Consider the following 70801-nt stretch of genomic DNA (forward strand, 5'->3'; position numbering starts at 1 on the left):
TGGGACCCCGAGCGTGGTCGGTGGAACCGTGCGTGTGGTGGGGAGGTGCTGGGGACCGTTTGGCGAACTGCTGGGGCCCCGCGCAGGCTCACTGAGGCTCGTGCGCATGCTGGGGAGGTGCCAAGGACTATTTGACTAGCTGCTGGGATCCCACATGGGATCGCTGGGGCTTGTGCGAGCGTTGGGGAGGTGCCAGGGATCATTTGGCGAGCCTCTGGGCCCCGCGTGGGGATGCTGAGGCCCGTGCGCGCTCTGGGGAGGTGCCAGGGACCGTTTGCCAAGCGGCTGGGACCCCGCTCGTGGTCGCTGGGCCAAGTGTGCATGCTGAGGAAGTACCAGGGATGTTTTAGCGAGCCGCTGGGAACCCGCGCAGGATCACTGGTGCCCGCGTACGTGTTGGTGATGTGCCAGGGAGCATTTGGTGAACCGCTGGGACCCCGCGCGGGGTCGCTGGCGCCCGTGCGCACACTGGGGAGATGTCAGGGACCATTTTGCGAGCCGCTGGGACACTGCGCAGGTTTAATGGTCCCTGTGCGTGCGTTGGGGAGGTGCTAGGGACCATTTTGCGACCCGCTGGGAGCACGTGGGGTTGCTGGACCCTGTGCTCGCTCCGGGTAGATGCCAGGGACCATTTGCCGAGATGATGGGACACTGCACTTTGTTGCTGGACCCTGTGTTCGCTCTGGGTAGATGCCAGGGACCATTTGCCGAGCCGGTGGGACCCTGCATGTGGTCGCTGGTGCCCGTGCGTATGCTGTGGAGGTGCTAGGGAACATTTGGCATGCAGCTGGGAACCCATGCTGTGTTGCTGGGTCCCGCGCGCGCACTGGGGCGGCGCAAGGGACGATTTGGCGAGCTGTTGGGACCCTGCGCGAGGTCGCTGGGCCCAGTGTGCGAGCTGGGGAAGTACCAGGGTTAGTTTGACGAGCAGCAGGGACCTCGAGCGGGGTCGCTGGGTACAGGAAGCATGCTGGGAAGGTACCAGGGACCATTTGACGAGCAGCTGGGGCCCCGCGCAGGCTTGCTGAGGCCCGTGAGCATGCTTGGGAGGTACCAGGGATCGTTTGGCGTGCCACTTTGACCCCGCGCGAAGTCGCTGTGGTCCATGCGCACGCTGCAGATGTGCCTGTGACCATTTTCGAGCCACTGGGACCGCTTGCGGGGTCGCTGGGCACAGTGCGTGTTTTGGGGAGGTACCAGGGATTGTTTGGTGAGCCGCTGCAGGCACGAGCACTCCCTGAGACCCGTGTTCGTGCTGGGGAGGGGCCAGGGACCATTTGGCAAACCGCTGGGAACCCGCGCCGGGTCGCTAGGCCCAGTGTGCGTACTGGGTAAGTACCAGGGATGTTTTGGCCAGCCGCTGGGACCCCGGTGCGGCGTAGCTGGGGCCCGTGCGCATGCTCGGGAGCTGCCAGGAATTATTTGGAGAGCCGCTCGTACCCTGTGTGCGGTTGTTGGGCCCAGTGCGTGTGCTGGGTAGGTGCCAGGTACATTTTGGCGAGCCGTTGGGATCCCATGTGGGGTCGCCGGCCCCGTGCGCGTGCTGGCGAGGGGCCAGGAACCATTTGGCGAGACCCTGGGACCCCGAGTGAGGTCGGTGGGACCCGTGCGTGTGGTGGGGAGGTACCAGGAACCGTTTGGGGTGCCGCTGGGACCCCAAGCGGGGTCGCTGGGCCCAGTGCCCATGCTGGGGAAGTGCTGGGGACCGTTTGGCGAACTGCTGGGGCCCCGCGCAGGCTCACTGAGGCTCGTGCACGTACTGGGGAGGTGCCAGGGACTATTTGGCGAGCCTCTGGTATCCCACGTGGGGTCACTGGGGCTTGTGCGCGCGCTGGGGAGGTGCCAGGGATCATTTGGCGAGCCGCTGGGCCCCCGCGCAGGGTCGCTGGGCCACGTGCAAGTGCTGGGTAGGGGCCAGAGACCATCTGGCGAGCCTCTGGTATCCCAAGTGGGGTCACTGGGCCACGTGTGCGTGCTGGGGAGGTGCCATGGACTGTTTGGCGAGCCGCTGGGATCCGATGTGAAGTCGCTGGGGCCTGTGCTCGCTGGGGAAGTGCCAGGGGGCATTTGGTGAGCCCCTGTGACCCAGAGTGGGGTCGGTGGGCCCTGTGCGTGTGGTGGGGAGGTGTCAGGGACCGTTTGGCGCGCCGCTGGGACCCCGAGCGTGGTCGGTGGAACCGTGCCTGTGGTGGGGAGGTACTGGGGACCGTTTGGCGAACTGCTGGGGCCCCGCGCAGGCTCACTGAGGCTCGTGCGCATGCTGGGGAGGTGCCAGGGACTATTTGACTAGCTGCTGGGATCCCACATGGGATCGCTGGGGCTTGTGCGCGCGTTGGGGAGGTGCCAGGGATCATTTGGCGAGCATCTGGGACCCCGCGTGGGGATGCTGAGGCCCGTGTGCGCTCTGGGGAGGTGCCAGGGACCGTTTGCCAAGCGGCTGGGACCCCGCTCGTGGTCGCTGGGCCAAGTGTGCATGCTGAGGAAGTACCAGGGATGTTTTAGCGAGCCGCTGGGAACCCGCGCAGGATCACTGGTGCCCGCGTGCGTGTTGGGGAGGTGCCAGGGAGCATTTGGTGAGCCGCTGGGACCCCGCGCGGGGTCGCTGGCGCCCGTGCGCACACTGGGGAGATGTCAGGAACCATTTTGCGAGCCGCTGGGATACTGCGCAGGTTTATTGGTCCCTGTGAGTGCGTTGGGGAGGTGCTAGGGACCATTTTGCGACCCGCTGGGAGCACGTGGGGTTACTGGACCCTGTGCTCGCTCCGGGTAGATGCCAGGGACCATTTGCCGAGCTGATGGGACACTGCACTTTGTTGCTGGACCCTGTGTTCGCTCTGGGTAGATGCCAGGGACCATTTGCCGAGCCGGTGGGACCCTGCATGGGGTCGCTGGTGCCCGTGCGCATGCTGTGGAGGTGCTAGGGAACATTTGGCATGCAGCTGGGAACCCATGCTGTGTTGCTGGGTCCCGCGCGCGCGCTGGGGCGGCGCAAGGGACGATTTGGCGAGCTGTTGGGACCCTTCGCAGGGTCGCTGGTTCCAGTGCGTTCGCTGGGGAGGTGCCAGGGACAGTCTGACAAGCCACTTGGACCATGCGCGAAGTCTCTGGGTCCCGTGTGCATGCTGTGGAGGTGCTAGGGAACTTTTGTGATCCTCTGGGACCCCACGCATCGTTGCTGTGCCCTGTTTGCGCACTGGGTAGGAGCCAGGGACCGTTTGGGGAGCAGCTGGGAACCGGACGTATGCTGGGGATGTGTCAGGGACAACTTGGCGATCTGCTGGGACCACGCGCAGGGTCGCTGGGGAGGTGACATGGACCATTTGGCGAGCAGCTGGGACCCCGAGCGGGGTCGTTGGGCCCAGTGCCCATGCTTGAGAGGTGCTGGGGACCGTTTGGCGAACTGCTGGGGCCCCGCGCAGGCTCACTGAGGCTCGGACGCGTGCTTGGGAAGTGCCAGGGACTATTTGGCGAGCCTCTGGTATCCCACGTGGGGTCAGTGGGGCTTGTGCGCGCGCTGGGGAGGTGCCAGGGATCATTTGGCGAGCCTCTGGGACCCCGCGTGGGGACGCTGGGGCCCGTGCGTGTACTGGGGAAGCGCCAGGGACCATTTGGCGAGCCGCTGGGCCCCCGCGCAGGGTCGCTGGGCCACGTGCAAGCGCTGGGTAGGGGCCAGAGACCATCTGGTGAGCCGCTGGGACCCCAAGTGGGGTCACTGGGCCACGTGTGCGTGCTGGGGAGGTGCCATGGACTGTTTGGCGAGCCGCTGGGATCCGGTGTGAAGTCGCTGGGGCCTGTGCTCGCTGGGGAAGTGCCAGGGGGCATTTGGTGAGCCCCTGTGACCCAGAGTGGGGTCGGTGGGCCCTGTGCGTGTGGTGGGGAGGTGCCAGGGACCATTTGGCGCGCCGCTGGGACCCCGAGCGTGGTCGGTGGAACCGTGCGTGTGGTGGGGAGGTGCTGGGGACCGTTTGGCGAACTGCTGGGGCCCCGCGCAGGCTCACTGAGGCTTGTGCGCATGCTGGGGAGGTGCCAGGGACTATTTGACTAGCTGCTGGGATCCCACATGGGATCGCTGGGGCTTGTGCGCGCGTTGGGGAGGTGCCAGGGATCATTTGGCGAGCCTCTGGGACCCCGCGTGGGGATGCTGAGGCCCGTGCGCGCACTGGGGAGGTGCCAGGGACCGTTTGCCAAGCGGCTGGGACCCCGCTCGTGGTCGCTGGGCTAAGTGTGCATGCTGAGGAAGTACCAGGGATGTTTTGGCGAGCCGCTGGGAACCCGCGCAGGATCACTGGTGCCCGCGTACGTGTTGGGGAGGTGCCAGGGAGCATTTGGTGAGCCTCTGGGACCCCGCGCGGGGTCGCTGGCGCCCGTGCGCACACTGGGGAGATGTCAGGGACCATTTTGCGAGCCGCTGGGATACTGCGCAGGTTTATTGGTCCCTGTGCGTGCGTTGGGGAGGTGCTAGGGACCATTTTGCGACCATCTGGGAGCACGTGGGGTTGCTGGACCCTGTGCTCGCGCTGGGTAGATGCCAGGGACCATTTGCCGAGCTGATGGGACACTGCACTTTGTTGCTGGACCCTGTGTTCGCTCTGGGTAGATGCCAGGGACCATTTGCCGAGCCGGTGGGACCCTGCATGGGGTCGCTGGTGCCCGTGCGCATGCTGTGGAGGTGCTAGGGAACATTTGGCATGCAGCTGGGAACCCATGCTGTGTTGCTGGGTCCCGCGCGCGCGCTGGGGCGGCGCAAGGGACGATTTGGCGAGCTGTTGGGACCCTTCGCAGGGTCGCTGGTTCCAGTGCGTTCGCTGGGGAGGTGCCAGGGACAGTCTGACAAGCCACTTGGACCATGCGCGAAGTCTCTGGGTCCCGTGCGCATGCTGTGGAGGTGCTAGGGAACTTTTGTGATCCTCTGGGACCCCACGCATCGTTGCTTGGCCCTGTTTGCGCGCTGGGTAGGAGCCAGGGACCGTTTGGGGAGCAGCTGGGAACCGGACGTATGCTGGGGATGTGTCAGGGACAACTTGGTGATCCGCTGGGACCACGCGCAGGGTCGCTGGGGAGGTGCCATGGACCATTTGGCGAGCAGCTGGGACCCCGAGCGGGGTCGTTGGGCCCAGTGCCCATGCTTGAGAGGTGCTGGGGACCGTTTGGCGAACTTCTGGGGCCCCGCGCAGGGTCGCTGGGCCACGTGCAAGCGCTGGGTAGGGGCCAGAGACCATCTGGTGATCCGCTGGGACCCAAAGTGGGGTCACTGGGCCACGTGTGCGTGCTGGGGAGGTGCCATGGACTGTTTGGCGAGCAGCTGGGATCCGGTGTGAAGTCGCTGGGGCCTGTGCTCGCTGGGGAAGTGCCAGGGGGCATTTGGTGAGCCCCTGTGACCCAGAGTGGGGTCGGTGGGCCCTGTGCGTGTGGTGGGGAGGTGCCAGGGACCATTTGGCGCGCCGCTGGGACCCCGAGCGTGGTCGGTGGAACCGTGCGTGTGGTCGGGAGGTGCTGGGGACCGTTTGGCGAACTGCTGGGGCCCCGCGCAGGCTCACTGAGGCTCGTGCGCATGCTGGGGAGGTGCCAGGGACTATTTGACTAGCTGCTGGGATCCCACATGGGATCGCTGGGGCTTGTGCGCGCGTTGGGGAGGTGCCAGGGATCATTTGGCGAGCCTCTGGGACCCCGCGTGGGGATGCTGAGGCCCGTGCGCGCACTGGGGAGGTGCCAGGGACCGTTTGCCAAGCGGCTGGGACCCCGCTCGTGGTCGCTGGGCCAAGTGTGCATGCTGAGGAAGTACCAGGGATGTTTTGGCGAGCCGCTGGGAACCCGCGCAGGATCACTGGTGCCCGCGTACGTGTTGGGGAGGTGCCAGGGAGCATTTGGTGAGCCGCTGGGACCCCGCGCGGGGTCGCTGGCGCCCGTGCGCACACTGGGGAGATGTCAGGGACCATTTTGCGAGCCGCTGGGATACTGCGCAGGTTTATTGGTCCCTGTGCGTGCGTTGGGGAGGTGCTAGGGACCATTTTGCGACCATCTGGGAGCACGTGGGGTTGCTGGACCCTGTGCTCGCGCTGGGTAGATGCCAGGGACCATTTGCCGAGCTGATGGGACACTGCACTTTGTTGCTGGACCTTGTGTTCGCTCTGGGTAGATGCCAGGGACCATTTGCCGAGCCGGTGGGACCCTGCATGGGGTCGCTGGTGCCCGTGCGCATGCTGTGGAGGTGCTAGGGAACATTTGGCATGCAGCTGGGAACCCATGCTGTGTTGCTGGGTCCCGCGCGCGCACTGGGGCGGCGCAAGGGACGATTTGGCGAGCTGTTGGGACCCTTCGCAGGGTCGCTGGTTCCAGTGCGTTCGCTGGGGAGGTGCCAGGGACAGTCTGACAAGCCACTTGGACCATGCGCGAAGTCTCTGGGTCCCGTGCGCATGCTGTGGAGGTGCTAGGGAACTTTTGTGATCCTCTGGGACCCCACGCATCGTTGCTTGGCCCTGTTTGCGCGCTGGGTAGGAGCCAGGGACCGTTTGGGGAGCAGCTGGGAACCGGACGTATGCTGGGGATGTGTCAGGGACAACTTGGCGATCCGCTGGGACCACGCGCAGGGTCGCTGGGGAGGTGCCATGGACCATTTGGCGAGCAGCTGGGACCCCGAGCGGGGTCGTTGGGCCCAGTGCCCATGCTTGAGAGGTGCTGGGGACCGTTTGGCGAACTTCTGGGACCCAAAGTGGGGTCACTGGGCCACGTGTGCGTGCTGGGGAGGTGCCATGGACTGTTTGGCGAGCAGCTGGGATCCGGTGTGAAATCGCTGGGGCCTGTGCTCGCTGGGGAAGTGCCAGGGGGCATTTGGTGAGCCCCTGTGACCCAGAGTGGGGTCGGTGGGCCCTGTGCGTGTGGTGGGGAGGTGCCAGGGACCATTTGGCGCGCCGCTGGGACCCCGAGCGTGGTCGGTGGAACCGTGCGTGTGGTGGGGAGGTGCTGGGGACCGTTTGGCGAACTGCTGGGGCCCCGCGCAGGCTCACTGAGGCTCGTGCGCATGCTGGGGAGGTGCCAGGGACTATTTGACTAGCTGCTGGGATCCCACATGGGATCGCTGGGGCTTGTGCGCGCGTTGGGGAGGTGCCAGGGATCATTTGGCGAGCCTCTGGGACCTCGCGTGGGGATGCTGAGGCCCGTGCGCGCACTGGGGAGGTGCCAGGGACCGTTTGCCAAGCGGCTGGGACCCCGCTCGTGGTCGCTGGGCCAAGTGTGCATGCTGAGGAAGTACCAGGGATGTTTTGGCGAGCCGCTGGGACCCCGGTGCAGCGTCGCTGGGGCCCGTGCGCATGCTCGGGTGCTGCCAGGAATTATTTGGAGAGCCGCTCGTACCCTGCGTGCGGTCGCTGGGCCTAGTGCGTGTGCTAGGTTGGTGCCAGGTACATTTCGTTGAGCCATTGGGATCCCATGTGGGATCGCCGGCCCCGTGCGTGCGCTGGGGAGGGGCCAGGCACCATTTGGCGAGCCCCTGGGATCCCACGTGGGGTCGCTGGGGCTTGTGCGTGCGTTGGGGAGATGCCAGGGATCATTTGGTGAGTCTCTGGGACCCCGTGTGGGGATGCTGAGGCCCATGCACGCACTGGGGAAGCACCAGGGACCATTTGGCGAGCAGCTAGGACCCCGCGAAGGGTCGCTGGGTCACGTACTAGCGCTGGGTAGGGGCCAGGGACCATCTGGTGAGTCGCTGGGCCCCGTGCGCATGCTGGGGAGGTGCCAGGAACCGTTTGACGAGATGGTGGGACTCCACGCGGGGTCGCTGAGCCCAGGGCGAGTGCCGGGGAGGTACCAGGGATAGTTTGGCGAGCCACTGGGACCCGTTCCGAGGTCGCTGGGGCCCGTGCGCGTGCTGTGGAGGTACCAGGGATCATTTGGCATTGCACTTTGACCCCATGCGAGCCGTTGGGATCCCATGTGGGGTCGCCGGCCGCGTGCACGCGCTGGGGAGGGGCCAGGGACCATTTGGCGAGCTCCTGGGACCCTGAGTGGGGTCAGTGGGCCCCATGCGTGTGGTGGGGAGGTTCCAGGAACCTTTTGGTGTGCTGCTTTGACCCCGAGTTGGGTCACAGGTTCCAGGTGCTGGGGACTGTTTGGCGAACTGCTGGGGCCCCGCGCAAGCTCACTGAGGCTCGTGCGCGTGCTGGGGAGGTGCAAGGGACTATTTGGCGAGCCGCTGGGATCCCACGTGGGGTTGCTGGGGCTTATGCGCGCGTTGGGGTGGTGCCAGGGACCGTTTGAGCGAGACGCTGGGACCCCGCTGGGGGTTGCTGGCCCCTTGTGCGCGCTGGGGAGGTGCCAGGGAACATTTTGCGAGCCTCTAGGACCCTGTACGGGGTCGCTAGGCCCAGTGCGCTTGCTTGGGAGGGTCCAGGGACCTTTTGGCGAACCGCTGGGGCTCTGCTCAGGCTCGCTGAGTCCCGTGCCTGTGCTGGGCAGGTGCCAGGGACCATTTGGTGAACTGCTGGGGCACCGCGCATGCTCACTGAGGCCCGTGCGCGTGCTGGGGAGGTGCCAGGGATTATATGGCCAGAGGCTGGGATCCCACGTGGGGTCTCTGGGGCTATTGCGCACCCTGGGGAGGTGCCAGGGACAATTGGGCGAGCCACTGGGACCCAGCACGGGGTCGCTTGGCCCTGTGCACACGCTGGGGAGGGGCCAGGGTCCATTTGACGAGCCGCTGGGGCCCGTGCTCACGCTGGGGATGTGCCAGGGACCATTTGCGAGCTGCTGGGCCCCCGCGCGAGGTCGCTGTGCCCAGTGTGCGAGCTGGGGAAGTACCAGGGTTAGTTTGACGAGCAGCAGGGACCTCGAGCGGGGTCGCTGGGTACAGGAAGCATGCTGGGAAGGTGCCAGGGACCATTTGACGAGCAGCTGGGGCCCCGCGCAGGCTTGGCCGCAGGGGAGGGGCCAGAGAAGATCTGGCAAGCCGCTGGGACCCCGCGCAGGTTGTCTGGGGCCCGTGAGCGTGCTGCGGAGGTGCCAGGGACCATTTGGCGAGCCGCTGGGACCCCGCACGGGGTCGCTGGGCCCCGTGCACATGCTGGGGAGGTGCCATTGGCCATTTGACGAGCCGCTGGGATCCCGTGCGAAGTCGATGGGGCCCGTGCTCACGCTGGGGATGTGCCAGAGACCATTTAGCGAGCCTCTGGGAATCCGTGCAGGATCTCTGGTGCCAAGGCACGTGCTGGGGAGGTACCAGGGACGGTTTGGCGAGCAACTGGGACCCCGCATGGGGTCGCTAGTGTCCCTGCTAGCGCTGAGGAGGTACCAGGGATTGTTTGGCGAGCCGCTGGGACCCCGCGCGGGGTTGCTGGGCACTGTGCGTACGCTGGGTAGGTGCCAGGGACCATTTGTCGAGCCAATAGGACCCCACACGGGGTCGTTGGGGCCCGTGCGCGTCCTGGGGAGGTGCCAGGGGGCATTTGGCGAGTAGATGGGACCCCGCGTGGGGTCGCTAGTGTACGTGCGTACATTGGGGATTTGCCAGGGACTATTTTCGAGCTGGTGGGACCCAGCACGTGGTCGCTGGGGTGGGGAGGTGCCACTGACCATTTAGCTACTGGGATCCAGCGTAAGGTCACTGGGCCCCGTGCGTGCGTTGGGGAGTGGCCAGGGACCATTTAGCGAGCTGCTAGGTACCCGCGCAGGATTGCTGGTGCCCGGGTACGTGCTGGGGAGGTGCCAGGGACCATTTGGTGTGCCGCTGGGACCCCGCACGGGATAGCTGGGGCCCGTGCATGCGCTAGGGAGGCGCCAGGGACGGTTTGGCGAGCTGCTGGGACGCCGCGTGGGGTCTCTGGTGTCCGTGCACACGCTGGGGAGGTGCCAGGGACAATTTGGCTAGCCGCTGGAACCCCGCGCGGGGTTGCTGGGCACTGTGCGTACGCTGGCTAGGTGCCTAGGACCATTTGTCGAGCCGCTAGGACCCCATACAGGGTCGCTGGGCCCAGTGCGCGTGCTGGGGAGGTGCCAGAGACCGTTTGGCAAGCCGCTGGGACCCCGAATGGGGTCTCTAGTGTCCGTGCGTGTGCTGGGGAGGTGCTAAGGACCATTTGGCTAGCCGCTGGGACCCCGCACTGGGTTGCTGGGGCTCATGTGCGTGCTGGGGCTGTGCTAGGTACCATTTGGCGAGCAGCTGGGACCCCGTGCGGGGTCAATCGGGCCCATCCGTGCGCTGGGGAGTGGCCAGGGACGGTTTGGCAAGCCGCTGTGACCCCGCGTTGGGTGGCAGTGCCCAGTGCACGTGCTGGGAAGGTGCCAGGGACCGTTTGGCGAGCCGCTGGCACCCCATTTGAGGTCGCTGCTGCCCGCATGCGTGCGCTGGGGTGGTGCCAGGGACCATTTGTCGAGCCGCTAGGACACCACACGGAGTCGCTGGGGCACGTGCGCGTCCTGGGGAGGTGCTAGGGAGCATTTGGCCTGTAGATGGGACCCTGCTTAGGGTCGCTGGGTCCAGTGCGCGCGCTGGGGATGTGCCAGGGACCATTTTCGAGCCGCTGGGACCCCGTGCGTGGTCGCTGGGGCCCGTACGCCTGCTGGGGAGGTGCTAAGGACCATTTAGCGAGCCGCTGGGAACCCGCGCAGGATCACTGGTGCCCGCATACGTATTGGGGAGGTGCCAGGGAGCATTTGGTGAGCCGCTGGGACCCCGCGCGGGGTCGCTGGCGCCCGTGCGCACACTGGGGAGATGTCAGGGACCATTTTGCGAGCCGCTGGAACACTGCGCAGGTTTATAGGTCCCTGTGCGTGCGTTGGGAAGGTGCTAGGGACCATTTTGCGACCCGCGGGGAGCACGTGCGGGGTCGCTGGGTCCAGTGCATGCACTGGGGAGGTGCCAGGGACAGTTTGGCGAGCTGCTAGGTCCCCACGTGGGGTTGCTGGACCCTGTGCTCGCTCTGGGTAGATGCCAGGGACCATTTGCCGAGCCGGTGGGACCCTGCATGGGGTCGCTGTTGCCCGTGCGCATGCTGTGGAGGTGCTAGGGAACATTTGGCATGCAGCTGGGAACCCATGCTGTGTTGCTGGGGCGGCGCAAGGGACGATTTGGCGAGCTGTTGGGACCCTTTGCAGGGTCGCTGGTTCCAGTGCGTTCGCTGGGGAGGTGCCAGGGACAGTCTGACAAGCCACTTGGACCATGCGCGAAGTCTCTGGGTCCCGTGCGCATGCTGTGGAGGTGCTAGGGAACTTTTGTGATCCTCTGGGACCCCACGCATCGTTGCTGGGCCCTGTTTGCGCACTGGGTAGGAGCCAGGGACCGTTTGGAGAGCAGCTGGGAACACGCACGGGGTCGCTGGGGGCCGGACGTATGCTGGGGATGTGTCAGGGACAACTTGGTGATCCGCTGGGACCACGCGCAGGGTCGCTGGGGAGGTGCCAGGGACCATTTGGCGAGCAGCTGGGACCCCGAGCGGGGTCGTTGGGCCCAGTGCCCATGCTTGAGAGGTGCTGGGGATCGTTTGGCGAACTGCTGGGGCCCCGCGCAGGCTCACTGAGGCTCGGACGCGTGCTTGGGAAGTGCCAGGGATTATTTGGCGAGCCTCTGGTATCCCACGTGGGGTCACTGGGGCTTGTGCGCGCACTGGGGAGGTGCCAGGGATCATTTGGCGAGCCGCTGGGCCCCCGCGCAGGGTCGCTGGACCACGTGCAAGCGCTGGGTAGGGGCCAGGGACCACCTGGTGAGTCGCTGGCCCCAGTGCTCATGCTGGGGAGGTGCCAGGAACCTTTTGACGAGACGGTGGGATCCAGGGTGATGTCGCTGGAGCCTGTGCTCGCTGGGGATGTGCCAGGGAACATTTGGCGTGCCGCTGGGACACCGAACAGTGTCGCTGTGCTGGGCAGGTGCCAGGGACCATTTCGTGAACTGCTGGGGCACCGCGCATGCTCACTGAGGCCCGTGCGCGTGCTGGGGAGGTGCCAGGGATTATATGGCGAGTAGCTGGGATCCCTCGTGGGGTCGCTGGGGCTTTTGCGCACCCTGGGGAGGTGCCAGGGACAATTGGGCGAGCCACTGGGACCCAGCACGGGGTCGCTTGGCCCTGTGCACACGCTGGGGAGGGGCCAGGGTCCATTTGACGAGCCGCTGGGCCCCCGCGCGAGGTCGCTGGGCCCAGTGTGCGAGCTGGGGAAGTACCAGGGTTAGTTTGACGAGCAGCAGGGACCTCGAGCGGGGTCGCTGGGTACAGGAAGCATGCTGGGAAGGTGCCAGGGACCATTTGACGAGCAGCTGGGGCCCCGCGCTGGCTCACTGAGGCCCGAGCACGTGCTGGGGAGGTGCCAGGGACTATTTGCCGAGCCGCTGGGGCCCCGCGCAGGCTTGCTGAGGCCCGTGAGCATGCTGGGGAGGTAGCAGGGATCGTTTGGCGTGCCACTTTGACCCCGCATGAAGTCGCTGTGGTCCATGTGCGCGCTGCAGATGTGCCTGTGACCATTTGCGAGCCACTGGGACCCCTCGCGGGGTCGCTGGGCACAGTGCGCGTTTTGGGGAGGTACCAGGGATTGTTTGGTGAGCCGCTGCAGGCACGAGCACTCCCTGAGGCCCGTGCTCGTGCTGGGGAGGGGCCAGGGACCATTTGGCAAACCGCTTGGAACCGGCGCCGGGTCGCTAGGCCCAGTGTGCGTGCTGGGTAAGTACCAGGGATGTTTTGGCCAGCCGCTGGGACCCCGGTGCGGCGTCGCTGGGGCCCGTGCGCATGCTCGGGAGCTGCCAGGAATTATTTGGAGAGCCGTTCGTATCCCGTGTGCGGTCATTGGGCCCAGTGCGTGTGCTGGGTAGATGCCAGGTACATTTTGGCGAGCCGTTGGGATCCCATGTGGGGTCGCCGGCCCCTTGCGCGCGCTGGGGAGGCGCCAGGGACCATTTGGCCAGCTGCTGGGACCCCGGTGCGGCATCGCTGGGGCCCGTGCGCATGCTCGGGAGCTGCCAGGAATTATTTGGAGAGCCGCTCGTACCCCGTGTGCGGTCATTGGGCCCAGTGCGTGTGCTGGGTAGATGCCAGGTATATTTTGGCGAGCCGTTTGGATCCCATGTGGGGTCGTCGGCCCCGTGAGCGTGCTGGGGATGGGCCAGGAACCATTTGGCGAGCCCCTGGGACCCCGAGTGAGGTCGGTGGGCCCCGTGCGTGTGGTGGGGAGGTACCAGGAACCGTTTGGGATGGCGCTGGGACCCCAAGCGGGGTCGCTGGGCCCAGAGCCCGTGCTGGGGAAGTGCTGGGGACCATTTGGCGAACTGCTGGGGCCCCGCGCAGGCTCACTGAGGCTCGTGCACGTGCTGGGGAGGTCTCAGGGACTATTTGGCGAGCCGCTGGGATCCCACGTGGGGTCGCTGGGGCTTGTGTGTGCTCTGTGTGGACCGTTTATTGAGCCGCTGGGGCTCCGCACAGGCTCACTGAGTCCCGTGCGTGTGCTCGGCAGGTGCCAGGGACCATTTGGCGAACTTCTGGGGCACTGCGCATGCTCACTGAGGCCGGTGGCCTCTTGCACGTGCTGGGGAGGGGGCAGAAAAGATCTGATGAGCCGCTGGGACTCCGCGCAGGGTGTCTGGGGCCTGTGCGCGCGCTGGGAAGGTGTCAGGGACCATTTTGCTAGCCTCTGGGACCCCGCACGGGGTCGCTGGGCCCAGTGCGCATGCTGGTGAGGGTCCAGGGACCTTTTGGCGAACCGCTGTGGCTCCGCTCAAGCTCGCTGAGTCCTGTGCGTGTGCTGGGTAGGTGCCAGGGACCATTTGGCGAACTGCTGGGGCACCGTGCATGCACACTGAGGCCCGTGCGCATGCTGGGGAGGTGCCAGGGAATATTTGGCGAGCAGCTGGGATCCCATGTGGGGTCTCTAGTGTCCGTGCGTGTGCTGGGGAGGTGCTAAGGACCATTTGGCTAGCCGCTGGGACCCCGCACTGGGTTGCTGGGGCTCGTGTGCGTGCTGGGGCTGTGCTAGGTACCATTTGGCGAGCAGCTGGGACCCCGTGCGGGGTCAATCGGGCCCATCCGCGCGCTGGGGAGTGGCCAGGGACGGTTTGGCAAGCCGCTGTGACCCCGCGTTGGGTGGCAGTGCCCAGTGCACGCGCTGGGAAGGTGCCAGGGACCGTTTGGCGAGCTGCTGGCACCCCAGTTGAGGTCGCTGGTGCCCGTGCGTGCGCTGGGGTTGTGCCAGGGACCATTTGTCGAGCCGCTAGGACACCACACGGAGTCGCTGGGGCACGTGCACGTCCTGGGGAGGTGCTAGGGAGCATTTGGCGAGTAGATGGGACACTGCGTATGGTCGCTGGGTCCAGTGCGCTGGGGAGGTGCCAGGGACCACTTGGTGAGCCTCTGGGACACAGTGCAGGGTCGCTGGGGCCTGTCCGCGTGCTGGGGAGGTGCCAGCGATAGTTTGGCGAGCTGCTTCAACCCTGCGCCAAGTCGCAGGATCCTGTGAGTGCGCTGGGGATGTGCCAGGGACCATTTTCGAGCCGCTGGGACCCCGTGCGTGGTCGCTGGGGCCCGTACGCCTGCTGGGGAGGTGCTAGGGACCATTTAGCGAGCCGCTGGGAACCCGCGCAGGATCACTGGTGCCCGCGTACGTGTTGGGGAGGTGCCAGGGAGCATTTGGCGAGCCGCTGGCACCCCATTTGAGGTCGCTGCTGCCCGCATGCGTGCGCTGGGGTGGTGCCAGGGACCATTTGTCGAGCCGCTAGGACACCACACGGAGTCGCTGGGGCACGTGCGCGTCCTGGGGAGGTGCTAGGGAGCATTTGGCGAGTGATGGGACCCTGCTTAGGGTCGCTGGGTCCAGTGCGCGCGCTGGGGATGTGCCAGGGACCATTTTCGAGCCGCTGGGACCCCGTGCGTGGTCGCTGGGGCCCGTACGCCTGCTGGGGAGGTGCTAAGGACCATTTAGTGAGCCGCTGGGAACCCGCGCAGGATCACTGGTGCCCGCATACGTGTTGGGGAGGTGCCAGGGAGCATTTGGTGAGCCGCTGGGACCCCGCGCGGGGTCGCTGGCGCCCGTGCGCACACTGGGGAGATGTCAGGGACCATTTTGCGAGCCGCTGTGACACTGCGCAGGTTTATTGGTCCCTGTGCGTGCGTTGGGGAGGTGCTAGGGACCATTTTCAGAGCCCCTGGGAACCCGCATTGGGTCGCTGGGTCCAGTGTGCGCGCTGGGGAGGTGCCAGGGACAGTTTGGCGAGCCGTACCATTTGGGGTATAATTCTTCATTTCAAGACTGTTCCAGCTTTTTTCACATTTAAATACTTGTAACTAAACAATTTATGAATTTCCACGGTGCATAAACAGATTATATGATTAATTCTGTTTAAATTGTGTATGATGTAATTATTAACCTATTTTGAATTATTTCATGATAAAATATATGAATGCATAACTAAATGTTTAGTATTATATTTAGAATCCTAATTGCAACTGAATATATAGTTATTTTTTCTTAGACATTCTTTATTATACATTGAAAACGAATTATTACAATCTAATAGAATCTTTTTCTTATTTTTGTAACTTTTAAAATAAAAGTATTTTAACTTTCAACAAAATGTATCTGTTTGTTTTTGCATGTTTAATAAGCACTGACATACAATAACATTGAATCGAACCAAAGCTGAATATTGTCTAAAACATAGTCATATGTCACATGAATCATATTTTATAGTCAGAATTATATGATTGCTGTAGAATACATGTTCATATGTTCAGTGTAACCTTTGATTCCACTTAAATATGAATGTAGTTTTTATGGTGACATCGAAGGATATTATGAAAAAAGAACCCTACATAATTTATAGTAAAATATTGGCTTGAGATAAATACAGGCGTGTCTATAGATGGTATACAAATGATGTGTACTTGTCTTAAGATAGTGTAATGATTTATGCTGACAATTACTTTATCATACATTGTATTATTATTATTATTATTATTATTAGTTTATTTAGCAGACACCTTTAACCAAGGCGACTTACAGAGACTAAGGTGTGTGAATTATACATCAGCTGCAGAGTCACTTACAACTACGTCTCACCCGAAAGACGGAGCACAAAGAGGTGAAGTGACTTGCTCAGGGGCACACAATGAGTCAGTGGCTGAGGTGGGATTTGAACCGGGGACCTCCTGGTTACAAGTCTGTTTCTTTAACTACTGGGGACCTCCTGGTTACAAGCCAGATTCTTTAACCACTGGACTACACAGCCCCTCAGTGTATTGTGAGGGTCTGGAACAAGCTCCCCAGGAATGTTGTTGAAGCTGACACCCTGGGATCCTTCAAGAAGCTGCTTGATGAGATTCTGGGATCAATAAGCTTACTAACAACCAAACGAGCAAGATGGGCTGAATGGTCTCCTCTTATTTGTAAACTTTCTTATGTTCTTATGTTCTTAATAATACAGTGTAATAATACTGCACACTGTATCTGAGCCGGAGGTTCAACAGCTGCTGCATTCAAACAAGCCAGGCGACTGGTTCACCACGGTGGACCGCAAAGATGCCTATTTCCAGATCCCCATAAAACCAGCACACATGAGGTACCTGCAGTTCACCTTTCAGGGAACAGCGTAGGAGTTCCGCTGTTTGGCCTCTCTCTAGCTCCCTGTGCATTTTCAAAGTGCATGGAAGCTACCCTGGCCCCAATGAGACTCAAAGGCATCAGAGTTCTGAATTATTTGGACGACTAGCTCTTGTGCCCAGTCTCCAGCTCAGGAAAAGTTGGGTCTTACGCTGAATCATGCGAAGAGCCAGCTCATGCTATCTTAGACAGCATGCTATCTGGGAGTGTGCTTGGACTACAGGTCCATGCTGTCCACTCTGTCGAATGGAAGAGTGCAGAGAATAGCTACCTGTATAGAGCTTTTTCAGCTCAACAAAGCGCTCACTGGGTCTCTTGGTTCAACATCACCACCTATTGGCAGTGTCTCATCACTCTCTAAAGGCACTCTCTTGGTGTAATCAGCCTGCCCATCTACACCTCGGCGTAACATTGGGCAGTGTCACCAGAAGGGAGGTCGTCTCCATGGACGCATCCAGCCTGGTCTGGGGCACTGTGTGGAATGGCAGGGGGGTGCAGGGGGTGTGGAACCCTCCTTGGCGGGGTCTCCACATCAATATTTTAGAGTTGCAGGCAGTTTACTTGGCCTTGCAATAATGTTTGCAGGAGGTTTGAGGGAGATATGTGCTTGTCCGTACAGACACACAACAGTGGTGGCATACATCAACCACCAGGGTGGCCTCAGATCTCCCAGTCTCCATCGCGTGGCCCGCAAGCTTTCGCTCTGGGTGCTCCGCTGTGTCTGGAGAAAATCAGACAGAACCGGGCCAAGGAACTCTTAGTAGCCCTTTATTGGCCCAGGAAACTGGTTTTCAGCTGATACATCTCCTGAGTGGCCAGCTGTGGACACTGCCCAAGCACATCAACCTGCTCAGGCAAGCGTGGGGGACCTTATGGCATCCCAATCCATCAAGCCTGCAGTTCTGGCTCTGGTCCTTGAACGTCTGCCTTTGAGCTGTCTGGGTCTTTCCAATACGATTATTGACACCCTGCAAAATGCCAGAGCAGCATCCACGCGTTCCTAGTACTGATAGAAGTAGGGCACCTTTCAGACGTGGTGCCTGCCTCGAGGGTTCGGCCCCATGGTCTGTCCCATGGCAATTATACTGCAATTTGTGCAGAACCTGTTTTACGAGGGGAAATCCCTATTTCAGTTTGCCATGTCAAAATTGACTCAGTCTCCCCAGCTTTGGCTGACTATGAAGGATATTGTTCCTCGCTGGAGACATAACGTGGTGCTTGAAGCACTTATGAAGCCTCCATTTGAGCCCTTGCATTCAGCTGAGCTGAAATTTTTATTGCTAAAGCAGCTTTCTTGCTTGCAATCACTTCTGCAAAGCAGGTGAGTGAGATGCAGGCAATCTCAATTGCAAAAGCCTGCTTAATTTTTGCAGAAGCCACCAAACCAGCTTTTTTGCCCAAAACTATCTCAGCATTTCATATCAACCAGTCTGTGGAATTGGAGGCTTTCCATCCACCTCCTTTCCAATCAGACAGAGAGCGGCAGCTCCATACATTACATTCTGTCTTGTTCGGGCACTAGTGTATTATATTGACAGGACCTGTTTTAAATACCATTATACACAGCTGTAACAATTACTATGTTCATACAATTATTAATTTGAGATTCAGCTTTTACCAGGGAACTCCACTAAATCCCTTGTTAAGAAAGATACAGGGTATTAAAGCTTGTGACAGAATAGCCGTCTGCCATGTGGGTGCGTGCATTCACTGCTGAGTGACAGCCAGGTGATCGAGATGGAGGTTGAAGTTGATACGCCCCCCGCAGGTGAACAGGATTTATTTACATATCAACACACAGCTCATGTGACACTACCATCAATGACAGAGCGCATGGAGCACATACAACACAATGTACGAAAACTTAGGTAGGATCTACAATATCTAAACTAATCTTCTCTGTTCAATAATAAACTAACATTGCTGAAGATGTTGATCATGGTGGATAAACAGTTAGGGCGGATATGTGACAGGTGGATACGCGACTGATTATTGTATATATATATATATATATATATATATATATATATATATATATATATATACACACACCATATTTAAATAAATCAATCAATCACTAAATAAATAAATAATTTGAATGTTTTTTTTTCAGCAGCTACTAAACAGCAACCTGTGTGATGTCATGGACAGTGTGAAGATGGAATCTAACCCAGTTAAAGAGGAGTTCCTTGAACATAAACTTGCCCCTTTTAGAGTGGAGTTCTCTAGACTGGCTTCCCTCCCCATTAAACAGGTGCTCTATGAGATGCAAAGTGACTGCAGTCAGCCAGAGGTCTCTGAGATTAAAGCTGAGCACAATGAATTGAAGATCCCACAGACCGAAGAACCCCTTCCTGTTAAACAAGAAGAGGTGATGGAAATTGTGTGTATTAAATCAGGAGCCCCCTGAAGTAGAGTTTGACCACATGGAACCAGGGAAGGAAGAATCCAAGGATTTCAAACCAAACATCCCTGAGCTGGAGCCTGTACGCCTGCAGTAGTGTAGTGTGGTGCTGGAGGGAATATGCATGAGAGAGCAAGGCATTGGAGAGAAAGGCTCTCCCAACAGCATGCAAGGAGATGGAAAGGAAGACAGACGGTCATGTTCAGAATACAGTCTAACCGGTGAGTGACTCCCAGTAGCTGTGACATTTTTGTCGCAGGGCACACTATTATATATAAGTTCCGACTACGCCACTGGGGATTTGCACCTGTCACAAAGACGGCCAGAGTGGGTGGCGTCAGACCAGAAAGGAATACACAGACAGAGACGGTGGTGATGATGAGCTGAGTGCAATGGCTGCACGTGAATTAATTCTGTGCAACCCCGTGCTCACATATTACATTTAACCAGCACGTGAAGTGATTTGTGCCCTCCTCGTGCCTAAATACAAATCTACACTTTTTAAATACACGTGAAACACAGACCCGTTTATATCCCGTGTACCAATCTATACACCAACATTAACACACGCAACATACAGCAACACATAACACACAAAATACACACAGGGGCGGGCACTTTGCCACAGCACCCCAGAAATATTTTTGAATATCTAAACAATTCAGGCTAAAGAGAGTTCAATTATATTCAGGAGGGGAGCCACACCACCGACCAACAAACACCCAGGAATGGACAGCACACCAAAAACTGTAATTAGTGGACAGCAGTTTTATACAACAATTGTTAAAACCCACTAACAACAAGAGAAGTGATTAATAAAAAAATAAAAAAATGAAACAGCAAGATAACAAAGGAAAAAAACTGAACAAAACAAACTATTTAAATCAAACACACAAAACACAACAGGGTTAATACAATAATTAGACACAATATACAGTAAGACCATACAGTCCAAATGACGAAACGTCAGTCACAAGGCAAGGACCATTTGTTAGAAACAGAGAGTCGGCATGTTGCATGGTTCTGCAAGCCAGTGGTTCCAATCCTCTTGAATAGCTGCCGGTTACGTCAGAATCCAAAGGATCTTCTCTGTGCAAACTCACAATAAACTAACAAATAAAACAAAAGCACGAATAAAAAGAATAAAAACCCAGGCAAGTAATGTTTAAAAAAAATAGTTAAAAACTAAGTTCAGGACAGAATTATGGTAGTGTATTTATACAACGCTAAAACATTCAGACCAAAAAAGGTAACTACTAGCAGCCAACCAATAAATATATTAACTACAGCATCAATACAATACACATATTCAACTACAGCAACAAATCTATACATATATTACTACAGCAGCAAATCCATGCATATATGACGACTACAGCAGAGGCGGGACCAGAGTATAAAACTGGGTACGAGAGTAAGTGCACAGCACACTAAAACCAGATGCAGTGGGTATCTAAAATACTAATTCACAGTGGCTTCTATTTTCAGCGTTCCTTTATGGTGCAAAACACCAAAACAAAGGTTAGAAATCTGAGAGGCACTTAACTCTGCGGAAGGGCTAGTCGACACGCCCTTCCTATTGTAGTTTCTCGCCTTCCTCTCAAATCCGCCTCTTCACCACACCCCCTTAAGCAGCAATGACTTCAGCTAAGCATTTCCTGTAACTGTTGGACAGTCTCTCACATCGGTTTTGAGGAATTTTGGCCCATTCCTCCTTACAGAACTGCTTCAACTTGGTGACATTTGAGGGCTTCCTCGCATGGACAGCTTGCTTCAGATCCTGCCACAACATTTCGATGGGGTTTAGGTCCGGACTTTGACTAGGCCATTCTAAAACGTGGAATTTCTTCTTCTGCAGCCATTCTTTTGTAGATCTGCTTGTATGTTTAGGATCATTGTCTTGCTGCATGACCCACTTTCAGTTCAGCTTCAGCTCATGGACGGATGGCCTGATATTCTCCTCTAGAATCCTCGATACAATGCAGAATTCATGGTTGTGTCAATGATGGCAAGCTGTCCAGGTCCTGAGGCAGCAAAGCAGCCCCAAACCATCACACTCCCACTACCATGCTTGATGGTTGGGATGAGGTTCTTGTGTTCGAACGCAGTGTTTGGTTTAAGCCATTGAGGCCAAAAAGTTCTACCTTTGACTCGTCTGTCCAGAGAACATTGTTCCAGAAGTCTTGTGGATCATCTATGTGCTCTTTGGTGAACTTCAGATGGGAAGCAATGTTTTTTTTAGAGAGCAGTGGTTTCCTCCTGGCTATCCTTCCATGAACACCATTCTTGTTCAGTCTTTTTCTGATAGTTGAGTCATGAACACTCACATTATCCAAGGCAAGAGTGGCCTGCAGATCCTTGGATGTTACTCTGGGGTTCTTTGTGACTTGCTTGATGATTTTCCAGTTTGTTCTTGGAGAGATTTTGGTTGGACGACCGCTCCTGGGTAGAGTGACTCTGGTCTTTAACGTTCTCCATTTGTAGACTATCTGTCTGACAGTGGATTGGTGGAGCCCCAAATCCTTAGAAATTGTTTTATAACCCTTTCTAGACTGATGAGCATCAATAACGGTTTTTCTGAGGTCCTCAGAGATTTCTTTTGACCGTGACGTGTTTCCACACACCTGTATGATGAAGACCAAACTCACAAGTTTCTGATCTTTATATAGGGGCATCCCTAACTCACCCCTGAAGATCTACCTAATTATGTAAACACCTGATTCTAATTATCCCCTTAATTGAGCTGGTAAAACCAGGGGATCACTTACTTTTTCACATACCCTGAATCTTAATTACTCATTGTTTGTCTAATTCATACATCATTTTGTTTAAAAAGACATGGAATTGGTTAATATAAACCCTATTGGATATTTAAGAAAAGACTGTTTTTTATTCAAGAAGGCTACCATGGTACAACTATGGAATTTCCATACTTATCTTTGGGGTTCACAAACCTTTTCTTGGCACTGTAGTCTCTTTTGGGTGGTACTTCAAAGACTGTCCCACCTGTGTATTGAAGAGATGTTTCCATTAACATATAGAGTGGTAGAACCAGACCACGGCTGTCTGGAAAATAGTGTATTCAGGTATGGAGTGAAAAGCCATCTAGTATAACAAGATTGTCTGGAGAGGATGCAAAGTTGCTATGAACTAGTGGAATGGCCAGTTCTGTTTGTTCTCAAACTGTCCAATCATGGACCAGAATTTGTAAGAAACTGCCTACTGTTTTCTAAGGATAGAAAAGGGATTGTTTGACACACATATTCTCTCTCTCCATTCAACATGCTCTTCATTCAACATCGGCTGTCCACAATCTCTCCTCTGTTCATCTCTTGCTATCCTTACACTGATACGCTGTAAGGGGGAGATCCCTTTGAAAACTACATCATCTGAGTAACTCTTTCTGGAACACAACAAAGCTTGTTGGAAAAGACAGCTTCATGATTCTATCCTGCTGGACATCACTACGAGTTTTCAAAAAACACAGCCAGACATTAATTTCTTTGAGGAAATCACCAGGCAAAATAAAACTAAACCGCATTCTTTGCAAAATCATCTTCACCACGAGGAGTCAAAACTTTATTTCGAGACTTTTCAACTTATTTCTATATGGTAAATATCATATTTATTGAATTTCCATGGTGCATAGAAATGATATGAGTAATTTGTAAATGGTGTACAATGAAATTCTAAATAAATCCATTGTTTGAACCGAATATATCTTGATCGAATATATTAATGTTTTTGAATGTTTTAGATGTACTGTATTTAGAATTCTGATCAAATATATGGTTTAATGATTTTCTGAACACGCTTAACTAATTACAAAATGAAATAAACAAAAGTAATTTTATTTTTAAACTGAGTTGTCTGTTTTTATTTATGAATGTTATTCAAGCACTGTTAGAAATACCATCTATTAAGTTAATGGGCAATAGTGTTTTAAATATTAAGTTAGCTATATACAGTGAACATAAAGTATATATTGAAGTAAATTAATCTTTGTATTTTAATTGGATTTATTTACATTAACTGATAAGTTAGGTCATATTTTCTTTTGAGATACTATAATTAATTTATATACTAACCAATGTGGTTTACTTAATTTACCCCAGATAATCAATATTAAGTTAAAATCTGCCAGTGTGCCTTTACACATTCAAGAATGAACTCCATTAGAAATGAAGTGCCCTATGATTCAGTGTTTTCTTTCTTATTTTCATGTTCCTTTTCAAGTACGAAATGTAACCATTACTGAATGGGATACATCTCATATAGTCTGAATGACCTGAGCACTTCTATCAAAGCTGCTCCTTTAAGAGCCCTGTATGCATCGGGTGTCATCGGCTCTGCCCCAGGAGATAAACACGAGTAGTGCAGAGGACTCAGCGCCATTTTTCTTTCAGCATGCTTGAGGAGGAGTGAGGAGAAGATATATTCACTTTTCAAATTTGAAATAATTTTGCTTTAATTTTAAGCTTAACCCTTTGCGGTCCATTTATTCAGCGCATCTCAGGCGCGTCAGGTCCAATTTATTTTCACACGCGCCAGTACTGCATCTCCAGCCCCGACCCACCCCTTGTTCGCTGTATTTTTCACATACCTCTTCATAGTCGTGCATACTGATAAATCATCTCCTGATCACTCGTTTTATCACCAAACTCTCACATGGCCATTGAATAGTTTTCTCAGCTTTTTCCGGAGAAACAATGACTAGAGACCTGTGCTTTACGTCTTTTTGATGATGTCGAACAGGGAACGACATCGGACTGGAAACGAAAAATTGTAATGTCGGATCTGGTCCAACATAAGACCGCAAAGGGTTAATTATAAGCGTATTTTAGCCTAGGTTCTGATTAAGTCCCTTCCACTGCCTTGTGTGCTGCGTGAAGCTGGCAGTTCCCCCTGCCCCTTCCCCGGGATTCAGTCCCTTCTGTGGCTACATTTTGTAGATTATGTTGCAGACAGATGGGTATTTTTAGTAATGAGTTTAAGTCTGTGAATGCTTGGACACTGGCTATCTTATTTATAAAGCACCATTCGCACCAAAGGCTTCTCAAAGGTACTGTACAGAAACGACAATTCAAATACAATCCAAAAAACACAAACAATATACAGGAGAACAATGTTTAAAAAGACAGTACAGGCACTCTAGGATAGAAAGGCCAATGTATAAAAGTAAGACTTAAGTCTAGATTTAAAAGCTGTAACAATCCCAGCTCCCAGCCTCCCTCACTAAGGTAGGAAGGGCATTCCACACCTGTGGTGCTATGTGTGAGAAAGCCTTTCCAACCATTTAAATTTTACTCACCCTCGGGACAATCAAAAGAACTGCATCCTGTGATCTCAGTGAATGACTGGGTACATATGGGACGAGGAACTATTGTAAATAAAGGGGTGCCAGACCATTCTGGACTTTATAAGTTAAAAGAAAAATCTTAAATCTAAACTCCACCTACTAGTTAGGATCCTAGCGGTGGTGCTTTGGACGAGCTGGAGTTGAAATAACAAAATTTTTGGAATACCAGAGGAGTGCATTACAGTAACCAATTCTGGATGATATGAATGCATGCATAAGTCTCTCGGCATCACATCTGGAAATTATGTGTCTAATTTTTGCAATATTTTGCAAATGATAGTAGGAAACTTTAGTAACTTCTTGTGACAGAGAAAGAATGAATCTTGGTTATAAATCTCCCTCCCAACCTGTGAGGGCGCTGTATAGAGGGAACAGTGTGCCCCGGACTGGATGGTTTGACAGTTCATTCCAGGGTCAGTCAGAAACCGATCATCCAGGAAGGGGATGGATTCACAGTACCAGAAGTCATCGCCTTAATGCGTTAGGCGATGTGTCAGTCATGGATTGGAGGATACGTGATTGCACTCACTACCAAAGTGGGCGTAACGAGGGTATTCAGGGGATGTGATGAAATGATTGGTTCCTTTTGTTATGGTTGTGAATGGAGCGCTGATGAACCATAAACTAACCGTGAGTGATTTGTATTTGTTTTGTGTGTTATTCACCATGTCTGATTTGTACTTATTAGATGGCTAACACCTGGGAGCTGTCGCTGTGAAGCCAGCATTCATCCCGGATTACAATACTGCATTGAGCACTATTTATTGTGTATTCACCACTGGCACTGGAGCCCCATGAAAAGGATGCAGAGCTGTGCATGTACATTGCTTGTACTTGTTATTATTCCCGGACTGAAACCCAGTATTGTTTAGTTGTGCAAATACACATTGGTGTGTATTTGCCAGCACCATTATTTAATGTCCAGAAGAGCTAAATAAAGCTCTATTCAACCGTGAACATTGTTTGGATTGTCTCTATTGTACACTGCATCACCTCTACACCTGCACACTACAGACCAAATTGCCACATTTCTCTAATATGTTTCTCAAATGACAGCAGGGTAAAAAATAACACCTAAGTTTTTTATATCTGATCTAAGACCTGAAGAGAAGTTACTAAGCTCAGGCTCTTGTAATACCACATTATTTATTTGTTTTTTGGAACACACTAGCATAACCACTGTCTTTTCTGAGTCCAGCAACAGAAGATTCAGAGTCATCCAGCACTTAATATCTGCTAGACAGGCCGTAAGTAGCCGCCAGCTCAAGTATATCCTAGCTTACGAACAAACAAAGCTGTGTGTTGTCCACATAACAATGGTAATTCACCCTATGTCTATGTATAACATCATCCAGAGGAAGCATATATAGTGAGAACAACATGTGACCCAAGATAGAGCCCTGTGGGACCCCATATAAGACCGACGTTTCATATATGTCCTCCCCATAAGAGACAAACTGGAATCTGTCTGCAAGATAGGACTTAGACAACGAAAGTTTGTCCCAAAGTTCTTTTGAAAGTGCCTTGGTGCTCATGGTTGAGTTTAAAAAGTTTGCTTACTATATCCTGAAATCATGTGAATCACTACAATTTGGTAGAGACCACACTTAACTTGGTGTGTGATTCTGAAGGTGATTGTTACACCTGAGCTAATTTAGGATTGCTATTACAAGGGGGGGGGGGGGGGGTGGACACTTATCCAACCAAGCTATTTCAATTTATTTTTAATTAATTTTCCACTAATTTCTAGAATATTTTTTTTCACTTGGAAGTTGTGGGGTAGGATGTGTAGAAAATAAACTATTTTAATGTATTTTAATTCCAGGCTATAAGGCAACAAAAGGTAATAATTTTCAAAGGGGGTGTAGACTTTCTGTAGGCACTGTATATATACAGTGCAGTCTGTTTATAAGAATCACGGATATAAGAATCAACCTCATATAGTGAGAACCAAATCAATCCTATAATAACCAATGCAAAATAATCCACATAAGAATCATTTCGGGGCAATATGGTACTTGATCAAGTGCAATGACATCTACAGCCAATAAAAGATGTTCTTGAATTTAATTGATCACATCTCACATGATTAGGCATGTACGCAGTGTGGATCGTGCAATGATGCAGGAAACACTGCATTGTTTGTAATCAAATGTGACTGCACCACTGCATTGTGCAGGTATGTTTTTTGTGTTTTCTGTCAGTGAAAATGTGTTTCAATAAAGTAAATTCAGATTTATTGAATACATACTGAGTACAGCAGTGTTACTGTGTGATATGCATGTAGAGGGAGTGGGATTGTGACGTGGTACGGTGAGGAGGAGGGCGGATTGCAGAGCTTTGCATCTCTGCTTAATGAAAAACTGTGAGATTTGCACTGCAACAGAAAATAAGTAAGCCATAGTTGCTTAAATGCAGTGGTAGTCCTGACAGTAAAATACTGTACTGTAATGTCATTTTAATTCAAAGGCCATTACACGTAACACCGCACGGCAGTTAAACTAGGCACCTTCACAAGACGATTCTCAAGTATACTGTAGTAAAATAGGATTCTGCAGCCTTGAGTAGAAGCCAGATTAATGGGGAATTTTAACTTCCCCCATATAAAATGGGAAAACCCAGTGGGGGAGCATGACAGACGAAATTGACATGGTGGAAATGACAAACGACTGCTTCCTAACGCAATTTGTCAAGGCATCGACTAGAGGTCTTAACTGCAAAGCATATGACATTGTTTATTTAGATTTCCAGAAGGCTTTCGACAAAGTCCTGCATAAAAGATTAATTCTCAAACTGAACACAGTAGGGATTCAAGGAAATGCATGTACATGGATTAGGGAGTGGTAACAGGTAGAAAACAGAAATTACTGATTAGAGGAGAAACCTCAAAATGGAGCGAGGTAACAAGTGGTGTACCACAGGGATCAGTATTAGGTCCTCTGCTATTCATAACCTACATTAATGACTTCTGATATAGTAAGCAAACTTGTTAAATTTGCAGATGACACAAAAATAGGAGGAGTGGCAAACACTGATGCAGCAGTAAAGGTCATCCAAAATTATCTAGACAGCATTCAGGACTGGGCAGACACATGGCAAATGACATTTAATAGAGAAAAGTGTAAGGTACGCAGGCAATGAAAGTGTGCATTATAAATATGAATACTGAAATTGAAGAAGGAATCTATGAAAAAGACCTAGGAGTTTATGTTGACTCAGAAATGTCTTCATCTAGACAATGTGGGGAAGCTATAAAAAAAGGCCAACAAGATGCTCAAATATATAGTGAAATGTGTTGAATGTAAATCAAAGGAAGTAATGTTACAATGCATTAGTAAGACCTCACCTAGAATACTGTGTTCAGTTCTGGTCACCTCGCTACAAAAAGGATATTGCTGCTCTAGAAAGAGTGCAAAGAAGAGCGACCAGAATTATTCCGGGTTTAACTGTTGAACCCTAGATTTGTAAAGGTATAACCTGTCAAGTTTCTTGCATTTTTTACTGTTTTTCTAATGTACGCAGTATTTACTAGGCTCCAATTTATTCTGCAAAGACAAAATACAGTCAGCATTCGGATATCCGTTACCCAGATACATGTCAGTCGCGTTTTACCATCCTTATATTAACAATAAAATCAATCCCCATTATATATATATATGTAACAAATTAATGCACTTACCCGTCACACGCGATTTCTGACACCAGTTTTCTGATACAAAGCCCATCTCTTCAATGTTGCAATTGACTTGTTAAACCGTCACACTCTGCGTTCCTTTATTTTTCTTTTTTTTCTGGCATGACAAATCATCTTTATTGTGCACTGCAGTTACACAGCGCTTCCTCCAAAAACAAAGTGAATGAGACCAGGCACGGAATGTAAAAGTAAATCATTAAACAGTTTAGATACTGTGATGCATTTTTTAAAATCTGTGATCTTTAGTTGCTTTTGTGCACTTTCATTTGCATGTGAACTGTGACATCAGGGCCTTATCAAGCACTATATTCTGCAATTTTGAATACTGACTTTGGATACGGTTTTAATTCTGGAAACTTTTTTTTTTTTTTAAATCTTTTGCTAAATTGCATTTTATGTTTTAAGCAGTTCTATGTATGGGTAACATTTTGATTTCATTTTGCTGTTGGGTTGTTAAAAGGGAATTTTACATACTGCTACAATACGTACTGAATTTAAAAGTATGTACTGTATTACAGTTCACATGTCCAGTCGTCTCTTTAGCAAGTGATAGTTTCAGAATTATATCATTCTGAATTAAAATACTACTTCTGTTGAAAATATAGTGCTGTACCAACAAAACCAACTACAGTACATCTACATGGAAGCCTGCTTATTGTAACAGTCCTTTCAGCTATGTATTTTTGACACTATCTTTTTTGTGTTCCCTGAAGTTTGTCTTTTACTGCTGTGTTATGCTGTGTTATATATATACAGTACTGTGCAAAAGTTTTAGGCAGGTGTGAAAAAATGTAAGAATGCTTTCAAAAATAGACATGTTAATAGATTATATTTATCAATTAACTAAATGCAAAGTGAGTGAACAGAAGAAAAATCTAAATCAAATCCATAGTTGGTGTGACCACCCTTTGCCTTCAAAACAGCATCAATTCTTCTAGGTACTCTTGCACAAAGTCAGGGATTTTGTAGGCATATAGTCAGGTGTATGATTAAACAATTATACCAAACAGGTGCTAATGATCATCAATTCAATATGTAGGTTGAAACACAATCATTAACTGAAACAGAAACAGCTGTGTAGGAGGAATAAAACTGGGTGAGGAACAGCCAAACTCAGCTAACAAGGTGAGGTTACTAAAGACAGTTTACTGTCAAAAGTCATACACCATGGCAAGACTGAGCACAGCAACAAGACACAAGGTAGTTATACTGCATCAGCAAGGTCTCTCCCAGGCAGAAATTTCAAGGCAGACAGGGGTTTCCAGATGTGCTGTCCAAGCTCTTTTGAAGAAGCACAAAGAAACGGGCAACGTTGAGGACCGTAGACGCAGTGGTCGGCCAAGGAAACTTACTGCAGCAGATGAAAAACACATCATGCTTACTTCCCTTTGCAATCGGAAGATGTCCAGCAGTGCCATCAGCTCAGAATTGGCAGAAAACAGTGGGACCCTGGTACACCCATCTACTGTCCGGAGAAGTCTGGTCAGAAGTGGCCTTCATGGAAGACTTGCAACCAAAAAGCCATACCTCCGACATGGAAACAAGGCCAAGCGACTCAACTATGCACGAAAACACAGGAACCGGGGTGCAGAAAAATGGCAGCAGGTGCTCTGGACTGATGAGTCAAAATTTGAAATATTTGGCTGTAGCAGAAGGCAGTTTGTTCGCCGAAGGGCTGGAGAGCGGTACACGAATGAGTGTCTGCAGGCAACAGTGAAGCATGGTGGAGGTTCCTTGCAAGTTTGGGGCTGCATTTCTGCAAATGGAGTTGGGGATTTAATGGTCTCCTCAATGCTGAGAAGTACAGGCAGATACTTATCCATCATGCAATACCATCAGGGAGGTCCCAAAATTGGCCCCAAATTTATTCTGCAGCATGACAACGACCCCAAACATACAGCGAAAGTCATTATGAACTGTCTTCAGCGTAAAGAAGAACAAGGAGTCCTGGAAGTGATGGTATGGCCCCCACAGAGCCCTGATCTCAACATCATCAAGTCTGTCTGGGATTACATGAAGAGAGAGAAGCAACTGAGGCTGCTTAAATCCACAGAAGAACTGTGGTTAGCTCTCCAAGATGTTTGGGCCAACCTACCTGCCGAGTTCCTTCAAAAACTGTGTGCAAGTGTACCTAGAAGAATTGATGCTGTTTTGAAGGCAAAGGGTGGTCACACCAAATATTGATTTGATGTAGATTTTTCTTCTGTTCACTCACTTTGCATTTTGTTAATTGATAAATATAAACTATTAACATGTCTATTTTTGAAAGCATTCTTACTTTACAGCACTTTTTCACACCTGCCTAAAACTTTTGCACAGTACTGTGTATATATATATATATATATATATATATATATATATATATATATATATATATATATATTAGCTCAAAGAGCCAGCTGCCCAACGTTTCGATATGTTGTACATATCTTTCTCAAGGGAGCCTGTGTTTGAATCAAAACATTGGAGGTATTTATAGGTTTTTGACGACATGACAACTACTTGTTATTGTTTACATTCAAATCCATGATTTATTCTTACATGATGTAATGGTGTTCTATATATTGTGACATCATTTTTACTTCTATCTTTGAATCTGTATTAATTCTAATTAACACTACTTTATCTAAACTTATATTTTTATTATATCATGCAATGCTGGCTCTGAGGATCAGTCTAGATTTGGCCTCCCCAGCGCATCAGTATGCACAACTTTTGAATGAATTTTGTTTATTTATTTAAATGTTATATATTTATTGAAGTTAATTAGTTCATTCTTTTCTGTTGAGTCCCGCTGGCATAATCGTGTTCAGCCTATTTATCCATTTACTTTCTTTTATTCTTCTATATGTCGCATTGTCTAATTTGAGCTGTTCTAATACTACAAACTTGACATCATTTATGTCATGTCCCTGACTGGTGAAGTGCTGTACTATTGGTTCATTCATTTTTTTATTTCTAATTAATGAAAGGTGGTTCTGAATTCTTTTATATAAAGTAGTTCCAGTCTCTCCAACATACTTGATTTCATCACATTTTTCACAGGCTATTCCATAAACAACATTGCTATTTTTACAGTAGGTATTAGTTTTTAGTGGATATGTGGTGTTCTTATGTTTAATTATATTTTTTCTTTTGTCTATGTATTTACACACTTCACATTTACTGGTGCACATGTTCGTAGAACCTATTTTGTCAATTATTCTTTTATGTTTACTGTGAACTAAAATATCACCTAAATTAGCTTCTCTTTTGAATGCTACAACTGGGGCCTTAAGAAATACTTTTTTTTAATTTTTCTGAATTATGTAGAATCCGCAAGTGTTTCCAAACTATTTTAGAAATATTGGGCAAAAGTTTAGAGTAAGTCATTATTAATGGGACTCTTTTGACCTTTTTATCTCTATTTTTATAATCTAGTAGATCATCTCTTTTTAGTTTATCCACTTTTCTTAACTCCGTCTCTATAATTCTTTCTTTGTATCCTCTTTTTTTAAGATTTGTTTTTAATACATTTCTTTGTTTTACATAGTAACTTTCTTTTGAGCATATTCTTTGTATTCTTACAAAGAATACAAAGAATATATTCTTGAGCATATTCTTTGTATTCCTAGACCCTTTGGGATTGCCCTTTTAGTGTGTATCGGATGTGCAGAGGACATGTGTAAATACTGGTGCATGTCAGTAGGTTTACAGAAGAGGTCAGTCTCAATTGAACCTTCTTCAAGTTTTACTATGGTATCTAAAAATTATATTTCTTTCCTTGTCCATCGAAGGTCCACCTTAATATTACTGTGTATTTCATTTGCCATTTTATGAAACTGGAAAAGAGATTCTTCTCCATGTGTCCAAACCCCAAAAATATCATCTACAAACCGAATGTATTCTAAAGGTTCTCTTTCCGATTTTCTAAGTAATTGTTCTTCCCATTTCCCCATGTATGTACTGGCAAAATGCATTCCTAATTTAGATCCTATTGCTGTACCATCGTTTTGTTTGTAATTCTTATCAACAAATGTAAATATATATATAAGTGTACAACATTTTACAGCTATTTTTCCTCATCTAACATCTTGTCCAAATGGTGAATAACTGGAACACTGCTGCAGTGACTGATCCTGGTTTCATACCCTGATTTTTTTGTTTATTTGTTTTTTTGGGAGGTCAACATTCTTTCCCTGCACTACTCACTGAAAAATAAATGAATAAATTAATTAACACATAAACACATATTTGTCAATATCCATGTTTTAATAGTTTTGCAAATCAATTGATTGTGCATGTCTAATAAATAACTAATATCACTCTGTTCAAATCTAGTACAAAAAAGTTTTTTTTTTAATATAGGGTTTAAATCTAAAAAAACAAATATGTAAATATGGTAAATACCAAACTAGATTAGCAACACTATAAATCAATTTTTACATTTTTTTTGCCAGGGAAACTTATCTTGAAATGGTTCTAAACAGTAAACTTTACAGGTTTTTTTTAAAATCATCCCAACAAGTACATTGACCACGAAGTGTTATAAATTACACAACACGATTTTTTTTCTAATCCGCTAATACTGTAATGTATTAGTGGATTAGGGCAGCAGTGTGGAGTAGTGTTAAGGCTCTTGACTGGAGGGTCTTGGGTTCAATCCTAGGTGGGAATCCCTGCTACTGTACCCTTGAGCAAGGTACTTTACCTAGATTGCTCCAGTAAAAAAAAAGAAAAACTGTATAAATGTGTACTTGTATGTAAAAATAATGTGTACAAAATAATGTAATTGTATCTAAAAATAATGTGATATCTTGTAACAATTGTAAGTCGCCCTGGATAAGGGTGTCTGCTAAGAAATAAATAATAATAATGTTTTGTGAAAATGAAGACAGACGGAGACAGGGATTGCAGGTTTCGAATTCATGGTTTACTATTTACAGGTATTTATTTAGTCACTGCCAGCCGTGACTCACGCCTCCAAAACAATGCACCTTGTTGGTTAATGATGTCCCTCTTTTAAGTTTACTACTGGATTTAACAAACTCTTTTGGCTCCTCTCTCTCAAGAACCAAACCCTTCTGCCGTTTTTACTGTTGCCAGCTCAAGCTCTCTTCTTTGTTTTACTTCAGCAAGGAACATTTTTGTTTATTCTGTTGAGCCATATTTTTGTTGCTTTACACACACGTGAGCCAAAAAGAAATGTCTGCTCTAATCAGCATTTGGGCCGACGGTTCAATCCAGAGAAGCTTGGATGGAAGCGTCAGTAACAAGCTGCTTCTGGGGCATTGATACATGCATTGTTTACTTGCTACTGTCACCCATGTGAACCCTGCTTTATCAAAAGCAGTGTGACATCGCATGTCAGTGTGAAGTCCTAAAGTAAAAATAATTGGACATTCTAAATTTATACAAACATTAAAAAAAAAAAAGCAGTATCACTTATTTGCTAATTTATTAAAAACTTAAATAATACATTAAGTTTAAAAGATTAGTCTGTGCATTGCCAGAGGCTCTCTTGGCAGCCATTTCTGGGTTTCTTTGTAACCAACAGAAGATCAGCTTCTTCCACAGCTCGCCAATCAGAAGTGATAGGGGTGGTACGTTTGCGCTTTGGTGCTGGACTTCCGCAGTCCAGTTTTCAGAAACTTGCGTGGCTCTCTACAAATATACCTGTAGTGTCTTTCTAGCAAAAGAACGAACATAGGACAAATAAATACATAAAAATTACTTGTCTGACGGACAAAGTAGAACAGTAAAACTTCTTGTCCCTCACACAAATCTTGTTGTCCCGGGCATTGGACAGTAAAATATGTACTGAATACCTAGTGTACAACACAGTGTAAGAGAAGTGCTATGGTAGAATATGTTTGAAACAAACAGAATATATTCTAACACTAATAATTTTAATTTCTAAAACTGAGCACTGTCCTCCCCACCCCCTTGTGTATCGAGGAAGCAGAACTTTAATTTCTTCATTCGCCATCTCAACAGCAGAGCTGTAGAGCGTAAGCTGTATTGAAAGAAATATCTCGAAACCCTTCTGCTGTTTGGGATTTTTTGTTAAATGCCCAGATGACCAAAAAAGTTGAATGCGAACTGTCCAAGCGACTGTTGATGTATCATGGGGGCACAACCAATCTCCAGGGTCATATTTTTTTTATTTTTAGTAGTAGTAAAATGTGACTGTGACCGATAACCTGCTTGGAATGGTGACTGTTAAATAAAGCTTTGTCAGCTGCAATTATTTTAATTGGCTGCTAAGATGCTGCTGCAATGCAAGCTTACTGTTTATATCGCAAGCAGCATCAATTACGTATAAATAAACAATGTGCATTCTTATTTGTATTTAAATTATAAAAGCATGATTACTGTTCTATGGAACGTATTTTTAAACTACATGTGAATGTTTTATTCCATTTATATAGATTACTTGTAAAATAACATGATTTCCAATCAAATATGAACAAATATGTAGCTATGGTGACGTCATCAGTCAATTATGCAAATTAGTACCATTGAAGGTTCAAACCTTCCTTCGGAAAGTGTGTTCAGAACCTTCAAAGGTCAAAATGTACCCTTCGTTGCAGCCCTATTAATCAATTGTTAAATCAGCACACTTTTAAGGGTGAATTGTAGAGTCAAGTCTCACAAGAACTCCGATTACACACGTCCTCATTACACAATTTAACAAGGTCTAGCACTGGTATATAGCTATCTGTACTAAAGATAAATAAATCTATTGCAAAATCAATAGACCCCCCACGCGTTTACTTGCCTTTCTATACCTAATATCCATACACATGCTTGCCACATTTGTATTATTTGGGGCAATTTAAAAGCAGGCTAAAATAAAAGCATGACTAATGCACAGTGCAAAGCTACACGTCACGCAATATTCAGTGATTCGTGTCATAATACAGCCATCGGACACTATCATTTTTCATTTGTTTTAGAAAAGTGATGAATTTATAAGACAAATCATCCAGGTTGATTGCTCAGTAAGGACGACACAGTCTTGTCTCTGGATGCTATATACCGAAGTCGGGATAATTGTTGATCAGTTCATTTATTTTCAAATTAATCAAATTTAAATTTAAATCCACCGAGTTACTGATTTCTCCCGACTCATATATCAGATAAGTTGCAGAATAGTTTCCTTTCTGTATATTCCTGCTCCCAGGCACTGACTGCATTAACAGCCTGAGTTAAACTAGAGACGTGTCTGCATCAGCGCCCACTTTCTCAAGTGCATCTTTACCATTTAAAATGCCTGCTGTTAAGAGTGATATAAAAAGATTATTATTACGCAGGGACTCATAATGCAAGGTTAATGCCCCCCTCCCCTCCCCCCCTCGAATTAGTGAAAAGTCCCATTGAACATGGTCTTAAGGTTTCTGTCCTCTGTGAATTCGCTGGTGTTTTTTCAGGTTTCCTGAATCTCTGAAACTCTTCCCACAGTCAGAGCAGAGATATGGTTTCTCTCCTGTGTGAATTCGCTGGTGTTTTTTCAGGTCTCCTGAATCTCTGAAACTCTTCCCACAGTCAGAGCAGAGATATGGTTTCTCTCCTGTGTGAATTCGCTGGTGTGAAACAAGGCTGTGCGACTGACTGAAACTCTTCCCACAGTCAGAGCAGCAATATGGTTTCTCTCCTGTGTGAATTCGCTGGTGTTTTTGCAGGTCTCCTGAATCTCTGAAACTCTTCCCACAGTCAGAGCAGAGATACGGTTTCTCTCCTGTGTGAATTCGCTGGTGTGTTTTCAGGTGTTGTGACTGTCTGAAATGCTTCCCACAGTCAAAGCAGCAATATGGTTTTTCTCCTCTGTGAATTCGCTGGTGTTTTTTCAGAGTTCTGGAGTCACTGAAACCTTTCCAACAGTCAGGATATTCTCCACCGCCCGCCCTCGCTTTAGCACCTGGACTGGAACCTGGAAAATATAAGCAGGAAATAAAAGTAAAAGGAACTGCTTGTAGGCTTAGGACATGTAGCTTGGTGGTGGAGTGGATTAAAGCATGTTAATTTAATCTGTAGAGGCTTGCACTGGGTTACATCAATTTAAAACACAGTTAAACTTAAATCCTGTAAAAGCAAAGTCAGTAAAGACTGATGCTGATGAAAGTTAGAAGCACTTTTTACACAGCCTACTTTTTTAACAATCCATTGATGTCAGAGCATAACTCCAAACCATGTGCAGTTTATCTGCGCTCCGTCAAAAAGACAATTGTCTTTAAAGCTTAAAATGCATCCACACTGGACAGAGCGGTGCGAGCGAAGTGGCCAAATGTCAATCCACGCCAGACGCAACTTGGAAACAATCCAAAAAGACTGGAAATAAATACATGACACCGCCCATGCATTCCTATTTGACATACTAGAGATGGGCTGTCCCATTACAACAGGTCTCGTTTTGATAAAAGGTTACCACCCTGACCTCTGGCAACTGTTGTAAAATAAAGGTTGGACTTGTAAAATCTATAGATCAGAGTTATTGAACATCTGTATATATCCAACAGTTTTATTGTTATCATATATTAGTAGTAATTGTACAGTTGTACTCGTAGTATTATTATTTTTTTCTTCGTGGTACCAGTAGTAGTAGTAGTCTGATTTGAAGCCCGGTACATCTCCAACTGTCAGCAGATAGCTGGACAATAGCAGTATAGTTTAACTGCTATTTTCAAAAAAAAATTTTTTTTATTGTTATACATTTATATATACAACTTACTGCAATCTCAATTGTGTTTCTTTACAAATTCCTTCTTTAATCCTTTTTGTTTATTAACTTTAAGTATTTTAAAGTACAACATTATTATTATGATTACCATTATTATTATTATTATTATTATTATTATTATTATTATTATTATTATTATTATTATTATTAAGCCTTACATAATCACCATCTTCATTATTATTATTATTATTATTATTATTATTATTATTATTATTATAATCAGTGTTGTTATGTGCAGGTCACCACTTACCTTGTATTATTTACTTTTATCAAGTTTTTCCTTTTAAAACAGTCTGGTGAATTTGACAGAAATGCTTTATAAATATGGCTCGTAATCTTCAAAACTATGTATGAGCTTGGTAATGTTGGGATTTGTCACATAGAATACAAACGTACTGCTGTACAATGTATAGAACAGTAGGACCTTGATAATATATTTGTTTGTTTGATAACTTTTCTGTTTTGAGGCGTGATGTGCTTTGAGGTGTGTGTTTGATGTGTGTCAAGGGTGTTAACCTTGCTTCTGACTGGTCAGATTCATTCCAGTTGCGCAACAACAACAAAAAAAACAAATACCTAGTAATCGAACCTCTGAAGCACACTGTGGAGATCTTGCAGCCTAGAACGACAATGTCACAGCTAGTGGGAGTCACTCACCTGCTAGACTGCATTCTGAATATGACCGCCTGTCTTCCTTTCCATCTTGTGTGCTGTTGGTAGAGCCTTCCTCTCTAGCGCCTTGCTCTCTCACGCAGATTCTCTCCAGCACCATGCTACCCTCCCGCAGGCATATAGGTTCCAGCTCAGGGATGTTTGGTTTGAAGTCCTCGGATTCCTCCTTCACTGGTTCCATGTGTTCAAACTCTACTTCAGGGGGCTCCTGTTTAATTTCCAGCACCTCTTCTTGTTTAACAAGAAGCAGTTCTTCTGTCTGGGGGATCTCCAATTCATTGTGCTCAGCTTTAATCTCAGAGACCTCTGGCTGACTGCTGTCACATTCCATTTCACAGAGCTCCTGTTTAATGGGGAGGGAAGCCAGCCCACAGAACTCTACTCTAATGGGGATAAGTTCAGGGAACTCCTCTTTAATTGGGACAGATTCCATCTTCACACTGTCCATGGCATCACACGGGACTCTGTTTAGTGGCTTCTGGGAAAAAAAAAACACATTCCAACTATTTATTTAGGGATGTATTTATTTAAATACAGTGCTAATAAGGCCATTCAAGGGGCTGAAAAATTCTGACCTTAATAACAGGTGTGGCTTTACTATTGAATGGACACAGGATACTGGATAATTTATAAAAATAATTACATTTTTGTAACGCACATAGTTTGTAACATTATTTAAGTTTATGAACAAAGCTGCACCGAATGCCCTACCTTGCTATTTATAGTATTTCTGCCAAAGACAAGCAGTGGGCGTGTTCTTTTTTTCCTGCTCGTGTTAACTATCATCTGATTTGCTGTCCCATCCTGACAACCAGCAAATCAGTTTTGAAAATGCTTTGTAAGTATTCAATGTGAACACAAAGCCCGATGCCTTGGATGCAGAGCAGGTCTACAGGCTTGTATTCCTGGCAGACATGTAAAGTGTGCATATTGAAGAAAACTGACGGTAAATAGCGTGTGCTTCTTTGGAGTTTCAAAATGAACCGTTAAACCTGGAATAATACTTTGTGTTTTTTTATGATGTATTTTTCAAACCAGGCTGCATGCTCTGTCTGGGTTTCCTGAATGATGACCACAACTAGGCAATGTAAGTACAATCTGACAAAACTGACAAAAAAATTAAAGCCGGTGTCGTAGGAAATAAGTTGACTGGGAAATAAGTTGATCGCGCAAGTGCAGTAAGGCAAAAGCAGACAAAAGTAAGGCGGGGCTATATTTTGATTAAAGGGGAGGTTCACTGCATGGCTTTTTATTTTTAACTGGCCGTTTTATTCACTAGACTGTATATGCTGGTGCGTGTTCGTGCCACTGTCTTTTCGTATGAACTTTAAAATGTGTGATTGATGACTGTTTCTATGGTAAACTGTTTTAAACCTCTGTCTTTTTATGTTTCTATAACATCGATGTCAATCTGATGTAGTTTATGTGTGATCGCGGAGATTTATTTATTTATTAAATTATTTTACACGTCAAAATGTTGTCAATCTTTAATCAAAATTAAAATGTTTCAGTAATATAATCTGATGACATGCTGCATCCATCATATTAGTATGACAAGGTCGTATTTTGCATCCATCATCCATGCTGCATCCATCACATTAGTATGACAAGGTCGTATTTTAATATTAGTACAGCTGTAACTTTACTACAGTTTAGACGTGGCAAAACGTAGGCCTACACTGAGAGTTAAAAAAAATGAATAGTATATACAGTACCTTGATTTGTCTGCATGTTTTAAGCATTAACATTTATTGTTACACATACAATTATGTTTATTTAAAAAAGGTTCTATGTTTAGGGTTGTGGTTTTTAAATTGGGATTTAGAGTGAAGAAAATCAACCACAAATAAATAGCCAGACGAAAGTTTTTTTTTTAGTAAGGAATTGTGTCGTATTCTCAGGTTGGGAATTAAAAAAAAATCTCTCATGTTGTTCGCACACAATACATTAACATAAATGCCATATTCTTCGTAAACGTGACAACTGCATTCCTTGCAGTAATATATAATACTACTAAGGGATAAGATTTGTACTATGTTAAAAAAAGGACCCTGTCAAATCCTCTTGATAGGACAAATACAGAAATGAAAAACGTATGCCATGGTAGATATGATTGCTCGTTATGACTTACATGGTTGTTGCACTACAGGAATTTACCATATTTTAAAATCATTCAGATCTACAGTAGCCTACATATACTGTATGATCTCTCTTTCTTACAATAGCTATCTTGGTTGGTATTGAACTACACATATTTACCACGGTTTAGCAGACGTTAACTCTTTAGTTTTTAACTAATTAATGTACTGTTTCTTCCCAAACTTGTAATTGAAATACATGCATGATGATAACCAATCTCCTGTTCGTTTTCTGTCCTAATGTATGAAAAAATAAATGAAACAACAAAGTACATAATACTAAATAATAATACTGTATAAGCAACATTTTTCAAGTACATCATGTGATTGATGTGCACCATCGCAGCAGGGAGCTCAATTCTTTCCATGACTGAAACTCATGCTTTAACTTTTGGAAAATCGCTTGTATACCTGTCCATACAGTAGTGCTTCCCAAAACAATAACACCTCCAGAAATGCAAAATAATGTTAAATATGTAACACTTTTAAATTACGTATTTGTCATACGTGCCAACAGTCCCTATATGGTCAGTCCCAATTTCCTAGCAAATGCGTCCCGATGCACAGGCAGAAAGTCGCGATATTTGATACTGATCACTAACTTAGTCTGAAATGTCCTGATAATTGATTTGTAATCAATTATTCTACCTTTTTAAGTACCTGAAATATACTTTTCTCTTTTTTCTTATATATATATATATATATATATATAATATATATATATATATATATATATATATATATATATTATATATATATATATATATAAATAATTTTCGTGGAAAACTAAAAATGTTTTCAAATGCACTTTGATGCTTCTGACCTTTTATGATTTTTTAACTGTAACTTGATTGAGACTGTAGGTGTTATGCCAAATAGTGTCACCTGGCAGTATTTGGCACTATTAGTGCCAAATACCATCCCCTGCCAAATAGTGTCGCCATCAATTGTGTCTCATTGAAGACTACGACTAAAGTAGCAAGGTGTAACAGATTGTATAACCATCATATCGATTTGATATTTTAATTGTGTTGCATTCTTTGTTTTTGGATCTCAAAGACCAGTTTTTAAACCTTGTTTTTTAGGATTTGTTTATTTTCGTACACTGGGGTCATTTTAAATAACTACATTTAGTTTGTTCATATTACCGATAGCCCAGCAGACAGTGAAACACTCATCACTGGTACGTTTATGAGCAGATCATATACAGAATGTTCTTATTAGACTATTCTAATAAGTAGGCTAATACCAATTCTCTGTTTTTGAAACATGATAAGCATACATTTTCATTAAGTTGACAAACTGTTAAAAGAAAAATGATTGACTAATCTGGTGGGTAAAGAAAAGCTGAAGACTAATCTGGTGGGTTCTGTTAGAAAGTTTTCATTGCTGTACTTTGCTACCTTCCAAAGAGAATTAGGGCATTTACCCTCACTTAAAAAAATGCAAGTGTTTTCTAAAACCAGTTCTTTTGTTTTCATGTACTGATTCCAAATGAAATGCGAGTGACACTTTTTGGCAAAGATGGAGGAAAAAATATTGTAGGCATACGAAAATGAACTGGCATGACTGCACATGTGTACTGACTACAAATGAAACACTATTCTTCCAATGACGGTATTTGGCACAACACCGGTATATATTTTATACCGGGCAGTTTGGGGACTACAAAAAATGATTAATTAAATAATATATGCTAGGTAGTTGTTAGTTTAGTTTGTTTTTATTCTGTATTAAGTAAATTATATCGATATAAAAAGGCATGAGAGAAGCTGATGTTATTTTTAAATTATATATATATATATATATATATATATATATATATTCAGCTCTGGAAAAAATTAAGAGACCACTGCAATATTATCAGTTTCTCTGGTTTTACTAGTTATAGGTATGTGTTTGGGTAAAATGAACATTTTTGTTTTATTCTATAAACTACTGACAACATTTCTCCCAAATTCCAAATAAAAATATTGTCATTTAGAGCATTTATTTGCAGAAAATGACAACTGGTCAAAATAACAAAAAAGATGCAGTGTCAGACCTCGAATAATGCAAAGAAAATAAGTTCATATTCATTTTTAAACAACACAATACTAATGTTTTAACTTAGGAAGAGTTCAGAAATCAATATTTGGTGGAATAACCCTGATTTTCAAGCACAGCTTTCATGCGTCTTGGCATGCTCTCCACCAGTCTTTCACATTGATATTGGGTGACTTTATGCCACTCCTGTGTTGCTGCAGGGCCATGAACGGATTTAACTTCAACACCACTCTAAATAAAATGTTGTTACTGTTATAAAGCACTAATCTGAAGCAGCAGTGTTTCAAAGTAACAAAAGCCTGTTTTTACTTTATGAAGTAGGCTAGAATGTTTATTATTATTATTATTATTATTATTAAAACATGTCATCATTCTTTATTGAAATTCATTTTCAGCTTTCATATTAAGGTTTTTGTGCTCATTCAGTCAAACCAAGTAGGAGTTTGCTTGCATCGTTCAAGTGAAGTAAGCTTATTTGTATATAAAAAACGACAATAGAGTCGCAGTCCTTCTTTCACAGCCAGTGTCATCTTACTTTAAAGGCACCTGAAATCATAAGGTAATTAAACTATTGTTGCTTATGTTACTCTCCCTGTCATTCTGCACTGTCAGCCCTTAAAGATATAAAATAATGTACCCAATCCGAAGCAAGTGCAAAACGTGCCCCAATATTTAAAGTAAAATAAATTATATATATATATATATATATATATATATATATATATATATATATATATATATATAATTACTAGCAAGAGATGACTAGCAGCAGTTATATTATTGTTTTAAGTTATTTTATTATGGTTAAACTTTGCCCTCTAACTCAATGGACTACAATGTCTTAGAAAAATAAGACCATACTGTTTATACTGTTAAATGTATACTGTGAAACTTATTCAGCAAAAGAAAATGTTATATATCTATATATCTATATATATATATATATATATATATATCTATATATATATATATATATATATATATATCTATATATCTATATCTATATCTATATATATATATAAATAAACCAGTACTTCTGACATGGCAAACATAATGAACTGCCTAACGAACGTAGGGAATACTTACGTTCTAAAGAACAGTACTTGCTTGCACTGTGCAGAGATGCCACTAGTACTGGTTGTGCCATTTGGTGCTTCTTGCATGTATTTGTAATTAATGCTCAGTAAGTACACATTGAACATTTTATACTGAAACACGTGCCCAATTTTGTAGGTTTGCAATTATTAAAACTGTTTGCTTGGCTTCTTGGTGTTTCTTAATTGTAAAAAAAATAATAATAATAAAATAATAATAATAATAATAATAAAAAAAAACATCAATTTGCCTCTCTACGCTTCGCAGTCAGTCCTTCTGTTTGCAGCACACTTTTTAAACTAAGCACAGTAGTGTGAACGTGGTCTAGACGCCTGATTGAGACACAAAATTATTGGACAATTGCTTCTGACATTGATTAAAGCACTGAATTGTTTCTTCTGCTTTTAGAGAGTGAAACCGGCATAGGTACCCAAACTGACTCAGTGTTACTGAATAAGAAAGTTTACTGGTCCAGAGTTTATCTACATTCAAAGTGAGTATAATTTAGATTTTGGTATTATACAGTAAATAAAATAATGCAAAAGCTTTATTTTTACAGTTGGTTATTAGTTATCAACATTGAAAACTGTCGATCCTTAAAATTAGGTCTTTGAAAATTGTCAAAATGGTGCTTGAAAAGTCCTTGAAATTTGCATCACAAAAACTGTATGAACCCGTATATAGCTGCTATGCACAAGCTTTTACTTAACAACGATAATATAAAGAACGTCTCGAATAGTAGCTATATTTATCCTTTGGCCCATGCGTAAAAAAAAGTCGTATTGCACTTTTGTGAAGCTCGAATAACTTATTAGTCAACAAGAAATGTAAACACGTTCAAGAAAATCACATTTCACTTGGTCTGGTAAAATAAACTTTTTTTTTTGGATGTACACAAAGGTTTTAATTATTCAGATGTTTCGGACAGAAGCCCTTTTCTCTGCACTGTGTTTACTTTCTACACAGCTGAAGGGCTAAAAAAAAAAAAACAACTTCATTTTTTTACACTGCAGTTATACCTCTTTTCACACACACACACACACACACACAAACATTTGCCTAATTTTTGATTCATTTCTCCGGCGCCTTTTAGTTTAGTTCATTATAAATTGAATCGGCCTTGTTCGTTTTGTAAACAAAGCCTGCAGCATCGTGCGTCGCAAACAACTAACTTTATTAAAAAAATATATATGTAACTCACTTTTTTATCGTCCACGCCTAGGAAACTGGTGTGCAACACCATTTAAATAATAATAATATTATTATTAATAATTCCAAATGAATGAGTCGGTTGTTTTACAAATGCCTGCATGCTCCCTTTTAATACGTCACTGCGCTCTCATCATCTGACTCGGTCACATGAGGCTCCTCGGTAAATGTCTGACGCTTGATTCAAATCAGCACCTCCGGTCACTTTTTTGAAGTAACAAAAGCTTTTATTCACTGCCAAACATGAACTGCTTTAGATGTGTAATGACTGCAGTATAGGGTATTGATCTTAGGTTAGGGTTTCGGTGTAGGAAGAGGATTATTCATTGTTTTATTTACAATAATATGATAGCCAGAATCCTGACGGGAGAAATGCCACAGATTTCCACAGTTCTGCAGCAAGAGGCAGAAGTTTGCAACCAAGAGCGCCTGTCGGGCAGCCCCGCCTCACAGGCAGATAACAACAAAAGAGCACAACGTTTACCGATGTCACACACATCTGCCCGCCCTGCCACTCCTACAGCTACGCCATTTTCTCTCTGTTGGAGTTTGAAAGCCCGCCGGATAGTTTGAAGTTGGGTAGTTAGGAACGGTAAGTAATGGCGCTCTTAAATTTACCAAAAAAAGTTTTGTTTTAAGCCCGGACATATGTACGTGCATACAGTAGGTATTTATAAACGGACGTATGTACGTGCATACAGTAAGTATTTATAAACGAGGATAATTAAATTTACATTTTTATTTGTTTTGGTATTTATAAACAAGCATATTTAAAGTTACATTTTTATTTGTTTTGGTATTTATAAACAAGCATATTTAAAGTTATATTTTTATTTGTTTTTCTATAATAACCTCTAGCACTGCCTGTATATTAAATTAAACCAATATCGTTGAAATGCATTGTGTTTAGACCAAAACGTTACAAAAGGGTGATTTTCGTGAAATGCACGTTCGCTGTTTTTGTAATTACAGGGTTAAGGCTAAGCAAATTGCGTATAAGATTAAGTAAGTTGCATAAAAGTCGGTTCTGATGTTGATTCTCATACTGCTACAAAATACTGAGCATAACCCTTCATAAAGAAGTTTGAAGGTTGACTTCAGGGAGCAGATCATTGCATTATATACCGGAGGTTTACATGCAGATTACAGTCAGTGCAGTCTAGCTGCCATCCAGGCAGGTGTCAGTGCAGTCTGGCTGCCTTCCAGGCAGCTGTCAGTCAGTGCAGCCTATAGCTTGTTTATAAGAACATAAGAAAGTTTACAAACGAGAGGAGGCCATTCAGCCCATCTTGCTCGTTTGGTTGTTAGTAGCTTATTGATCCCAGAATCTCATCAAGGAGCTTCTTGAAGGATCCCAGGGTGTCAGCTTCAACAACATTACTGGGGAGTTGGTTCCAGACCCTCACAATTCTCTGTGTAAAAAAGTGCCTCCTATTTTCTGTTCTGAATGCCCCTTTATCTAATCTCCATTTATGACCCCTGGTCCTTGTTTCTTTTTTCAGGTCAAAGTCATCCCCTGGGTCGACATTGTCTGTACCTTTTAGGATTTTGAATGTTTGAATCAGATCGCTGCATAGTCTTCTTTGTTCAAGACTGAATAGATTCAATTCTTTTAGCCTGTCTGCATACGACATGCCTTTTAAACCCGGGATAATTCTGGTTGCTCAGAATTTGCACTCTTTCTAGAGCAGCAATATCCTTTTTGTAACGAGGTGACCAGAACTGAACACAATATTCTAGGTGAGGTCTTACTAATGCATTGTAAAGTTTTAACATTACTTCCCTTGATTTAAATTCAACACTTCTCACTGTATATCCAAGCATCTTGTTGGCCTTTTTTATAGCTTCCCCACATTGTCTAGATGACATTTCTGAGTCAACATAAACTCCTAGGTCTTTTTCATAGTTCCCTTCTTCATTTTCAGTATCAACCATATGATATTTATAATGCACATTTTTATTGCCTGCAAGCAATACTTTACACTTTTCTCTATTAAATTTCATTTGCCATGTGTCTGCCCAGTTCTGAATGCTGTCTAGATCATTTTGAATGACCTTTGCTGCTTCAACAGTGTTTGCCACTCCTCCTATTTTTGTGTTGTCTGCAAATTTAACGAGTTTGCTTACTATACCAGAATCTAAATCATTAATGTCGATTAGGAATAGCAGAGGACCTAACACTGATCCCTGTGGTACACCACTGGTTACCTCACTCCATTTTTAGGTTTCTCCTCTAATCAGTACTTTCTGTTTTCTACATGTTAACCACTCCCTAATCCATGTGCATGCATTTCCTTGAATTCCTACTGTGTTCAGTTTGAGAATTAATCTTTTATGCGGGTCTTTGTTACAGATACTCGGGGAGTAGGAATTTAATGTTTTCTTCTAGGTCAACATCTTTCAATATACCATTGTGCTATGAACCTTGATGACCTTTTGATTCTTATTGTCAAATGCCAATGCAAATGATAATATTTTTTAAATTAAAAAAACAGTATTAGTATAAAGATTTTATTATGTATTAAATATAATTTTAAATGCTCTTGTTTTGATACACAAACTCATCTTTTTAAATGCTGTACCTGTAAAAATCAACAACCTTGTTTGAGAGAAGGAGCAACAGCTGATCCAAGCATCTGTTTGCATTGGCACCCATGAACTGATACTTTAAGCTGTGAAAAAATCTAAAACTCAACATATATTTTATGTTACAATAGTATAATAGAATTTGGAAACATACATTGTTTCAAAAGTAAGAGACTGCAAGTACAACAATTTCCTCCTGGATGCACTCGCATCACCTCAAACTCAACCTCTCTAAATCTGACCTCCTTTTCTTTCCCTCCTCCTCCCCCTCCTCGATCTCTCTATCTCTGTTCCTCTGGAATCTACCACACTCTCTCCCTCTTCCTCAGCTAAAAACCTTGGAGTCACCCTGGACCCCTGCCTCTCTTATTCCCAGCACATCTCCACTCTGGCACGCACTTGCAGATTCTTCCTGAGCAACATCCGAAGAATCCGACCCTTCCTCACCAACTATGCTACCCAGCTCCTGGTCCAGGCCCTGGTACTCTCCCGCCTAGACTACTGCAACTCCCTCCTGGCTGGCCTCCCTGCGTCCGCCACCCGTCCGCTCCAGCTCATCCAGAACTCTGCTGCTCGCCTGGTGTTCTCTCTACCTCGCTTCGCCCACGCTACTCCACTACTCCGCTCGCTCCACTGGCTCCCGATCACCGCTCGCATCCAGTTCAAGACTCTTGTACTAGCCTACAGATGCCTTGATCAGACTGCACCCAGCTACCTCCAGACCCTCATCTCTCCCTACACCCCCACTCGACCTCTCCGCTCCGCCTGCACTAGAAGACTGGCTCTACCTCCGCTACGCTCCCCTGCCTCCCGAGCCCGCTCCTTCTCCACCCTTGCTCCGCAGTGGTGGAACGACCTTCCTACAGATGTCAGGACTGCCCAGTCCCTGACCACATTCCGGCGCCTCCTTAAGACTCACCTCTTCAAACAGCACCTGTAGAACTCCTCTGTTGTATCCTGGGACACTATCACCCTTCATTTAAATATGCTTTATTTTGCTCTTATCTGCCCCCTATTTTACTGCATTTAATCCTGTACCTCAGAATATTGTAATCTCCCAAGTGTTTAATCTGTAGTATTTTGTACTTAATCATATCCTGATGTAACTATCACTACTTAATCATATCCTGATGTAACTTTCACTATTATCTGCTGTATTATTGAATTGTGGTTTGTCACACTTGAGAATTATTGTATTTCTTGTTCTTATTGTATGACTTATATTGTAACACTTGAATGTATTTGTATTTGCTTGCGATTGTAAGTCGCCCTGGATAAGGGCGTCTGCTAAGAAATAAATAATAATAATAATAATACAACAAGATAACTGGCACATTGCATGATAACACCATGTACATGTAGGTGTGCGTGTGTGTGTCGTGTTTTCTCATGTGAATGTTGGTGTTGATTGTTCACGTTTGGAATGTGGGGGTGTTAATTGAGCGAGAGTTTGAGTGTTGAGTTTTGTTTCATTGTTTTGTATTGAAAATAAAAAGTATTTAAAAACATATCATTTTGCCTCTGGGTCTGTCACAAGGTGATACAGAATGATTCTCAATTAAGTAATGTTTATTTTAATTAAATCAGAGTCCTGGGATAATTAAATTAAAACACCTGATTTTATATATATATATATATATATATATATATATATATATATATATATAAATTATACCCCTAAAAATGTCTCTTAAAACCTTCAATATTTTAAAATGCACAAATAATTAGATCAATCAAGTGATTAAGACCAGGAGTGAAAACCAAAAACACTTTGGCCCTCGAGGACTGAGATTGAATACCCCTACCCTATATGAATGTGGGATTGAATACCCCTACCCTAAATGTTGTGGTTGCCAGTTTAAGATTTTTTTTGTGTGTGTTAAGAGCACAATTCAAGGAGCATACATTTTGTTAAAATATATGGCATGCAATCCATCAACTTACACATATAAATCTTAAAATACTGCAGCTTACAATAAAAACACGCACAGTTCTAAAATAACATACTTACTGTAGTACATTGCTTCAACTTAATCATGGACCTGACAACTTCATTCCTCTGTGAAACATTCAAGTTCCCTCCATCCTTCTGGACCAACCATCTATGGACTGCCTAGAGCATGTCAGTAAATTTATGTGCTCATCTCTCCCTGGGTTTATATTACAGGTAAAAGTCACTAATAGGACTAAAACCTTATGAATACCTGCAATACATGACATTAACAGAGCAGGATGACAGCATTTGGGAAAATATCTCTAACAGCATTAATTTCCTTCATGTCCTTGTCTATCATTATACATCTGTAAGAGAATTAGTTCAAATTAGTAATATTAGTAGTTCCACTATTTTGTAAGGAAACAACCATTGGCCTAGACCAAATAAAAACTTTCGCAAATTACAAACCCAGTATTAATGGCGGGTTCCCTCTGGGGTAAAAGGAATAACCTTCTGACATCAGCACCAGGTTTCTAATTTGCGATTAGCGGGTGGGTCAAAGTTTTGATTTGGGCCAGGCCTTAGTGCTCAAAGGCATTGAATAACTGAAAGATGAAACATAAAACTGAGTCACTCTGCATCAGCAGTTGTTGATGTATAGTTCACCCCTAATCTCTTGGATAATAGCACCTGATAAATGACTAATTAAAAACAATTACCTTGGTGTGAACTCATTTAGGGCATCTTTCACCTTCTGAAGACACAATCCAAGATTCTGACTGTTTTCTTCATTTAAAATAAAGAATGCAACAGGTACACCATGACCTGCTTCACTCCTAACTATTAGTGCATACAATGCAAATGCATATGCAGTCACGCCTTTATATGTAGCATCTAAAAAATAATGTCTTTCCCATTCTCTGTAGCTGTTGAAGCTGCCGTGGATAGCACGATCATGAGTGGTTGTGAAACACTGCGAGCTAAAGGGTGATAGAACAGCACGTGGTCTTTAAGATCTGTTTTGAGAAGTTTATCTACGCTAGAAGAATCATCATTATCCAGATATAGACTAGCGATATACTGTTCTTTAATCACTTTCACATCGTGGGGTGTGACAAAATATCTATGCTGAGTGTTTTGCCCACTCTGCTGCCCTAACAGCTATATCAGTTGGTAGAAGATGTTGGGCCAAATATGCTTCAATTAACCTGAGAATTTCAGGATGTATTTTGTTGACTTTTTGCTGACAAGGGTCTTTAAGATCATGCCCATTATGAATGGGCTGAATACGAACAACACATCATTTGAAAGCAGAGTCACTTATAAAATTAAAACTAACAGATGCCCTACAACCGTTGGCTCTTGTTTTCCAGGGAATTCCAAGTGATTTTCCTTTTGGTTTATTTGCTCTTTCACATCTATAATATACTGAGTTTTTAGCTTGATGTCTTGCTGTAAAGAATCCATCTTCATTGCAACTAAGTTCTTCCAAGACTTCATGGATGAAATCTTCTCCAGATTTGGTTTTAAGCAGGTTCACTCTTTGGATGATGTTTGGGTCCACCTCTCTCTTTAGCGAATCTTCAATGGATTTAATCCAATATTGGTCCATCTGTATAAAATACAATTTGATATTATTTGTTTTGGTAATGTATAATTTTACAAAATTAATGATATTAAGAAGAGCAGATAAACACAAAACTGTACCTGCCTTCCAGGCAGATAACACATAAACCTGCCTTCCAGGAAGCGACATTGTGGGAGAAGTATGAGTTGACAAGTACAACACAGTTAGAAGCAGAAAGGAGGAATTACAACTTTAAATTAAATCTGGAGTTGCTTTAAATCAGAAAACATTGCACCTTAAAGCCTTACATCTGCGTGTATTTTTCTGATAACAAGCTGAAACTCTGAGCAGCTGATTCAAATTCCGTGGCGTTCTGAGACATGGGGGAGGGGCGGAGCCCGCAGCACAGACAAACAAAAGGCAGGCAACCTTCCCAGCGACAGCGTGTGGGAGCGACATCGTGGAAGAAGTACGAATGGACAATTACAACGCAGTTAGTAGCAGTTTGAAAGCAGGTTGAAAGCAGGTTGACAGCTGCAGAAGCTAAACTAAACTTAAAAAAAGGTATTCAAGCCAGTAATCTGTGACAACTGCATGATGTGGGAAATCCGAGAAAACCCATCAGAGCTCAACCAAGTGTGTGTAAAGTGCCTCATGATTTAGGACTTGCTCCAACGAATCTGCAAGAAAAGGAGTTGGAGGAAATGAGACAGCAACAGGAGCTTGAGGAGCTGACACACCCACAATTCATGGAAGTCTGCACCCCTAGCAGACTGAAAGCCACCACGGAGATGGAAGAGAGTCGAAACAGCTGGGTTCAGATAGGCAGAAGCAGGGAAAAAAGAAACTTAATCTAACACAACCACCAGAAATCCAAACATCCAACAAATTTGACCCACTTCAACATTTAGATGACCAAAACCAACATCAAGAGAATGAAAGAAACAACATCCAGGAACCTATAAACAGTGCTGGCCAGGCAGCAAAAAGAAGGGAGGTCATGATTGTTAGGGACTCCATATTGAGAAACACAGCAAGTTCAGTTCGCAGTTTGGACCCCCTTACTACAACAGTGTGCTGCCTTCCAGGAGCCTCAGTCAAGCACATCACTGAGAATGTGGACAGGCTCCTAGAACGAACAGATGACCCAGTACTAGTCATCCACATCGGTACAAACAACATTGGAAGAGACAGGCCAAGATTCCTGCAAAACAAATTCAGAGAGCTAGGAAGGAAATTAAAAGACAAGACCAAAACTGTGGTATTTTCTGGGATACTGCCGGCACCTTGCAAAGGACCATATGGACAGCTGGAAATACAAAATCAAAATGCATGGCTGAAATCGTGGTGCACACAGGAAGGCTTCAACTTTCCTGAACATTGGAGCACATTCTACAACAAGGACTATCTATATAGGTGGGACGGACTGCACTTGAACAGAAAGGGAACCAATCTACTTGGAGAAAGGATCCCGGAGGAGGTCCAGAAGCATTTAAACTAGAAAGGAAGGGGGGAGAAAACAAAAAACAGAAGGGAGACCACATCAAAACTTCTACTATATGTAAGCTTATGGAAAGTATAATAAGATCCAAAATGGAAAATTACCTATATGGCAACAATATCCTGGGAGACAGTCAGCATGGTTTTAGAAAAGGGAGATTGTGTCTAACTAACCTATTTGACTTTTTTGAGGATGCAACATTGAAAATGGATAACTGCAAAGCATACGACATGGTTTATTTAGATTTCCAGAAAGCTTTTGACAAAGTCCTGCATAAAAGATTAATTCTCAAACTGAACGCAGTAGGGATTCAAGGAAATGCATGCATATTGATTAGGGAGTGGTTAACATGTAGAAAACAGAAAGTACTGATTAGAGGAGAAACCTAAAAATGGAGTGAGGTAACCAGTGGTGTACCACATGGATCAGTTTTAGGTCCTCTGCTATTCCTAATCAACATTAATGATTTAGATTCTGGTATAGTAAACAAACTCGTTAAATTTACAGACGACACAAAAATAGGAGGAGTGGCAAACACTGTTGAAGCAGCAAAGGTCATTCAAAATGATCTAGACAGCATTCAGAATTGGGCCGACACATGGCAAATGAAATTTAATAGAGAAAAGTGTAAAGTATTGCATGCGGGCAATAAAAATGTGCATTATAAATATCATATGGGAGATACTGAAATTGAAGAAGGGAACTATGAAAAAGACCTAGGAGTTTATGTTGACTCAGAAATGTCTTCATCTAGACAATGTGGGGAAGCTATAAAAAAGGCTAACAAAATGCTAGGATATATTGTGAGAAGTGTTGAATTTAAATCAAGGGAAGTAATGTTAAAACTCTACAATGCATTAGTAAGACCTCACCTAGAATATTGTGTTCAGTTCTGGTCACCTCGTTACAAAAAAGATATTGCTGCTCTAGAAAGAGTGCAAAGAAGAGCAACCAGAATTATCCCAGGTTTAAAAGGCATGTTGTATGCAGACAGGCTAAAAGAATTGAATCTATTCAGTCCTGAACAAAGAAGACTACGTGGCAATCTGATTCAAACATTCAAAATCCTAAAAGGTATAGACAATGTCGACCCAGTGGACTTTTTTGACCTGAAAAAAGAAACAAGGACCAGGGGTCACTAATGGAGATTAGATAAAGGGGCATTCAGAACAGAAAATAGGAGGCACTTTTTTACACAGAGACTTGAGGGTCTGGAACCAACTCCTCAGTAATGTTGTTGAAGCTGACACCCTGGGATCCTTCAAGAAGCTGCTTGATGAGATTCAGGGATCAATAAGCTACTAACAACCAAACGAGCAAGATGGGCTGAATGGCCTCCTCTCGTTTGTAAACTTTCTTATGTTCTTATAATAATATCAGTAAAATACAGAGAGCATACCTTGAGCTGATGGAGGAAGTCCTGGCACCAGTGATAATAATGGTAATGGAGGCAGTGCATGAGGCAGTACAGGTGGCAGCATAGGTGGCATTACAGTTGGTAGTGGTGGTGGCAAAGCTGTAACAGAATTAAACAATCATTTTTAAACAGCAGTGGTATCTTTCATTTTAAATAGTTATATAAACATCAACACTATTTCTATCAGTAATAAATATGACACATTTACCATCTGACTGCAGTGTATCTCTGTTGGCAGTGTCATCCACAGATGGTCGTGATACTGTGGCGCTAGGTGGTTCTGAACGTACTACAAGAAAAAACAGTGTTAATTGGTATACTTACCATAAGTGATATGCTAACTGTTAGTATAGTAGTTAGTTTGCTCCACCTGCTTTTTAATAGATTTTGAGCCAACACAGTTTGTTTCTAGTCTGTAGCTGTGGCAAAGTGGTTTGTAGTGCTCCGGTGTACAGGTGATTCAAGGTGTTCCAGACAAAGGACAAACACAAAGTTCACAGGTCAGGTTTCTTTAATTTTCCTTGACGAGGATTCAAATAATAAAGCTGGCTCTACCCAGCAATGGGTATTGCCAGCAAAAACTGGACTCAAATAATAAAGCTGGCTCTACCCAGCAATGGGTATTGCCAGCGACAAAACAAAGGGGTTGCAGTCCCGAAATAATAATTCCAACACAAAACACGTAATACAGTCACAAACAACACGTCTCCAGACTGTGTGCTCTGGTGCAGGTGCGGTGCTCTGAGTGCTGGTGCTCTTGTGCGTTCAGGTCCGGGCTGGCTTCTCGCTGCAGCTCCCGGCTTTGTATCAACCGTCTGGCAAAACAAACACAACCGTTTAATCAATGGAACCACACTTCATTCAAGGTTCCGTCCTTGTCTCCTCCCATTAACCACAACAAAGGAACCGATTACGGCGTCACGTCCCCCTAAAGTACCCTAAGCCCCGCCCCCTCCGATAGCTAGTTCAATCACGTCTCCTCCAATTCATGACTGAAACTTCGCTCACCGTACTAGGGCGATGACTCCAGGTACCGTAACGCCGCCTTCTTCCTGAATGGCCGGCTTCCGACTGTCCCCGGAATGAACTGCCCAACCATTCAGTACGAAGCCCGCAGTTCCTGTTGTACAGTGCCCTCACCGGTCGAGAGGGAGATTGTTGATTCAGATTCATTCGCTCTTCGTCACAGTAGCTTAATAAGTGTTTGATGACAATACACATAAAAAGGCATCCAATTCAGGTGATAAGAGAATTGTTCCTGTGTCAAAGCCAATTATGAATCTACCTTAGTTGGTTTAAAGATCATTTTTACATTTTCTCAAACAGGTGTTACTCAAAGAGTAAAACATATTTTGTTTATGCTGTTTAGCTAAAGTGCTTCCACTAATAAGAGACATTAAACAAGAAACATAGATGGCTTATTCACTTTTGATTACAGTTTTAAAAGCAAGTCCACCATAATGAAATATAAACCAAAAACATGGAACTTATATAATTAATATGTTAGTTTGTAAAGGATTAACCATGCATCTTATTATAAAAATTAACATAGCAACTGTGTGAGACAAAAAGTATATTATTTTATTTATAAAAATAAAAGTAAAAATCACTTACGCTGTGTTTTCAATTGATGCTGTGATGCAAAAAAAAAAAGATATTTAGGTTGTAACTGAAAAACACAATTTCATTTTTACCAATAGTAAGTTTTCTGCACAGTTCAAAAAGTGAAGATTCAGAAAGACCACTTACCGATATTGTTGTCTTCTGAAATTCAAGTCAACTTATCTCCTAATGACATATTAGTAGAACTTAAGATCATAGGCAGAACGGCCAACATAATAAATTCATAAACTGTTCACAATTTTATACAAATAATTCTGTTTAAATTAAGTAATTTTATCATAAAGCCATATTGTGTTATGTATGTATTATATCTAAAATGTACACTGTTGTTCTCGCACTTACCGGTATTGTAATACCATAACCACTGTAAGTCGCCCTGGATAAGGGAACCTGCTAAGCAAATAAATAAATAAATAAATACAGAAATTATAAATGGAATTATTCAGAAAAACTGGACTTGTATTTTCCCAGATGAAATTAAACCTGGATAAGCAGATGAGGAAGAGTGCCCTGCTGCTGCACCTGGGAAATAATCAAAATAAGAAACAAACACTGAAATCATGTATTACAGTTAGGCATATAGAATCATTCTCATACAATAACAAGTGAAAACCATGATTATATTTCCAGTTTTATTCCCACATGTTAATTATATACAGTGACAGTTTACTTACAAGGCTGTACAGTAAATATAGATGTTGATATATTCATCATTTATTTTTTCCAGGTCTTCATTAACATCCATTTCTATTAAACAGAAAATAAGTAAAATTTTGAAATGATACTTTTTTGTTGTTGTTCTTTGTTTAGTGAAATAGTTACATACCTGGCTGTTGAGAAGGAGGAGCAGTGCGAGGGGGAATAGAAATTGTTGAGGTAGCTCTTGTAGATGGGATGATGTTACCCTGGCTTTTCTTTATTATTATTATTTATTTATTAGCAGTAGTGTCCCCCACCTGGGATTGAACCCACAACCCTCCGGTCAAGAGTCCAGAGCCCTAATCACACTGCTTTATGAGGTACCTTTGAAGGTCATGCATTTTTGTACGTGGGGCTGCTCATTATAAATGCAACATAACCATCAGCTATTTTGGTCCATATGTCTCCCAAGGTGTTTTCTGCATGTACCCCAAACCTAACAAGATTGTCATCTTCTGATTTAGGAGGTGGAGCATCTTTCCTGTGTGCCTCATACTTCAGAAGAGCATTTATTTCAGAGTGACTCAGGGAGTATTCCAAGAAGGACAGTAGGTTGTCCTTGCTGTGTCCTTCTGTTACAAGGACCCCTTCATCCATCTCCTCCTGCAAATGTTTAATAAGGTAGATAGTGTAGTCTTCATCGTTTTCTAGCAGCCATTTGAATGCTTTTCCCTTGTACCGGCCAAATTGCAAGATGTACTCGCCCAATGCCTTTATTTTGTCCGATGCATCTCCTCCCTTCTTAGCCACCACATCACTGACATTCCTTTTCACAGTCTCCTGGCCTAAAGGTTTAGATTTGTCCCTGAGGGATGGGTCATTTTCAGATTTTTGCTGCTTCCGATGGATCCTGGCATAAATACCCTAATTTCGGAATTTCACAGCAACTTTTCCAGGAAAGAACACATCCAGTCTTCGAGACATTGTATTTACCTGTGTGATGTTGAACATACATAGCATATCTTATAATGGATACGTAGTGAATGGGTGCTTGCATTACTGCTTTGTATCTGCACTACTTATATATGCTCTTAATTGTAACTGTATTTTGTTTGTATTGTTCTTGCACTTGCCTGTTTTGCACTTACTTGTATCTGCACAACTTGCATTTGCTTTAATTGTAACTATATTGTAATTGCTCTTACTTGTAACTATATTTACATTTTTGAACTTGCACTTAAATTATTGTAAGTTACTCTGGATAAGGCATCTGTTAAGCAAACAAATAATAATAATATAAAATCAGTTATCAATCCATATTAACAGAATATATAGAATATACTGTATTTTAGTTTTATATAATATATAGTTAGAATAGCTCCTGTTTGACGTTTACTCACTCGTACAATAATAATAAACAATAACAACAATAACCACATTCTAAACTCTGTCACTCCAAGCTATGCGCGAAAGCTGTGAAGTTTATAGCAGACTGATGTTTAATAATAATGACAATATAAAATCAATTATCAATCCATATTAACTCTTTCATTTCCACCATCTGATCAATCTCTTTAAACACTCCAACAGGACCCTGCAAGGCGCCCACTAGCATTAAAAGCTGCCACATCAATGGAGAACTGCACGCGTACTCTCGCTCTGATTACAAACAAGGGACTTTGGATTGCCTGCAAAACTGCTCTTACTCATGTCGTGCGCACCTGCAATCCCAGCTACTGGAAGGTTGAGGCTGGCGGATTGCTTGAGCTGCCATGGGTTGTATCGATTGGGAGTCCACACTAAGCATGGCTTTTCTAGGGGAGCTCGTGAATCACCTAATGAGGGGTGAACTGGCCAAGTTTGGAAATGGAGCAGGTCAGCCCCCGTGTCGTTCACCAAGGAAACATCCATCCATTATCATTAACCACTTACTCCTTTACAGGGTTGCGGTGAGCCAGAGCCTAACCCGGCATACACAAGGAGCAAGGCGAGACTACACCCTGGACGGGATGCCAGTCCATCGCATGGCACCACACACACACAGGGCAATTTAGAGTGACCAATCAACCTGGACAGCATGTCTTTGGACTGTGGGAGGAAACTGAAGTACCTGGAGAAAACCCACACGAACACGGGGAGAACATGCAAACTCCACACAGACAGAACCCTCGGCCAGATTCGAACCTAGGAGCCTGGTGCTGTGAGGCAGCAGTGCTAACCACTACGCTACCGTACCGCCCTCCCGAGGAAACATGTATTCCTCAAAACAAAACATGTGATCTACACTTCTTTGGAAGCTCGTGGAACCAAATCACTGTCATCAGTTGGCTCGTGGGTCTAGGGATATGATTCTCACTTTGGATGCCATGAAGATGGCGTGTGGAAAAAAATGCTTCTCTGCCATGTGGGGTTGTTGGTAAGTGCTGTAACCCGTTACAGCACTTACCTGTGTTTTTTCTAATAATTGAACAGTTTCTGTGGTCTCAATTTGTTTCCTCATTTTCTTGTTCAATTTCTTCCACCAACAACATTGTATAAAATTCCACAATATCATATCTGTTAGTACATATAATATTTCTATGAACACGTCTATTAGTACACGTAATATTTCTATGAATAAGTCCACCAAGAAGAAACAGTTACTCTTCCAAATCATGAATAATTCTTCAAAACGCTAGCCTGTTTTTCAGCCAAATTAATCTGAACTTTAGCATTCTTAGCAACTTCAAATCAGATTGAATGACTGTTTCATGTACTTCTCCCATCATTATTTTAACTGGTTCCTCTTACATGTCTTCCCACCAAGCAGTCACTTTAAAATCTAAACTTATTAAAGCAGGGAAGTAAATGTTACTAATTCGGGCTGTGTCAGTTGGGGCAAAGCATAAGAACATAAGAACATAAGAACGTTTACAAATGAGAGGAGGCCAATTGGCCCATCTTGCTCGTTTGGTTGTTAGTAGCTTATTGATCCCATAATCTCATCAAGCAGCTTCTTGAAGGGTCCCAGGGTGTCAGCTTCAACAACATTACTGGGGAGTTGGTTCCAGATTCCTGTGATTATCTGTGTAAAAAAGTGCCTCCTATTTTCTATTCTGAATGCCCCTTTATCTAATCTCCACTTGTGACCCCTGGTCCTTGTTTCTTTTTTTCAGGTTGAAAAAGTCCCTTGGGGAGACATTGTCAATACCTTTTAGAATTTTGAATGCTTGAATCAGATCACCGCCTAGTCATCTTTGTTCAGGACTGAATAGATTCAATTCTTTTAGCCTGTCTGCATACAACATGCCTTTTAAACCCAGGATAATTCTGGTTGCTCTTCTTTGCACTCTTTCTAGAGCAGTAATATCCTTTTTGTAACGAGGTGAGGTCTTACTAATGCATTGTAAAGTTTTAACATTACTTCCCTTGATTTAAATTCAACGCTTCTCACAATATATCCGAGCATCTTGTTGGCCTGTTTTATAGCTTCCCCACATTGTCTAGATGAAGACATTTCTGATCAACATAAACTCCTAGGTCTTTTTCAGTTCCCTTCTTCAATTTCAGTATCTCCCATATGATATTTATAATGCACATTTTTATTTCCTGCATGCAATACTTTACACTTTTCTCTATTAAATTTCATTTGCCATGTGTCTGCCCAGTTCTGAATGCTGTCTAGATCATTTTGAATGACCTTTGCTGCTGCAACAGTGTTTGCCACTCCTCCTATTTTTGTGTCGTCTGCAAATTTAACGAGTTTGCTTACTATACCAGAATCTAAATCATTAATGTAGATTAGGAATAGCAGAGGACCTAATACTGATCCCTGTTGTACACCACTGGTTACCTCGCTCCATTTTGGTTTTTCCTCTAATCAGTACTTTTTTCTACATGTTAACCACTCCCTAATCCATGTGCATGCATTTCACATGGATTAGGGAGTAGTGGTTAGGGCTCTGGACTCTTGACCGGAGGGCTGTGGGTTCAATCCCTGGTGGGTGACACTGCTGCTGTACCCTTGAGCAAGGTACTTTACCTAGATTGCTCCAGTAAAAACCCAACTGTATAAATGGGTGATTGTATGTAAAAATAATGTGTAAAAAATAATGTGATATCTTGTAACAATGTGATATCTTGTGGATAAGGATCTGCTAAGAAAAAAAAAAATAATTATATTAATGTAGATTAGGAATAGCAGAGGATCTAATACTGATCCCTGTGGTACACCACTGTTTACCTCACTCCATTTTGAGGTTTCTCCTCTGATCAGTACTTTCTGTTTTCTACATGTTAACCACTCCCTGATCCATGTGCATGCATTTCCTTCAATCCCTACTGCATTCAGTTTGAGAATAAATCTTTTATGCGGGACTTTGTCAAAAGCTTTCTGGAAATCTAAATAAACCATGTCGTATGCTTTGCAATTATCCATTGTCGATGCTGCATCCTCAAAAAAAAAAAAAAAAACAAGTAGGTTAGTTAGACATGATCTCCCTTTCCTAAAACCATGCTGACTGTCTCCCAGGATATTGTTACCATATAGGTAATTTTCCATTTTAGATCTTATTATAGTTTCCATAAGTTTGCATATAATAGAAGGCAGGCTTATTGGTCTGTAGTTACCTGGTTCGGTTTTGTCTCCCTTTTTGTGGATCGGTATTACGTTTGCAAATGTCCAGTCTGTCGATACAACCACTGTGTCAAGAGTTTATGTTGACTCAGAAATGTCTTCATCTAGACAATGTGGGGAAGCTATAAAAAAGGCCAACAAGATGCTCGGATATATTGTGAGAACTGTTGAATTTAAAGCAAGGGAAGTAATGTTAAAACGTTACAATGCATTAGTAAGACCTCACCTAGAATATTGTGTTCAGTTCTGGTCACCTCGTTACAAAGAGGATATTGCTGCTATAGAAAGAGTACAAAGAAGAGCGACCACAATAATTCCGGTTTTAAAAGGCATGCCTTATGCAGACAGGCTAAAAGAATTTAATCTATTCAGTCTTGAACAAAGAAGACTAGGCGGTGATCTGATTCAAACATTAAAAATTCTAAAAGGTATTGACAATGTCGACCCAGGGGTCTTTTTCAACCTGAAAAAAGAAACAAGGACCAGGGGTCACAAGTGGAGATTAGATAAAGAGGCATTCAGAATAGAAAATAGGAGGCACTTTTTTACACAGATAATCACAGGAATCTGGAACCAACTCCCTAGTAATGTTGTTGAAGCTGACACCCTGGGATCATTCAAGAAGCTCCTTGATGAGATTTGGGGATCAATAAGCTACTAACAACCAAATGAGCAAGATGGGCCGAATGGCCTCCTCTCGTTTGTAAACTTTCTTATGTTATAATAAAAAATGATCTCCCCGTTGTGGAATTGAATCCAGTCTCCCACATGAAAAGCGGGGATACTGACCAATATACTAATGAGGAAGTCTTACAGATGAGGAAAATATAACAAAACATTATAGTTGCAAACGGTCAAGATTATTTTCTTATTAACTGCCTTAATCAGATGGTTGACCTGCTCCATTTCCGACTTTGGCCTGTTCACCCCTCGTTAGGCGATTCATGAGCTCTCCAGAAATGCCATTCTTAGTGCAGACTCCCGATCGGCACAGCCCGTGGCTGCACAAGAGCTCCTGAGCTCAAGCGGTCCGCCAGCCTCAACTTTCCAGCAGCTGGGATTGCAGGCCACTGCGCCCAACATGAGTGAGAGCAGTTTTGCAGGCAACCCAACGCCCCATGTCTGTAATCAGAGCGAGAGTACGTGTGCAGTCCTCCATTGATGTGGCAGCTTTTAATGCCGATTGCCTAGTGGGCGACTTGCAGGGTCCTATTGGAGTGTTTAAAGAGATTGACCAGATGAAGGAATTGAAAGAGTTTTAAGTGAAACACATGTGAATCCCAATTTCCTTTTGTGGCTGGTAAATAAGAGGTTCTTAAGAATGCCATAAAAAGGGAGGTTGCATTGCCCGGGAATCAAACCCGGGCCTCCAGCGTGGCAGGCAAGAATTCTGCACTGAACCACCAATGCTTTCGTCATATGACGCTCTATCATAAGCACTAGTCACTGTATTAATGCCTATTGAGTAGAGGGAAGACGGACCTGTCCCAGCGAGGTCCCCGAGACTTCAAAATTGGTACGGCTGGAAAGGACACCAATTTAGACTTTTTTTGCCAACCCGGAGCTCAAAAGGTATTGGCTATCCAATCTTGACACCCCATTATGCTGAAAATGACATTTGAAAACGTGTGGCTCCCTGTGAAAGAGAGTCCCCAGCCATGACCGTAGGAAGTTCAACACAGGTTCTAGGCCCTGGGGTCATGGAGATATGACCCAGAGAAGGGTCGTTTTTGGACATTTTTGATGGGGCGTATCTCACAGTTGTCTCTAGGTGCCAGCACGGCTCAGCAAAGTGATTGTTTTCATCATGACTCGAGTATTTGTGTGAACCACCGCGGTGGCTTGGGGTGCTGCCCTGAGTCTAGATCACTTCGGATGGTCATTCTAGGTGCTCGGGTTCGAGAGATATGCCTGAAAATCTGTTTTTTTACCCCTGCCATACATATGAATGGGGCTGAGCACCCTAATTTTTTTGTAAAGAATTGGTACAAGTCTAGAACAACCGTGGTTCTAGGTGCTTCTGTTGCAGAAATAGACTCCCTTTTGTGAAACAAACTAGACAAGGTCTTATATAGGCACTTTTTTCAATTTCGATGCAAAAAAACATTCCAATATACTCAGGCTGATACTGTGATCGCAAAACACTTTGAACAGAGTGTCTGTGTGGTTGCATTGTCACCAGGACGTCACAGATCACATCCAACAATTGTAGCCGACTACGCCAAATGGTGGTTTTGGGCACCAGGACCCAATATAACTATTATGTTTACCAATTTTTACTTTACACAGGCTTTACTTTACACAGGATGCAGATCAGAGACCAGCACACCCAGGGACAGACAGCACAAACGTTTACAGTTTAAAACAAATGTTTAAAAGCAAAAGATCACCACCCACCTTGACAAGGGTGGAAAAGTAGCAAATCAAAACTACGCCAACTACTTGTAGGGGATTCGTGTCAGGGTGGTTCTTCCAGGACCATGGAGGGGATTCGTGTCAGGGTGGTTCTTCCAGGACCATGGAGGGGATTCGTGTCAGGGTGGTTCTTACAGGACCATGGAGGAAATTCGTGTCAGGGTGGTTCTTCCAGGACCATGGAGGGGATTCGTGTCACGGTGGTTCTTCCAGGACCATGGAGGGGATTCGTGTCAGGGTGGTTCTTCCAGGACCATGGAGGGGATTCGTGTCAGGGTGGTTCTGCAGCAGCCTGGACTGGTCCTGCGTGGCCCTCTCTATTTCTATGGAGGCAAGAGTAAAAGTGTTCAATGCAGTTTAAAAAAAAACAATGAACTTGCCTACCTTCCCTTTCCCTTTAAAACACAAAGCTTAACCATTTGCTACAATATAGATAAAAAGGACATGTGAAAAATAAACAAATCATTACTAAAAACAGCACTAACATTCTATTGGCTTCTAATTAAAAAGCAGGAGATCCTTATCAAACTAAATCAAAAGCAAAAATACAAAGTGCACCAAAACCAGGGAGAGCACTGTGGGATAAAAGCTGCATAAATAACCAAAAACAGGGGTGATTAACAAAGTCTGTGTGACAGGGGACTTTATTTTGAACTTTAAACTGTCTCTGAGCCTCAACCTCGGTCATCCTTGTCACATTTGGTGCTCAGAAGTGGGACAACGCTACCTAGAGGCTCAGGGCAGTATTTTTTTTGTTTGTTCATTTAGGCCATGTTGTGCTTGGCACAAGGAGGGGGATATGTGACGGGGGACTGCCCCGTCTTTATGAACGTGGTTGGGACTGGCAGGGAGGGGGTTAAATTCCTCCATACCAGGAAAACATGTGAGAATGTGGCTGGAGCCCTAATTGAATAATCAGCAATTATTGATTAATTGGGCTCCAGCCACAGGGGATAAAAGCCAGGGGAAAGGCCCTGGCTAGGGAGAGAGAGTTTCAGAAGGAGAGGGAGCAACTGTTTGTCTGTGTGTGCTGTTTTGTAAGTTTTTGAATCCAGTGAAGGCAACGCCCAGCCTGGAAGCCTTATTGTTGTAAGTTTTGTTTTGTGTATTTTGTGTTTAGAAACCTTTTTGTTTGGCCCTTGTGGTGATTTATTTTGTATTTTTGTTTATTAAAGAAACTTTATTTTGAACTTTAAACTGTCTCTGAGCCTCAACCTCAATCATCCTTGTCACATTTGGTGCTCAGAAGTGGGACAACGCTACCTAGAGGCTCAGGGCAGTATTTTTTTTGTTTGTTTTTTTAATTTTGAGGAGTTTTTTTTTTTTGAAAAAAAAAAGAAATGGGGAAGAAGAGCAGACAGCGGCAAAGGCAAGAGATGCAGCAGCCGAAGAAATGTAAGCTGCTGCAACAACAGCCACCACTGGAGGACCCGGCCAGCCTCTTCCCCTGGTGTTCCTGGTGCGGGAAGGTGGACCACTGCTGGAGGTCCTGCCCAGAAGTGCCACCGACAGACTGGTGTGGCTGTTGTGAGGAGGACGGCCACAACTGGGCAGGATGCCCCTACAATAAGGCCCAGGAAGAGGTGCAGTTTTCACCCCGGGCATCAGGGGCCACCCCACTACCTCCAGTGCCACCACCTTCTCCACCATCCCAGGAAATATGTGACTGGTTGATGCACCCTGAGGCGGACCTCTTCCACGACCTCCCCATAGTTATCAACACGCTGTGGCGTCGAGGGGGGGAGGTGGGAAAAGTGGGAGGAACAGCATCACCTGGCGTCCTTCGCAGAGCTTGCCCTGATGGTCATTAACTACCTGGCGGTAGATATGGGAGAGGCCCCTGTCATTCAAACAAAGAAGGTGGAACTGTCGTCTCGAGAGCCAGAGAGGGGTGAGCTGTCGTCCCGAGAGCCAGAGAGGGGGAGCCGCTGCCGTCGCCCAGAGAGGGGGAGCCTGAAAGTCCACAGCCCAGAGAGGGGGAGCCGTTGCCGTCGCCCAGAGAGGGGGAGCCGCTGCCGTCGCCCAGAGAGGGGGAGCCGCTGCCGTCGCCCAGAGAGGGGGAGCCGCTGCCGTCGCCCAGAGAGGGGGGCCGCTGCCGTCGCCCAGAGAGGGGGAGCCTGAACGTCCACAGCCCGAGAGGGAGGTGCCCGAACGTCCACAGCCCGAGAGGGAGGAGCCCGAGCGGGAGGAGTTGGTGCGTCCACGGCCCGAGCGGGAGGAGTCGGTGCGTCCACGGCCCGAGCGGGAGGAGTCGGTGCGACCACGGCCTGAGAAGGGGAAGCCCACAGGTCCAGGGCTGAAGGGACCCGCAGGGGAAGAATACAGGCTGTTTCCACCTCCACCGCCAGCAGAGGGGGAACAGCCGGAGCTGTCTCTCCCTCCACCGCCAGCAGAGGGGGAACAGCCGGAACTGTCTCTCCCTCCATCGCCTGGGGTTGCCTGCCTGTCCGCATCACCTGGGGTTGCCTGCCTGTCCGCATCGCTTGGGGTTGCCTGCCTGTCCGCGCCGCCAGGGCGTCCAGAGGGTCCAGCGTCGCCAGAGGATCCAGCACCGCTGGAAGGACCAGCGTCGCCGTTCCTGCCTCCGCCACCAGAGGGAGCCGGGCCGCCGTTCCCGCCTCCGCCACCAGAGGGAGCCGGGCCGCCGTTCCCGCCTCCCGAGGGTCCACTGCTGCTGCCTCCGCCTCCCTTTTGTGTTTAGAAACCTTTTTGTTTGGCCCTTGTGCTGATTTATTTTGTATTTTTGTTTATTAAAAAAACTTTATTTTGAACTTTAAACTGTCTCTGAGCCTCAACCTCGGTCATCCTTGTCACAGTCTGATACACGAAAAACAACAAAAAAATTATAACTTCCCTGAATTTCTGTCAAGCTCGCCTGGTTCGCATTACTCTGCAGCTATTACTGTGTTTTGTTCCAGACTCGGATCCACGCCGCTCTGGTCTCTGTTGCTACTGCTGTAATTGATTCCAAATACAGATCCACACCGCTCACATCCCGAGGTTGCTTCACTTTCACTTTCTTTTCTATGTCCGTGTCTCCCCGTTCTTCTGCGCATCTCCTCCCCGCTCTCCCTTTACGTTTCTTTTTCTGCGCTTAGTCTGCTGGTAAGTAATGTCAGCAAAACTACACCTCCCAGAAGCCTCGCTCTTACCACATCTAGCCCAACTCGTACAGCCATGCCTAAACAAAACAATCCTCTTCGTGACAAAGCAAAACGTGTAAAATCAAAAGTGCAAATAATAATAAAACATACAATTATAAAAACGTGCTCCAATATAGTATAAATCAAAAAGTGAGAAAAAACACATATATTGTCTAGAAACATGCTCAAAATAAAAGTGCTTATAAAAGGGCTGCATGAGTGGCATTTCACTCACCCTGTGACAGCATGGCTGAAAAACAATTAAGAAGTGACATTTTCAAGTACAGCGCAATACAGTGAAATGCGGCACCTAAGGCAAGCTGCTTCATCGGAACGAAAAGGCCTAGTAACTTGTGCTTCTGGATTGATTATCTGCATGTACTACAAGTACTCTCTAGCAATATTTAGCCTCCTACCACATTCACAGCCTGTTTGATAGCTTAACATAGATGGTCGGTTGTGCATAATACACTTAAAGCAGTGTTTGCCTCTTTTTTTCCTTATAAATCAGTTTATGCAGTAATCAGTTTATGCAGGGAACACTGGGATCAGTTAGAGACTACCTGTCTGATACCAGATAATTTTTAATGGACTTCATAGTTGGTTCTGTTGCTGAAAAACACTTAAAAAACTGCTATTTACAAGTATAGCGCAAGAGTGCATTTCTGTCAGTCTAAGACAAGCCGCTCCATGGGAACAAAAAGGCCCAGGAACTTGTGCTTCTGGATTTATTATCTGCATGTAATACGGATACTCTGTAGCAACTTTCAGGCTCCTAGCCCATTCACAGCTTGTTTGACACCCTATTGTGTTGCCCATTTGTGCATATAATGCAGAATGCTGTTTGTCAATCTTTTTTTTTCTTATAAATCAATCTTTGCAGGAATCATTCCATAAACACTGGGACCAGTTACAGACTACATGTCTGATACCACAGCCCTTTAATTGAAGTTTCTAGTGGTTGCATGGCTGAGAAACAATTCAAAAGGGGCTTTTTGTAGAATACTGCAATATAATGGTCTGCGTCCGTCTAAGGCAAGCTGCTGCATGGGAAGCAAAAGAGCCAGACACTTGTGCTTCTGGATTGGATCAGCATGTACTACAGGTACTCTGTAGCAATTTTCAGCCTTGTAACAGGGTGAGGTTGCCCTGTACATTCATTTGTTTATTTATTTTCAGAACGGGGGTTCCCCCTTCGCCCTTGTGTTAGTTTGTGTTTGTTTATTATGATTTATTGTATTTATATGACGGTGAAGCGCTGGTTGTTTTGTATTTAGGACGGCGTAGCCGAATGTGTGTGGTATTATTTAGTAGCATGGATGGGAAGCCCCATCCACACAGGATTTTAGGAAACTCGTGCAGAAGGTGGCCATCTCCCGAATTAATTAAGTGATTTAATTTGTTGCTAATCGGGAGATGGTCACCTGTTATAAAAAGCCTGCAGTTCTCTAGCTCGAGGTGGGAATTCAGAGGAGGAACGAGAGAGCAGAGAGACGGCGAGTAAAAACTAAAACGAAACTTAATAAAAGAAACATAGGAACAGTGAAGGCAATCTGCCCAGCCTGACCTTTGTTTATGTATTTTTGTGTTCGTGATTTTGTTTTGTTTAAACCTTTTATTTTCACTCTGTGAGCAAGTGTTTCTATTTAAATATTTTATTTGTTTTTTATTTGCTTAATAAAAACGGCAAACGCCGCCTTAACTGCAGTACTTCCCTGGTGTCAGTTTCCTTCCTGCTTCTGCCATGACGTCACCACTCATCATTCCTGTCACAAGCTCCCTACCACTTTCACAGCCAGAAATACACCATAAAAACTGCTATTTTACATATAGGGTGATATGAAACAAAGCACGTTTTCAGGCCTTTTTCTGGAACCGTGGCACTTAGACGCTCCATTCAAAGTGTTTTGTGATCAGAGGAGCAGCCTGAGTTTGCATGCCCAATTTCAGAGCAATCCTTTACAAAAAGTTTTTTGTGTGTATGTCACTTTAAATAAACAAACGCGCACGCAGACGCTCAACCGTGGGCTCTATGGATAGCTAAGACCAGCGGGCCCCTAAAGAGACCCCTTGCACCAGTGGTTGCAGGGTTAGGGGCCAAATAAGAGCTCACCCCCCATGCATGTCTATGGCAAAAAAAAAAGATTAAAGTTGAAAATTCCACGTTTTTAAGCATATATCTCTAACCGTGGCACGTAAACACCCCATTTAAAGAGCGCTGGCATCTCAAGAACAGCGCTAGCGCACCCACTCCAAAAAAAGAATATTTCTGTGTGTTTCACTTGAAATGAACATGCCAATGCACGCTCTATTCGTGACGTCCCAAACATGGCGGCCGTATTAGCTGAAAAGCTGAAGAAAATGTGTTTTTTTTTCCTCACAAGAAAGGGGATATTTTAAAAAGTACAAAAGCTAGAAGGCTCAAAATTTTATTTTTAATACATGTATCAGTGTTTTGGCACCAATAACATTTGGGGAAAGTGACGGCCTTGGATCAAGTTTCGAATTTTGTAACTTTGATGGCCTTTTTTGAAAAAGCCCCTCAAAAGGCCGTCAAATTTACAAAGGCCGTTGCACTTTTCAGAGGCCGTCAAAAAAACTTGTTGCAAAAAATGTTTTTGTTTTGAAAAGTGACTCGATTTTTGTAACTTTGACGGCCTTTTTTGCAATCTTCATCAACACTGTTTCAAAATATCCCTTGTATGAACAAGACAGGGTCTCCCCTAATAATGAATAAATCAATGAAAGTAAATTAGGTATGCGTAAAGTACTTGTGCTGTTTTAGAAGATTACTAGTGACATTTTGTGAAAATATGGTTTACATGCGCAGAGACCTGCTACACGAGTGAATCTAAGCTGCTGTAATAAAGCAAAATACCTCGTGCCTGGCTGGGTAATAATGTGTTTTACTACTCGAGCCCAAATTGTTTTTCAAATGTCAGTAGTGGGGTGTCATGTCATAGTAGTGAATACTGTTTCAACTAATGTATCTTATGACTCATTAATTAAAAATAAACTCAGAGGTATAAAATAAAACTGACCAACAGGTATTGCAGATCACCATGGCTGAAAACCGGCAGAGACGTTTTATATATACAGTGCCTTGCAAAAGTATTCAGACCCCTGACCAATTCTCTCATATTACTGAATTACAAATGGTACATTGAAATTTCGTTCTGTTTGATATTTTATTTTAAAACACTGAAATTCAAAATAAATTATTGTAAGGTGACATTGGTTTTATGTTGGGAAATATTTTTAAGAAAAATAAAAAACTGAAATATCTTGCTTGCATAAGTATTCAACCCCCACACATTAATATTTTGGTAGAGTATATTTCGTTGCAATAACAGCTTTAAGTCTTTTGGGGTAAGTATGTACCAGCTTTGCACACAGTGTCGGAGTGATTCTGGCCCATTCTTCTTGGCAGATTTGCTCCAGGTTGTTCAGGTTGGTTGGCCGACGCTTGTGGACCACAATTTTCAAATAGTGCCACAGATTCTCAATGGGATTGAGATCAGGACTTTGACTGGGCCACTGTAGGACATTCACCTTTTTGTTCTTGAGCCACTCCAATGTTGCTTTGGCCTTGTGCTTGGGATCATTGTCCTGCTGAAAGGTGAATTTCCTCTCAAGCTTCAGTTTTTAGCGGACTGAAGCAGGTTCTCTTGCAGTATTTCCCTGTATTTTGCTCCATCCATTCTTCCTTCAATTTTAACAAGATGCCCAGTCCCTGCTGATGAGAAGCATCCCCACAGCATGATGCTGCCACCACCATACTTCACTGTAGGGATTGTGTGTCTTGAGGCATGGGCAGTGTTAGGTTTGCGCCACACATAGCGCTTTGAGTTTTGGCCAAAAAGGTCTATCTTGGTCTCATCTGACCACAAAACCTTTTCCCACATCGCAGCTGGCTCACTGTCATACTTTCTGGCAAACTCCAGACGTGCTTTCAGATGTTACTTTTTGAGTAACAGCTTCTTTCTTGCCACCCTCCCATACAGGCCAGAGCTCTTGATATGGTTGACTGGCGCACCTTCACAATTCTCTGTGTAAAAAAGTGCCTCCTATTTTCTGTTCTGAATGCCCCTTTATCTAATCTCCATTTGTGACCCCTGGTCCTTGTTTCTTTTTTCAGGTCAAAAAAGTCCCCTGGGTCGACATTATCTATACATTTTAAGATAGATAGGATATTGCTGCTCTAGAAAGAGTGCAAAGAAGAGCAACCAGAATTATCCCGGGTTTAAAAGGCAAGTCGTATGCAGACAGGCTAAAAGAATTGAATCTATTCAGTCTTGAACAAAGAAAACTACGCGGTGATCTGATTCAAACATTCAAAATCCTAAAAGGTATAGACAATGTCGACCCAGGGGACTTCTTTGACCTGAAAAAAGAAACAATAGGGGTCACAAATGGAGATTAGATAAAGGGGCATTCAGAACAGAAAACAGGAGGCACTTTTTTACACAGAGAATTGTGAGGGTGTGGAACCAACTCCCCAGTAATGATGTTGAAGCTGACACCCTGGGATCCTTCAAGAAGCTGCTTGATATGATTCTGGGATCAATAATCTACTAATAACCAAACGAGCAAGATGGGCTGAATGGTCTCCTCTCGTTTGTAAACTTTCTTATGCTCTTATGTTCTTATTGAAACGTCACTGCTACATGCAACTAACACTTCACACACACAGTATTGGAGGCTGTGTGGTCCAGTGGTTAAAGAAAAGGGCTTGTAACCTGGAGGTCCCCGGTTCAAATTCCACCTCAGCCACTGACTCATTGTGTGACCCTGAGCAAGTCACTTAACCTCCTTGTGCTCCGTCTTGCGGGTAAGACGTAATTGTAAGTGGCTCTGCAGCTGATGCATAGTTCACACACCCTAGTCTCTGTAAGTCGCCTTGGATAAAGGCGTCTGCTAAATAAACAAATAATAATAATAATAATAATAATAATAATAATAATAATAATAATAATAATAATAATAATAATAATTTACGTGTGCAGATACACTGATGGACTAAATGTACTAACAAATTTCTCCAATAATAATAATAATAATAATAATAATAATAATAATAATATATCCTTTACATCTTTACCGGGGGGCGGGGGGGTGATCCACACATCGGCTGGGAGCTTGTAGGGGCAGTTATCGATGTTTGCAGCTGATAATTTGGCTGCATATCTTTCTTTTGCAACATGACATAGGTTCTCCACGTAATTGTACATTATTCCATAGCGAGAAAAAAAAATCCCTACCGCTAGAATAAGGGTATTATTATGAATTAGCAATACATAAGCAACACTCCCATAGGCTGTAATGTAAGAACACACACTATTTTCACCCCAGCCGCTGGTTGGTTAAGCGGAAGTGATGCGGCACCGACCATGCGAATAACGCTTTCTTTTTGCTCCATCGCGGAAGCTGCATTTGCTTCCAATGCCATTACTCTCGTAG

At 45.0% G+C, this 70801-nt stretch overlaps 1 protein-coding gene across 2 annotated transcripts; it reads right to left on the reverse strand.

Moving 5' to 3' along the window:
• Positions 1-32225: 32225 nt before the first annotated feature.
• Positions 32226-44035, reverse strand: LOC131721197 (zinc finger protein 79-like). 2 transcript variants are annotated; one of them, XM_059014579.1, is made up of 3 exons: positions 43892-44035; positions 37397-37889; positions 32226-35932 (listed from the first exon to the last, which is right to left on the reverse strand). In XM_059014579.1, exons 1-3 carry the CDS (start codon positions 43931-43933, stop codon positions 35391-35393), a joined length of 1077 nt encoding a protein of 358 aa, XP_058870562.1. In that variant the 5' UTR covers positions 43934-44035; the 3' UTR covers positions 32226-35390. The 2 variants fall into 2 exon arrangements, with proteins under 2 accessions (XP_058870562.1, XP_058870564.1); XM_059014581.1 differs by lacking the exon at positions 43892-44035 and adding an exon at positions 42682-42885 and having other exon boundaries at positions 32227-35932.
• Between the last annotated feature and the right edge of the window lie 26766 nt (positions 44036-70801).

This window comes from Acipenser ruthenus, chromosome 48 (genome assembly GCF_902713425.1).
Source record: "Acipenser ruthenus chromosome 48, fAciRut3.2 maternal haplotype, whole genome shotgun sequence".
Taxonomy (NCBI): domain Eukaryota; kingdom Metazoa; phylum Chordata; class Actinopteri; order Acipenseriformes; family Acipenseridae; genus Acipenser; species Acipenser ruthenus.

Bases quoted from the DNA above. Each gene is read 5' to 3' on its own strand.
- LOC131721197 (XM_059014579.1), bottom strand. From the start codon at position 43,933: ATGGTGTTGCACACCAGTTTCCTAGGCGTGGACGATAAAAAA. The intron at 37,890-43,891 runs GTGAGTTACATA...TTTTTTTCCCAG, and splicing joins TAGGCGTGGACGATAAAAAA to AAGCCACTAAACAGAGTCCC. The intron at 35,933-37,396 runs GTGAGTGACTCC...TATATTTTCCAG, and splicing joins TTCAGAATGCAGTCTAGCAG to GTTCCAGTCCAGGTGCTAAA.